This window comes from Dysidea avara, chromosome 12, assembly GCF_963678975.1.
Source record: "Dysidea avara chromosome 12, odDysAvar1.4, whole genome shotgun sequence".
Classification (NCBI taxonomy): domain Eukaryota; kingdom Metazoa; phylum Porifera; class Demospongiae; order Dictyoceratida; family Dysideidae; genus Dysidea; species Dysidea avara.
Genome location: NC_089283.1, coordinates 19,451,777 through 19,523,865, shown reverse-complemented (window position 1 = coordinate 19,523,865; position 72,089 = coordinate 19,451,777). Strand labels below are relative to the sequence as shown.

The following is a 72,089-nucleotide window of genomic DNA, read 5'->3' as shown; positions in this document are numbered from 1 at the left end:
CAGTTGTCACTTTTCTACCCACCCATAATAAAATAATGCCCCTCTTAACACCCCCTTCTGAAACCCTAGATCCACCCCAGAAGGCTATGGAAATACTTGGATTAATCCCAGTATTTATTCTAGGGCTGTTATATAGGAGGATTTCCCCTCCTAAAATCTCAGACTCCCCTTAAAATTGTGAAAGACAACTACATGTGTACTTGGGTTAAACTTGTTTTTAAAGTGGCATGCAAAACTGCCAAAAATGCCCTCAGATTCAAGTTTAATACGTAAAATTTCCCAGGTTAAAAAATGCATACACAGCCTTAAAATGCTCTCAGAGTCAGTCTCAGGTAGTCTAATTATTGAAAATTTCCTAGGGTAGCTACACAGCTACACAACTATCAAAATTCTTACATAGTGATGGCTCAATATCAGTGAATCCACTCATCCCAGTTTCTTAGATTAAGCATGCACTCAACTTTAAAATTGTCCTTAAATGCAGTGAAGTGTAATTATTAAAATTTCTAAGCCAGTTTGCCTTCAAAATAGCATGCACAACTCGAGGCACAACCAGCAGAAAAATACCCTCAGATTTATTCTCAAAAGCTTACATGTAATCTAAAAAACAATCCCCTGCAGAAATTCTATAATTCTCATATAGCCTATGTTTAAATTTTTTCTTGGAAGATATTCGCCGGCAGATCTGATAATTGCTAGTGCCTTGCCAATACAATGCCTCACACAAATTGTTTAACATAAACAGTGTACAACTAATAGAAATAATTTTTTATGTGCATGAGCAGTACGCAAGCATCAAGCACTATACCAACCATTATACTGTAGCTAGGATCTGTGGTTTCACCCAATCACAAAAATCAATTAGCTAGTCTGGAAACTTTTGTATGGTTTTGAACTTGGACACGTGTAGCTATAGCTAGCTATCATATGCTCAGACTTTCACCCATGCAATCACCACCGAAATCCCTGATTCCCCCAAAAGGAAAAATCTGAATATATAAACACTGGGAGATCCTTTAGCTTTATATCATCTAACATGTTTACTTTCTTATACAAAATGTATGTTAGGCCGCATCTAGGGTATTGCATATTCTCTACTTAGTCAAGGACACATTGACCCCTTGAGAAAGTGCAGCAACATACTACTAAGCTTTTATCCAACATGTACCATCAGCCATATTATACTTGCTTATTGAAGTTAGACTTACACTCTCTGTATTGTAGGTGCCAAAGGGGCATTTAATTGAGACTTATAAGATTTAGAATATATATTAATTATGATGTGGATCCAACAATGTTTTCACCTTCAGCAGTACAGATACCACCAGAGGTCAACAATACAAACTCTTCAAGTTCTGATCTTGGTTCCTTGTCAGGTACAATTTCTATCAACAGAGTTGTTAACTTTTGGTACTCCTTACCTAGTGATGTAGTCTCCACACCTTCAGTAGCAGTTTTTAAGAAAAGACTAGTTGAGTTTTGGGCTCAATCTGCAGTTGGATATGGACAAGGGAGGATTTAGGGGGGTGCATGGGGGCCGAAGCACCCCCCTCCAAAATTTTACTAGTGCTAGCTAGAAAGTTAGTAGAAGGTACAGTACAGGTGCATAAAGCATGCATGGGCAATGAAAACATGGAAAGAGCTAGTGAGAAGAGAAGAACTAATCTCTTCTAGGGATCAACAAGAGGGATCCAAGGGGTAAAACTGTTTAAAAGCTGCTAAACATCGAAATACCCTAATAGAACAGTCAACTACTCTAATAGAACATCCACCATCAATTCTTTAAACCATAAAGAACAAAGCTAGACCCGTAACCTTCTTCTTTGAACTCAAACCATACTGCAGCATTTATGCTATGCCGTTTATATGAAAGTTAGTTACCACTACTAGAAAATAATGATTTCAAGTGGCTCACGATGCTTATTCAATAAGTCTCAGTCAATATATAATTACTAAGTTCAATCTCAGAAACCTAAATTTGCTCAAGTTTCCTGTGAGGGCATGCCCCCAGACCCTTTAGATAAAGCATGCTGTTCATGCTGAGTATGTTTCTCGCTACTAGTTGTATCAACCAGTTGCCGCATTATTCAGCCCCCACTATAGATGCTCCTAGCTTAGCACCCCCAATGGGAAATCCATACTCAAAGGCCTGTGGCCTAACCTAACAGTCTGGCACTGCTAAGGTAACAGCCCGTTCAACAATAATAACAACAACAACAACAAATAGAATGAGAAGCACTTAGTATTTCCATTATGCAACCAATTTGAAAATGTTTGCAGTGTGCTGTGTTTAGCAGCCACATAACTTTAATATCACTATATATTTATTATTTCTTTACAATTGGTTATTTGATTTTAATACTTTTAGTATACAGTGTATGTAGATGTACAGAAAATTGTTGCTGAATATCTATTGTTATGTATAATGTAACATCTGTAAAATGAAACTTTTGTAATGTATGCTTGTATTGTATACTTGAATAGGCATTGTTTATATAGTCTATAGAATTGGAAGTTATTTTTTCAGTTTAATATATATATTTTTTCTATTGTAGAGAAGTTTAAAGCTTTCATTGTTACATTGTTGTGTATGTACACATTAAAATGTAGCTCAGCACAATGTCAGTGATTTCCAGAGGGTCCATCACTTTATGGGTAAGATGTAAGATGAACCACACAGCTAGGCCAACCAACTAGTGTGTTTACTACAATGGAATTTAAAGCAGTGTTGCTGCTCATTGAGTCAATGAAGTAACAATTTCTATAGCCTTCAGTTGTTTTTATAAAGAGCACTTTTCTTCTATATTCATTTCGTTGCTCCAGATATCATAATTATTACCTAGCATCATATTTATTTAATGTTCCTGTCAAGAATTAACTTTACATAAACAACTTATTGATGTTAAACCACAGCAGTGACTTGAATAAGATTTGTCAAATGTTTTTGAAAATCATGCAGGCTATTGCCCTCTGTTTGTTTTATAAATGTTATGAAACACAGTTTCACATCCCCATGGTTGGAAGCCAATTAATAGATTAATTATAACAGAGTTTAAACAAAGTGAATGGTGTCTAGTAGCCTATGCAAGAGTGCATATGAGTAGCATAGTTGTTAATATTGTCTCCTGCACACATGTACCAAAAGAACCCATGGTAAGGGCAAACAAGAAGTGGCCCATGACCAGTGTGAAATTACTCTAATAAGACTTTCCCTTTCCAGCTCTGCCCCAATTGGCTGAAGAAAGGTGGGTGTGTTAAAATAAAGCCAATTGATACAAGAGGGTGGAGGTCTTGTTCAATCTTTGGAGGAGAATATGTACATGTATATAGGGTCTCATGCAGGAGACACTAGTACACCAACTTTCCATCTGAGTGCTAGCTCCAGGTGTGACAATGTAGGGTTCCTTAGGCCCAGCTGCCCAATAAATATCAATCCTTGTGGCTTCAAATTAAGAAACCCCACAATGGCAGCCTTACATGAATTTAGGGTAGAACTGTATATTATATATATATTATTTTAAAAGTCCTGGATGACAGCTGTGATCAGTCCATGAACAATAACTGAACTGAATCCTCCTACACACCTACCAATAGAGCCACCAATGATATAACAGCGGCCAAGCCTATGTGATAGCTGTGTGAGTAATGCATATTATATCAGAACCATTAGACCAAAAGTTATAGTTGTTTATAAATACATACTTGGTCTATGTCACAGCTCAAATTGTCTTACAGAAATCAACTACTGTATAATTATATATAATGCATCAAAAATAGGTTGAATCATCAATTTTATCAAAATTTTCACTGTTGTGCTAGCACTTATAAATTGTGTTTATATATTGCCACTAAATACCAATTATAAAAGGGGATGAGATGATGAATTTGCTAGATACTGGTTGTTTTAGATAAAAATAGGTATCTATATACTTGATAAACCCTAAGTATAAGAAAAAATTAGGAATTTTAAACTAGCTAAAGTAGGGATCAACTAGAATATAGTGCACCAATAAAAAGTAATGAAACAAGCTTGAGTTGGTATATTATGACAGCAAATTACTGTAACACAAAAAGAAGTGAATATCCATACTATGTATAGTAGGGATATTCACTTCTTTTTGTGTGGTATGCTTCTAATGACTACGTAAATGAAGGAATATGTATAGCCTATATGTACTGTATATATCCACACTAATATATATTATATATATATATACCACTTTAGCGTGGGCGTTCAAAGGCGCCGCTCGGTGTTTAACTCGCATATTGCCCGGGCAATATCTCATGGGAAAGCGGTTTGCCAATGACTTTGATACCCAGCCAGTTCAAAGAATCGATGCGCTTTGACTTGTTATATTGAGTGACATAGAGCTTTGTATTGTGGGACTCAGGTTTGTAGAGGCTGCTAAGCTTAGTACATAGGCTAAGATAGAGTAGTTGGTTGTTACTAAAGGATAATGAAGGCACAAAATAATTGTTTGGGCGATTGTGGATGCGTATTTCTACCCACCGCATATCAGCCTTTGAACAGACCATGGAACAGCAAAGCTACTACTGCTACGTTGAAATAGGTTAGTAACTTACAGTTCTAAGTACTTAACTTAATATAATAACTTACTTACTGTCCCAATAGCGAAGTTAGTTGGCTTAACTTAGTACAAAAATGATAACAATATAAACTCCATCCCACAATCGCAAGTTTTCTAACATTGCGTGTTGAAGCATAGTAACGTATTAATGACGTTTTAACGTACGGACAACGTTTTGATGGCTATTAGCCCACGCTATTAAAACCACAATCGATCTTCAGATGCTACTGTATAAAACAAATGGGATGAGTTCTCGTTAGTTCTTTCACCTATTAGGTGAGTACGCCCCAGTGATATATATCACTTGTACCATGGCTGCTTGGGATTTTGCTGACATATACACCCACAGCCCTCGGGCCTGCGGCCCTCGGGCTTTGGGTGTATATATCAGCAAAATCCCTCGCAGCCATGGTATAACTATTACATATACACCCTTGTGACATGAAAACTGCTGCAATTTGTGAACTAGTTATGGTTACTGCTATCTAATTTTTTAAGAAATAACACATGACACATTAACTTCAAGTTTTTTGAATATATATATTATTGATGGCTATCGTGTGCAGATGCAACACATTTTGTATATTGAAGGGATGATATTATTTTCATTGTACTGTTTTCGCATCTGTATAGAGACTTTCTCACTATTACATGGTACACATGATGTAAATGCTTCCACAGGATCATAGTTCAAGATCACATAACCATGACCACATGCTACTGAATAAATATTTTATGTTTCAGTTACTTTCATTTACTACTTGATGTTGTTGGTAAGCTGACAACATATAAAATTAGCTATGTCTTAAATTGAAAACTGCATATATACTTGATTTCTTATACATGGGAACTCAAATATGACTATGCTCAATATAATAATATGTTATATCTAGTTCTCTATTGTGCTGTAATATTTCCTTTAGCTATACCTTTTGTATATATTAACAACTAAATCAATGTATGTGTTGTACACTGTATAGTCTTACTCTTATCATATATGTATATAGTATGCAAAGCCATCATTATCAAATCAACACTACAATTTACTATCGAATAAAAGGTATCAATACTAATGTTGCAAACTCTGTAATTTATATGCCAAAAGTATTTCTGTCAATTCTGTGTATAATGATATCAATTTATTACTATAATATTGCTAAATACGTAATTATGTTGCAAGTGCAGTTCTTGTATGCTGGTCGGTGAACAGTGCTACACATGTATGCAAATTCAAACATTGATACTTATTCATCTTGTCCAATTAGAGGCTCTTGAAATTCCTTGTAGTTGTACTTAACTTCTGGTATTGCATTACATAATTCTAGACATTGTGGGGATGAGGTTGGTGGTGATTGTGCAAAGCTGAAATATTTCAAATTCAATTTCAGCCTTGCAAGTGGTGTGAAATGGATGTGCAGCATTAGTCTATACAATGTAAATGTCATGAATTGTGCCAAAGCTAAACCAACTAGTGTGTTTACTGAAACAGAATTTGAAGTAGTGTACATTGAAGTGACAAAGAAGATTTGAACATTGAAAAGAAGTAATATTTCTTGGCAACTTTTTGCTTTAGTTTTAAATGGAAATTTTGTTCCATATACACATTCCATTGCTCCAAGTATAATGATTCCTATCATCATATTAGTGTTTCTGTCAAGAGCTGATATGCCATAAAACACTGCCCTAGCTTAATAATAGTTGTATACCAGTCCAATAATAGAAGCTGTCCTTATATGGGCCTTGGTATGTATCAAGTATTGGTTTGAAATGGTTGATGAATTTAAATTTTGACAATGTCCTAGTAAGTATTAGAACTATGCCGAATGGAAGTAATATCAAGAATAGGACAAGACATGCAGCAAATAGAAAACTGAATTTCAGCCCAAATAGTCTAGTTTCTGTATCAACTGACCACACCAGTATAGTGGTTTCGTTATGAAGGCTAGTTATTGTAGAGTAAGAGAACAAAACACTGGATAAAGTACGTAATACCTTAGTATAGGACAATAGGAATAGTGTAGCAAGAACTGGTGGGGCTCTGTGTGCAGTGAGCCTCTGTATTCTAGTAGAGTATCAATGTGTTATGATGAGTAATGTAGCAATGAAGATGAGGTAAATGGGAATTATCAGTTAGAGCCACATTTTGGCATAGTAATCCATACCATTGTAAAAACATATCTCAAAACCCAAGTCAACGTTCAGCAATAAAATTAGTATGAAAACATATTTGGTTGCTCTATAGTTAGAGAAAAGCACTATTAATACTCACAATATTGGCATAGAAAATAAGTCCATTTATGTTCTATCGGCAACTGTAAAGTTAGAAATAAAAAGAAATATTATTACAGCAATACCTTCTAAGGTAAAAAGTAAGAGAAGAAATAGATAGTTATTAGTACTATGTTTACACTGAGAAGTACCAAACACAGCACTGAGACCTTCTTTACATCTTCCACACAACACACCAGTCCTATTAAACTGATACTGAGAATCAGGATCAGAGAGAGGTTAAGGTGTGAGGAGTGAGGTAGACAATAATCAAATGAACACTGTGAGGACACTTGATAGGCATGGAGGTGTTGTGTATTTGTGGTGCCTATGATCCAACTACTAGCTGGACATAAAATTGTTTGATTATCAGTGTTGCAACTGTACTTGTCCACTGAAATTACAATTGTTTTCAATTTTGGATCACACTGACACACTAGCAATGGTACATTTAATGCAAACCCTAATGGACAATGAGAAATTCTAATACGATATGCATCTATGAGTTGCCAATTGGACTTAATTTCGATTGATTGAGACAGTGATGATGTCATTATAGTTCCTTGTAGATATATTTCACTGTTATTTTCACTATGCAGTATGTTGTAGTCTACCTTGGTGCAAACATTTGGTTCTAGCAAAATTTTATCCTTGATGCTGTGACTTTTGCATGCTCTATTGGGGTAGTCATCGACTGGCATAATTATAGCAGACCTTGCTCCACCTGTCAAACTTAGTGTGAATGTTTGTCCAGGATAAATTAGTCCAAATTCATCAATCTTATAGTCGTAGTATTGGTCATCTATGCAATAACAGATAAGGTTCAGATTTTCTGGAAACACGAATGAATTGTTAACATACCATACAATCATTTTATTTATTTCATGAGGATCTGATTCCATAAATGCTGAACATCAATCCAATCACAATGTGAAATCGTAAACTTCATTCTAAAAATCACTTGACCATATCTATTGTCTTGCAGGATAATTAAGTACTTTTTTGATAAAAGAAACTTGTCTTGTATTACAGAACTATTTGGAAGATGGTTTTTAACATATTGAAATAAGCACCAAACATCACCTCCCTGATGATACAATTGAGAAAGACATTAAACCAAAAATTGTTGAAAATGTACTTGCTGTGATGTTGACTAAAGTATTTTCTTCAAGTACTATACATCTGATCGAGAGGCATTTATTCCCTTCACTGAATGAAAACTCATTGTAATTTGATAAGTGTACCTGACTATTGATACTGAATATTATCACATTACTTGTTATAATATTGGTGAAAATAACTGGCCCTTTCTGCAACAACTCAATGTTTTCCAAGAAAATCATACTATTATAACTCCTTAAAAAATTAAAAGATGTGTTTTGAATTTTGACAAGTATCCTGGGTTTCCAAAAGTAGAAAGTATTACTTGTTTGGTGGGTTCCCAACAAGTTCTTTGTTTCAATATTGTAAAAGGTGCAATTTAAGATAGAAAACATTGAGTAACGAGACATAAACATTGCACTGATTACTTCAATCTCAAAGAAATCAACGTCTCTGCCAATGATGTTTATAAAATTACTGTCACTTATTTGAATCATATTAGCAAGTTGGGTACCATAGCCTCGTTCACCACAGTTTTTTTACCCTGATCAAAATTATTGGTTTTGTTGGCATTACACCATATACCTTAATTTGATTTATGTTTATTACATTGGTACCTACACAAGTTGTGGTGGACATAAATACAGTTTTATTAAGGTTGAGTGTTATAAGAGACAAGGTAACCGTTATATTGTGTAAATGTTGATCTGTAAAGAGCATTACACTTTTGATATCAGTTTCTGTACATGCTACGTCCTGATAATTTGACATCATCATAATATTACCATCACCTGTAGTGTCATTGTAAAATAAATGTAATTGACAGGTTGTACATTGTTTAATTTGAATATCCCAAAGCATTAAATATCAACAAGCCACACAGCTGATTTTCTCATGTTAATACTGAGTGATGAATTGTAATACATAAATAGAAGCAAGGAAACCATCGTCATAATAATCACATCCATAATCTTCCATTACTAAATTTTTAATACTTACATTGTTTGCATAGGCAATGATGACTAAATTAGCTGAGGTAGAACAATGAAGTGTGGTATAGAGACCATTTTTGTTATTTCACTCCCAATTATGGAAAAGTTGGTGACATTATTTACAATAAATTTTCTATGCAGCTGGTATCTCCCTGGCAAGAATTGTATTTGATTATGAAATATTTTTCGGAATTATTCAAATAGTATTGCAGAGTATTGCAGCTATCATTAATAGGATAGTGATCATTAGGTATCACACAGTATATATACATTAGCAGTTGTGATGTGTACAAGTGATATCACCAATAGACAGTACTGTTGTATATCTTCCGATCTCTGTTGTGCACCAGTCAAAGGTAAAAATACATAGTACAAAACATTGATAGACTACTCTCCTTATAGGTGGCTTTTGGCTATGTGAGTATGTATGGCAGCTTCAGTAGCTGTGGGTTACCTGCTATGATACTAGTGCCCAACTAGGAAATCAATCACATATCGTGATCTGATTTTGGAAAACCTATCTTTGGGTACATGAACAAGTTTCAAAGTAACACCAGCATGACATGGCTACTCAGGCTACACTATCTGAGTTGCAATGGCCCGCATTGAACATTAGAAGACAAATTTCAAGGCTCTCTATCTTATACCAAGGACTACACAACTCAGTTTCACTAGAAATACCTACCTATATTACAGCCACTACCACCACACCCTTCACTAGATTTCAACATTATTTTCACTTCAATATACCTACTGCTAGAACTAATTTTTATCATAATAGTTACTTTCTAAAATCCTTTCGTGATTGGAACTTACTACCCATTTCTGCTATTGAAGCTGCTACTCTAGATAATTTTACTAATCAACTACGTAAGTTATTAATTGTATAACTATATTATCGTAACTTTTCTTTTTTTTTCTTTTTTATTGTAATATATGCACTATAACTCACTGATTGATTATAACTAGCAATTATATGTATGTACTGTATGCTGTAACTTATTATCTAATCCAAAACAGCCAAGCTGTAAAAAAAGTGTGCGGCCCTCAGAAAAGCTATGGTGAAAAAAGATGTGAAATCCAAGGTGGCGGCCAAGAAATGGCTGTGATGGTAGGTTAATGGTAAAAATTTTAATAACAACAATTCAGGTGAATTTGGTGCCGCTTGGTCTTGGCACAAAAATTCACCTGAATTGTCGTTATTAAAATTTTTACCATTAACCTACCATCACAGCCATTTCTTGGCCGCCACCTTGGATTTCACATCTTTTTTCACCATAGCCTTTCTGAGGGCCGCGCACTTTTTTTACAGCTTGGCTGTTTTGGATTAGATTTCATTTCTTTTTGTATTTGTATACCCCAAAGCCGGCCTATGGCCAGCTTTGGGACTTTTTTAACCTACGTTTTTTTCTTTACTACAGGAAGAAGAAAAGATGAAGTAGATGTACTTTAAATATTTTATCAGTAAATGTACAAATTATATATACTGTATAATACATATGTGACCGGATTTGCAAAAAGGGGTCTTCCACACACATCCAATTTGCCAATTTTGACAATTGATAACTTCAGATTGGAAAGAGCTATTGCCTTGATATTTGGACAGTGGTGAGCACCACTATAGCTGAATACATGGTGAAATTTTCAGGTTAATATGTTACTTGAACACTGAGTTATGGTCTCCAACGTTTACGGAATTGGATGTGTGTGGAAGACCCCTTTTCGCAAATCCGGTCACATATATTGATTACAGAAATCTCCATGGTGGTTTCTTTGTAACTGAACACTCTACAAGGTGACTTCTTCTAATTGCTCTCTCTACAGGGTGATTTGTTTGTAGCTGAACTATCTACATGGTGGTTTCTTTGTAGCTGAACTCTCTACAGGGAGATTTGTTTGTAGCTGAACTATCTACAAGGTAACTTCTTATAGCTGATCTCTCTACAGGGTGATTTGTTCGTAGTTGAATTCTGTACAGGTGATTTGTTTGCAGCTGAGCTCTTTACAAAATGGTTTCTTTGTAGCTGAACTTTCTCCAAGGTAACTTCTTCTAACTGATCTTTCTACAGGGTGATTTGTTTGTAGCTGAACTATCTACAAGGTAATTTCTTCTAGCTGATCTCTCTACAGGGTGACTTTTTTTATAGCTGAATTCTGTACAAGTGATTTGTTTGCAACTGAGCTCTTTACAGAATGGTTTCTTTTTAGCTGAACTCTCTACAGGGTGATTTGTTTGTAGCTGAAATCCCTACAAGGTAACTTCTTCTAGCTGATCTCTCTACAGGGTGATTTGTTTGTAGCTGAACTCTCTACAGGTGATTTGTTTGTAGCTGAACTCTCTACAAGGCGATACTTCTAGGTGATCTCTCTACAGGATTCCTTGTTTCTAACTGAACTCTCAACAGGGTGATCTGTTCATAGCTGAACTTTCTACTGGGTGATTTGTTTGCAGCTGAACTCTCTAAATGGTGGTTTCTTTGTAGCTGAACTCTCTACAATGTGACTTCTTCTAGCTGAACTCTCTACAAGGTGACTTGTTTCTAGCTGATCTCTCTACAGGGTGACTTGTTTCTAGCTGAACTCTCTACAGGTGATTTGTTTGTAGCTGAACTCTCTACATGGTGGTTTCGTTGTAGCTGAACTCTCTACAAGGTAACTTCTTCTAGCTGATCTTTTTACACTGCATATTTGTTTGTAGCTGAGTTCTCTACAGGGTGATTTGTTTGCAGCTGAACTCTCTACATGGGAGTTTCATTGTAGCTGAACTCTCTACAATGTGACTTCTTCTAGCTGAACTCTCTACAGGGTGACTTGTTTCTAGCTGAACTCTCTACAGGTGATTTGTTTGCAGCTGAACTCTCTACATGGTGGTTTCTTTGTAGCTGAACTCTCTACAAGGTAACTTCTTCTAGCCGATCTTTCTACAAGGTGATTGAGTTTTTTGCAGCTGAACTCTTTGCATGGTGGTTGCTTTGTAGCTGAACTCTCTAAAAGGTGACTTCTTCTAGCTGAACTCTCTACAGGATGATTTGTTTGCAGCTGAACTCTCTATGTGGTAGTTTCTTTGTAGCTGAACTCTCTACAATGTGACTTCTTCTAGCTGAACTCTCTACAGGGTGATCTGTTCATAGCTGAACTCCCTATAAGGTAACTTCTTCTAGCTAATCTTTCTACAGGGCGATTTGTTTGTAGCTGAGTTCTCTACAGGGTGATTTGTTTGCAGCTGAACTCTACATGGTAGTTTCTTTGTAGCTCTACAATGTGACTTCTTCTAGCTGAACTCTCTACAAGGTGACTTGTTTCTAGCTGATCTCTCTACAGGGTGACTTGTTTCTAGCTGAACTCTCTACAGGTGATTTGTTTGCAGCTGAACTCTCTACATGGTTTATTTCTTTGTAACTGAACTCCCTGCAAGGTGACTTCTTCTAGCTGATCTCTCTACAGGGAGATTTGTTTGTAGCTTAACTCTCTACAGGTGATTTGTTTGCAGCTGAACTCTCTACATGATGGTTTCTTTGTAGCTGAACTCTCTACAAGGTAATTTCTTCTAGCTGATCTCTCTACAGGCCGATTTGTTTGTAGCTGAACTCTCTTATGATGGTTTCTTTGTAGCTGAACTCTCTACAAGGTGATTTCTTCTATAGCTGATCTTTCTACAGGGTGATTTGTTTGTAGTTGAACTCTCTACATGATAGATTCTTTGTAGCTGAACTCTCTACAAGGTGATTTCTTCTATAGCTGATCTTTCTACAGGGTGATTTGTTTGTACCTGAACTATCTACATGATGGTTTCTTTGTAGCTGAACTCTCTACAAGGTAGCTTCTTCTAGCTGATCTCTCTACAGGACAATTTGTTTGTACCTGAACTCTCACATGATTGTTTCTTTGAAGCTGAACTCTCTACAAGGTGATTTCTTCTAGCTGATCTTTCTACAGGGTGATTTGTTTGTACCTGAACTCTCACATGATTGTTTCTTTGAAGCTGAACTCTCTACAAGGTGATTTCTTCTAGCTGATCTTTCTACAGGGTGATTTGTTTGTAGCAGAACTCTCTACAAGGAAACTTCTTCTAGCTGATCTCTCTACAGGGAGATTTGTTTGTAGCTGAACTCTCTATACATGATTTGTTTGTGGCTGAATTCTCTACATGATGGTTTCTTTGTAGCTGAACTCTCTACAAGGTAACTTCTTCTAGCTGATCTCTTTACAGAGTGAATTGTTTGTAGCTGAACGATCTACGAGGTAACTTCTTCTTACTTATCTCTCTACAGGGTGATTTGTTTGTAGCTGAACTTTCTACAAGGAAACCTCTTTTAACTGAGCTCTGTACAGGGTGAATTGTTTGTAGCTGAACTATCTACAGGGTAACTTCTTCTAGCTGATCTCTCTACAGGGTGATTTGTTTGTAGCTGAATTCTGTATAGGTGATTTGTTTGCAGCTGAGCTCTTTACAGAATGGTTTCTTTGTAGCTGAACTCTCTACAAGGTAACTTCTTCTAGCTGATGTATCTACAGGGTCACTAGTTTGTAGCTGAATTCTCTACATGGTGGTTTCTTTGTAACTGAACTATCTACAAAGTGACATCTTCTAGCTGATCTTTCAACAGGGTGATTTGTTTGTAACTGAACTCTCTACAAGAAAACTTCTTCTAACTGATGTCTGAACAGGGTGAATTGTTTGTAGCTGAACTCTCTACAGGGTGATTTGTTTGTAGCTGATCTCTATACAGGTTACTTATTTCTAACTGATCTCTTGAATTCTGTTCAGGGTGACTGCTCTATTAGGATGACTGCTCTATTAGAGTATCTCGATCTCGCACTTGCTACACCAAGTTGAATTTCGTGTTATAACTCCGTGGCTTTAAGTCTGATTCTTCTACACCATTGAAGAGCCTTTCTAAGATGATAACTCCATCTGTACAGCGATTTTCAAAGCATTACCCCAAGTGGTTTATCTGGTAGGCGTGGCAAGCATAATAATAATAATAATAATAATAAAATATAAAAAAATAGCTAATCTCGATTGCGTAATTGTTACACACTGTTGATTTTTTCGCTGTATCTTCCTGGTTTTTAGCTCGATTTCTTTCAAACCACAAAAGGTTTGAGGTTTAATAGTTAACCTATTCACCCACCGATTTTCAGCTTCTTCCCATACGCGGTTTACCCTGTAGGCGTGACAACATATTGGTGTTATTTTTCGTGCATAATCGCTCATAACTCTTTGCCTGTTTATGGTATTCCAGCCAAAATTGGTACCGAGATGCGCCTTTATACCCCCCTTCTGTGTGCCAAATTTCAAGGCAATCGGATAACGCGTTCGCGTTTTATAGCAGTTTTTGTAAGTGTGCGAAAAGAGGAAGAAAAATAAGAAGAAAAAAAACGAAGAAACTAAGCCAATTTTTGAAGTCGCATATCTCAGGAATGCCTGAAGCGATTTCGCTCAAATTTGGAATGTGGAGTACTGAAGTTGGAGGGAATGTACACAGCAAAATTTGTCTTGTTTCATCAAGGCAGCACAGAGCTACGGAGGTGCGAAAATTGCGTTTTCTTTCTTCCTGTCAATATACTCACGGGGTTGCGCGCCGGCTTCTTGGGCCGCACGACACACTACCGTGTGTCTTGATTTATTTATTTATTGTTATTGTTACTGGGCAGACGGCAATTGCCGATGCGCCCAGGGGGCGATCAACACCCCAAAGAAATCACACATACACATAAGATATACAGCAAACAATTAGATAGACAATAAGTAATTAGTAAATGTATCTATGTTTTCTGATTCTATGACAGATACTGGCAAGCTGTTCCAATCTTTGATTGTTCTTGGAAAAAAAGCATGTTGATAATAACTGGACCGTGTACTGGGTTGGATAAAGTGGTGAGTGTGGTGGTGTCTGGTGGATCGTTGAGTTGGCAAGAAATATGGTGGAATGGATAATCCTGATAAGTTGTTGATTCCTTTATAAAATGTTTGTAGTCGACCAATTCTTCGTCTAGATTCAAGTGACGGCCAACCCAAAATCTCTAGCATATCAGTTACACTGCTAAGTCTATTATAGTCAGACAGTGCCCACCGAGCAGCTCTACGTTGGACCTTTTCTAGGGACAAGATGTCATTTTGTTGGTATGGGTCCCATACTGATGCTGCATACTCTAAAACAGGACGAACTATAGTAAGGTAGGCAGTGGCTTTAACTGAGGGAGAACAGTTACTCAAGTTTCGTCTTAAAAAGTTGAATAATTGTGATGCTTTTGCAGCAGTTCTAGTAATATGATTAGACCATGATAGGGATTCGTGTAACAGGACACCCAAATACAAATGCTCATCTCTTACTTCTAGAATATGATTATGTAGTTGGTAGTCATATTGAAATGGATCAAGTGATCGAGAGCATCGAATTAGTACACACTTAGATACGTTGAACTTCATTTGCCAAAGTGTTGCCCACTGAGATAATAGATCAAGATCACGCTGAAGGATAATAGAATCATTTTCACACTTAATAACTCTGTATAAGATGCAGTCATCAGCAAACAGACGAATTGAAGATGACACTCTATTTGCAATATCGCTAATGTATAATAAAAACAATAAGGGACCCAAGACAGTCCCTTGAGGCACACCTGATAGTACGGAAACCGGTGAGGAACTAGTACCATCTACAACGACAGATTGTGTGAATAGTAATTGTAATCAACACATGCACTGTTTATTATTAGTAACTGTAACATACACAATGTAGCATACATACTTTAACTTATTGATTGCAACGTGTTCTGTGATTTACATCCTAGGCAAACCAGCTGTACTGCCTGCCTAGTAATTAATAATAAAGAATAAAGAATCTGGCTAACAATTTTCACATTAACTTTGCCATCTTAATCTTTCTAGGTCTGCTTTCTTAACATGACAACGTGGCGACCTTGTTGAAGTCTTTAAAATTCTGAATGGTTTTTATAACGTCGACCCTAATGAATTTTTTACACCAGTTGTTAGTACCAACACTAGAGGCCATCACATGAAGTTGTTTAAACCATACTCCAGATTGAATGTCCGATCTAATTTCTTTACTCAACGAGTTATCAATCATTGGAACAATCTACCTAAGGAAATAGTTTCCACAAACACTGTTGCATCCTTCAAGTCAAAGCTTGACAAGTACTGGGACAGTACAGGCCATGGATATGAACAAAGGCTTACAGCCTAATAACATTTTATTGTACTCTTGTACGTGTATCCATTATGCTAATAATAATAATAACAACATGGACTTCTATAGGCACATCAAAGCACATGCATCACTCTAAAGGCCATGGCAAGACACTGGGGATGACTTGAGACCATGTTATTGGAGTTTGCCATTATAAAACTCATCCATTTTGTACCCCAGGCATTGAAAAACCTATCTAAAACTGGGAAATTGTAGAGGTTGCTTCTTGTACTCCAGATGGTCTGAAAGGCCATAAATGTCCCTATCTTCAGAGAAAGTTTCATCCGTGTAGCTACCAAGTCGGTGAGTTATAAAATATGCCAAAAAGGTAGGTTTTTCAATATCAGGTTACATATTATTATAATAGTGTTCCACTTAGGTGGAGTCTCTTGCAATTGTCCACCAAGTGTGGTGTCTGGCAAGGCCTGCATAGCATGCAGTGTTCCTTAGATATTCCTCTACATTTATTAGGACTTTTCTTGGCCTAAACATAGCATACTTACTAACTCACCATTATCACTTGAAGCACGTCTATAGCCTCTGTTGTACTTTCAACCAGTTTGAATCATCCCATGTATGTATGTGTAGTAATGTGTTTATATATACCCACAAACAGAAGTTAATATTTTTGAATAGAAAATTACTATGTGTTGTATAAACATATGCTAAACATTTACTAAAGTTTTCATGTACATGAAGTACTGCACTTTCAAAAAACTACATATTATATTATTATCATATGTAGTTATATAGTTGCTTTTCCACAGTGTTAGCACAAACTATAGTTCCAATTAACTTATCCATTTACTGCCACTGTGCAAGGAGTCAGTACCTATGAATTACATAACAAGTTAGCAAAGTTTGAATTCCGTCACTACGGTAGGTTGCAAAGTACATAACTTTGGCACATGTTGTATTCATACAAACAGTGCATGAACCATGAGTAATCATCTCAAAATATATTTTGAGTAGCTATATCATAAACTATAGCTACATGTGTTGGCAAGTGAAAGGAAATTGTGGATCTAGTGGTTGCTTATGCCGATACTTCCTTGTACATATACATTTTCCAAATCTTGTGATACTTTTGCAGATTACATTTGTAATTCCAAGTAGTACACATGCAAGATTTGCTAATTGCAAACATGTATGTATATAGAAATACTTTTTTAAAAGTCCATGGGTGATATATACTAAGTAAATGATGCTTTCTGGAAACAAAGGTGTTGCTGATTTACCATAAAAGTACCACAAGAACTGAGGAGATGCAAACGTTGACATATTGCCATGTGTTTTGTGAAAATTTTTCTGTATATGTACAAAAACTAAATGTTTAAAAATCCAGCATCGATTTCAAACAATTAACAGAAATTAATTATTTTTCATCAAATGCATGACCTATATAATATACAATTTTGCATCATGACTTTCTGCAAGGTGCTAAACTAAGTTGTAAGAATAGATATTTCTGGAATTTTGAAACAAAGTCACATATTTTCCCTTTGCTTCAATCTTGCAAGATCATGATTGCAGATGATTCAGTTTCTTGCAAGATTATTTGGCAGGAATAGACACTTTCATTTCGAGCAACTACAATGGTTAATCCATTCACTGGACTGGATTCAAGTTCACTTTCTTGCTTTAATGGCCAAATTTAACCAAAGAAATATTTTTAAAAATTGCAGGAATCTGACACCGTAAACATCACAGGCTGAACCCCCTACTACCTTTTTTGTAATGTCATTATGACATCAGACATACGAAAATCAGTTTGGAGATATCCCCCTAACCTTTGCTAGGGTCCACGATGCAAAAAAATACCTACCTAACTTCTGTCATGTATAGGCTAGGTGTAACTTATTTGTAATTGTCAAAGTCATCACATAAATCAAGTATTCCCAAAAAAGCATTAATTTAATAAATGATGAAAAATGCATGTAATTTAAATAACTGCTCACCAGGAGTAAAAAAAGATCTCACAATGGTATAACTATTCATCAGCTGTATGGGACCCCTACTAGAATACCAAGATAGACAAACTTAAAATAAACCAATAATTGATGAGCAGACAGATATAGGCTAGGTCCTTAGCAACCACAATAAATTAGTTGTGACATCAATGTTAAATCAATCATTTTGGCCGACCTTCATACAACTCCCATTTTGCCTAGTGTTTTACCACAATCAGTCTATCACTCATTACTTAATGAAGTAACAAAAGCCCCAATTCAATACAGAAACAATCCCCATCAGTAAACTGTATTAAGTTGTAATTCATCACTTCTGTAAGAAGACAACTTCCTGAACTAGTTTTACAAAGTTTCACTACACTGTTGTGTAAAAAAAGTTATCACTAATACATCAAAGCATAATGAATGAATGACAATGACACAAACAGAATTCACTCATGATTTATGCTTAGTATAATATACATCACACTAGTTGCTTGTGCAAATTTGGACAGTTAGATAAATTTAAATACTGCTCTAATAGGTCATTAGAATTGATTGTAATAATATCTCTGTCATCCTTCTGGTAAGTAATCACCACGTCTCCAGTCAAATTGCCATCCACAGCCACCTTGTGTATCACAGTCTCTACGGTAACAGGTTCTTCACAAACTATTGAGCTGGTCACCACTAGGTAAGTCAACCAATAGTTGCACTGTAGTTACAGCATTATCAACTGCTATTAGTCCACTGAGTCTATTATTAATGTCAACATCAAAATTAAGAAGATCAACAGATGTATTTTGCTGCAGCTGGTGGTTAATGTCATCATTAAGTAAACTAACAGATTGCTCCTGCTGCGGCTGGTGGTTGGTTTGTTCAACTTCAGATTGTTGCAATTGATGGCTGACCTGTATATGCTCATCCACGTTGCTTACTTGTTGTTTGTTTTCAACAGAACCCTGCATAAATGGGCTGCACTCTTTAGATGCTGCAAAGCCAGTATCTGTCATGGCCTTCTCAAGACTTGAATAACTCTGCCAAGAGGACCCATCATGGAGATATTGTGCCTGTCTCGTGTACTTTGCTGGAAGTACCTCCCATAAAATTACAACCCCAGATTTGTCCGCAGAGTGGTTGCTTACGCTATGGTCTGATAATTCTTTAAAGCTATCATCAGCTTGGTACATTTTCCCACCACTTATCATCATGCACTCCTCCTTTTGACAAGGACCAGGGTATTTGGTTGCAGAAAGAAAGCGTACATAACTACCATATATAAGGCTTGAAAGACATCAATATTTCACCTGGAGGGTTGATGCTGAATACAATAATGTGTCCACTGGCTAAACCAATCCATATAGTATCAAGAGCGGCACACATCGTTGTGATAACTTGATCTAGAGGATCGGTAACATTACATTTCTTTTCAGCCACAACACTCACATCAACATCACATATGTGTACACATTGCTGAGCATTCCATGATGACAATATCATACCACCAATGTGAGCACTCCACACCTGATCACCATCATCAGACACCATTATTTGTCCAACGAATGCTTCTGTGTTTTTCGTTCTCTCCACCACACCTTGTTTATCAAAACTTTCAGATTGAGGAAAAGAATTTGGTTATGAGCGGATGCCCACAAGCAAGTTTGAGTCAGCACAATTCCATCAATGCAATATTCCGACAAATACTTATACTTTGGTTTCACCCCACATCTTATATGGCCTCTATATCTAATGGAAAAGCAAAGCAGTAACCCTCCATTGTACCCATGTACACTACATGATCAGAACTGTTGATGCAAGATACAAACATGTCTCCCATCTTGATGTAATGGATTAAGTCTTGAGTTTTCTGATTGAAAATGTCAACTGAACCGCATTCCAAGCCAATTCGTGAGGCTAACCAAATATGATCTCCACACTGTTTGATACAGTGCACCTGAACATCCCTCACAAAATGCCTTCCGGTTTTAACCATTGTGTTAGTTTTAAATATGTTTATCTCAATTCCTGTTGCTCCATCACAACAGATCCAAACATCACTGGACATAGGAGATAGCTCAATCTCATTACTAGTAGTCGTTGGGATAGCAAAACAGCCATTACGAACAGAGAACTCATTTCTACTAGGTGCAACGCTCATAATCAACTGTAGTGTTGGGGTACTAAGCAATTTGATGATCTTCTGTGTTTTTGGCCAGTCATCAGCACTACCTGCCCAACACAATTTCATAATTTACGTCATATAAAACAAACCAGATTGAGCTACTGGAACATCTTCCAGTTGTGGTCTCTGTCCGTTTGCTATGGCTGTTTCTATTATCATTGGACTAACATTGTGGAATGGATGACGACGAGCCAACAACTGGTAGAGAAACATACCAAAGGAAAATATGTCTGCTCTGTGATCATATATTGTGCAATCATAATGGGAAACTTCAGGAGCAATAAAACCTTTAATGCTATGGAGGCCTCGTAATCTTTTAGGATCAGAATGAGTAGCAATGTTGAAGTCAGTCACTTTACAGTTTATCAAATGATCTGGTGATAGTGACCACAGCAATACATTGTCTGCCTTCAAATTATGGAAATTGATAATATTGTTGTGGAGAAACTGTAGAGCAGATACTACCTGAATAGCAATATGATAAAGAACTATTCTTGGAAAGACTTTCCATTCTTGTAGTAAAGAAGCTTGCAGTGTTCCATGAGGAGCCTTCTCTAGAACCAGTGCCATTGTAGGATGTACAGTTACTCCAACCATTCAAACAAGACATGGATGATGAAAACCACCTTTTAATCTCTGATCTTAGCTCCTTGAACCCCTCATTAACATTTCTATTTGTATAGAGTTTTACAGCCACAGAGGGACCCTTATACTCCCCACAGTAAATTTTCCCAAAAGCTCCAGTCCCTAATACGTTTTCTTTTTCTTTGTTGTAAATAGCCGAAACAGAGGATCAAGATCAGCTAACAACATGTCAGGAACAAAATCTATTAATTGTACCTTGTGTGACAGACCACACTCTGTGGTCAACTTGTGATCAGCCACAAGAGGTAGTAACTGGTCTACTCTGAATTCAAATGGAATTGAGACATTTGTTCTAAGACATTCACAACAGAGAGCCTTTTGTTCAACTACTCCAGCTAGTCCAGGGTACCACTCAGTAATTAGTTGTTCTACAGTGTCAACTAAACGACCAAATATCCTTCGACCCTCAATTGTAGATGAGCATGTTATCGATACATAATCTTCTTTATTCTCTGATAAGGATTCTGTTATAAAGCACAACCTTTTCACATTGTAGAAAAGTCCTGTACTCCAGCACAGCAACCTTGTAGTTCGTTGACATTCATTCTCAACTTGTGTAATTACAGTTGGCTTTGAATTCCCTTTCAAATTAGTAACTTCATCAGAGTTCAGTATTGTATCAGAAATACCATTAGAAGCATCAGTAATATCACCATCCCTTAATTCAGTATGTGTTTGATCATGTAGCATGTTCATCACTTCTTTTAAATTAACATAGTTAATGACACGGGCAAGTATATGATTCCAAAGGCCTGGAGGCATTGAATGACTACCTCCCAAAAATGAAGGACAAAATCGTATTAAAAGTTTGATAAAACAGTTTCTTTTGTCTGACAATTGCTTACTTACAATGGCAGGACGATCATCAGATAGCAATGAAGGTATAAGAATTATATTGTATTCTTTGTCTAGTGATACAATGATTTCAAATCTGCTGAGCAGCATACAGCACTGGTGGAAAGGAAAATGCTCATCTTTGAATAAATAAATGTCATCAATACTGAAGATATTTTGTTTTACATCAAGGTTACTACTTTGTTTGACAGAGAAAACAGCAGACAAGAAATCACACAACCATTGAGGATCAACAAAATATAAGTCATCAAGATGGTGTTTGTGATCATCATAATGTAGGAGAGCACCAACTTGATGTAAAACTTTAGTAGCTGCACAAAGCTCCTCATCAGCATATATATGTATCAACAAGCCCAAGGTCTCTTACCATCCTCTTAATCTCTGCAGCATGCATGATAGGCTTATGTTCTCTATCCTTTACTTTCTGGTGAATATTGGTAAGTTTGGCATATGATTTGTGGTAACTAGATGGAAGTTTGGCACCCATCACATACTGATCATTTATCTTGTACTCTGAAGCAGCATTGTAAATGTCAACTTTTAACTGAACCACATTCTCCATTTGACCTTGCAATCCAACCATAGTAATTTTGGCAACAACGAGATGCTGGTACTGTGCAGTGAGCTCTTGTGCCTTTTGCAGAAGATGGTCAATCTTTCCTGCTTGACGATCTTCTTCCGAAACTTTGTCAAGAAAAGTACCTACAATGACACAAGAATCTGGAGCTAATAAGGCAATATTACTGAGCCATGGCTTTAGGTCAGCTACTCCATCATCCCCTTCAGTGATATTCCATACCAACAGGTACAAGAATCGCTGTGACATAAAGTATTGGTGGACTGCATAGTATTTTTCTTGACCTGAAAACTCCCAAATGTTGAAGTGGAAGGATTTTCTGTTGTGTGCTGAAGAATATTTCCACTCACTGATATCCAAACCAACCGTCGGCTAGTTGTTAATGTCATGGTCTCTTAGTCGAGCAACAATTGTGGACTTTCCCACAGCTTGCTTTCCGACAAGGATTAATTTCATATGAAAATAACCATGTGAGTTTTGCAGTTGATTGTATAGATAATGGACACAATCAGTTGTAGTTTTGCATACACTCTTAGGGGGTTCTTTTAAATTATCAAGACCATCCAAGTTAAGATTGGTAAGATACCTTTGTCGACCTAGCTCAGTTGGGAGCATACATATTTTAGAGTTATTGGCAATGTTGAGTGTGGTTAGGCTCACAAATGAACACACGCATTGAGGAACAGTGTGAAACTGATAGCCACTGATGTTCATTGATTTCAAGTTGACAGCCACTGCAGAATAGGGTAAGCTTTTCAATTGGTTAAAGGACAAATCAAGCTTAAGAAAAATCTCAGACCATTCTGGTACATCAGGAATTTCCACAATTTCATTGTGTGACAGATTTAACTCACTGATGCTGGGTAGCTCTAATAAGCAATGGGGAATTTCATTTACTTTATTCTGTTGCAAATCAAGCTTTGTGCATTGCTTCAGATAACTGCCCATCTCTGGTGGCAGAGAAGTAAACTGGTGACTAACTTCTTAACCCACTGAATTTTGTGCAGCCAAGATGTTTCTAATGTAGACCAAACCACAACACAGTACAATTCTCCCTGTCAACATCTGTCCTGAGTAAGAGCACCTCTCTTGCAGCAAAAGCATTGCATCTTCGTGCTATTTCAATAGGTATCACAGTCTTATTAATTTGATTGAGAACAGCAATGTTGAAGTTCGGACAGGTTATCATCCTCCTTTAACTGTATCTTAGTTTCTAATCCATCTGTAATTTCACCAAGGAGTTTCAGGATAAGGACAGAATCGTTTTCCATAGCAGCTTTGATAAGTAGAACAGCTGCAGTCACTGCATGTTTTCGTAGCCGGCGACTTTCTTCTAGAGCTTCATCAATGTTAGTTGCTCCACGTACAATCAACTTTGCAACATTTCTTCGATTTCCAGTCTCTACAGCCACCATTAGGGCACTGTTGGTGCAACCATCCTCTAACTGGTTGAGCGGTGTCTTCAATAGTGAGGTGAGATTATGACTATCATCCCTTACTGCTTTGATAAGTTCTACAGTAAATTAAGCACACATATTATACTACACGATACTCATAAATAGTTCATAACAACAATGCTACTATAGTTCCCTCCATTATCCAAACTCATTGGGCCCTGGGTGAGTTCAGATAATCGAAAGGTTTGGATAATATAAGGCCATTCATATATATACACAGCCCTGTTCAATTACTCTAATAGAACATACAATTTTGTCAAAATACTCTAATAGAACAGTCATTTTCACAGTTCAGATAATGGAATGTTCAGATAATCAATGGCCTGATAATAGAGGAAAACTGTACATTTTACTGTCCAACTATTGTGATTATTTTCAGCAGCAAAGAAGTAGGCTTGAGCCAATCATGCTTTTGAAACTGCATAAAATATTAAGCTCCTAAGCAATGCTCCAAAATTTCCGTTTATGCTCCAACTATGCACAGTTGTGTCCTATTATGCTCAAAGTATGCTCTATCTTGCTCTATTAGAGTATTCAATACATCCTCCTCACACAAAGAGCTGTAAATCAGATTTTTACTGTGTTTGCCTGTTTTATACCAATTTGAATCATGTAAAAACTAGTATTTAAAAAAAATTGTTAATTAAAAAGGAAGTAGGGATCTATGTAATAAAAAGTAGTTAAACAAGAGATGAATGATGGTGTTACAGCATAGCTCAGTGGGAAGTCTCTACTTTGGCAATGAATAAATAATAATAGCTAATGTGCCAAAGGAGGGACTTTCCAACTGAGCTATGCTTTAACACCATCATTCATCTCTTGTTTCTCTACTTTTTATTGCATAGATCCCTACTTCATTTTTAAATTAACAATTTTTAAAAATACTAGTTTGTTTATTGTTGTGGCACAGCTAGCTACAATTTAACTTGTATTAGTATACTTGTATTTTCCACATCTGTAGGTATGGAAAAGGCAGATACAATCACTTATAAACATCTTGCCCATTTGCTCAGTGAGAAGTGGAGTTCCCCATATTCTGTGGTTATGGGCAGGCTTTGCTGTAGTTTGGGGTTCTCCTTGCTGCACCCTTCAGTAATGTGTATCAGGGGATTGCGTTCTAGATCCAAGCTTCTCTGTGTGCCTCCAGCCATCGACCTTGCTGTTGCTGAGGAGCACCTGTCTCCTTTAGAACAATAACGTAATATATGCAGATTTTATATTCTTCTTGCTTCTTTTTCTTATAAAAATAGCTATGTCTACCAGAACAATGTAACTTGTACCTGTTCTATCATACATGACTGTTGTATTAGAGTGACTGTTGTATTAGAGTATATCTAGAGTCAGCCAAGGGGTGTGCAGCTAGCTAGACCAATAAGGAGTAAGGTGATCTTGTTTACAGTTAAGTAAATAGCTAGATTGTTAAGAGGTGGGGTCCGTACTCTTCCACCTAGATCTTTATTTGGTGGGCATGGTCGCAAACCTATCGCAAACCGGATCCCAATCGTGAAGTTGCAGATATCTAGCAAGTGTACCTCTTATGGTAGCGCCGGGACTGAAGTGGCATCTAAATATGCCGCTGAAAGAAAGCATTAATACAAAAAATTAATGCCTCGTTATGGTTTCGTTGGATGAAGAAGACAAGCAGCCTGATTGAAGATAAAAGGAAAGACAAGGCGCAGAGGGCCTACACTCATCGGAACCCCAAAAGGCACGCCCCATTGGCAAGTTTGTTATTGTGACATAAAATGGTGACTGTGCGCTGCTTCATGTGGCCTCTAGCCTTGTGACTGTGGTCAGGCTGTGAGCAGGCAGTGAGACTAAAATTCGAGTTTTAGCGATTTTTAATATTCTATATCCGGCCACACATACTTGTTTCTCATTTGGGATTTTCACAGAGGGAGAAAGTCTTTATCATTAATTAAAGCTGTAATAGTAGACTATCTCTGTCACTATAAATGTTAGCTAAAGCCTTCTATGTAATAGATATATGTTGAGTAGCAATTCTACGCTGTAAAATGATTCTCTGCATGAAAAAATACATACACCCGTGCAGCGGCGGAGGAAGTAGTTGATATGAGGGGGGGCTCCGCTGGGCTGACCCAGACTTATTTCTATAGTTTGGTAAGGTGAGACCAAAACAAAAAAAAGGTCACAACCAACTGACAAGAGTTTTCCACCTCACCAGCTACCATTTCTAGCTGATAAGCTACATAAAAATCCTTACATAGCTTGCTACACACTGACTACTTTATTAGAGTGACTGCTCTATTAGAGTATCTCGATCTTTATCACGGTTTTCAGCCCCACTCCAAGAAAGATAATTTCGGTGTGATATCATTCTGAGGGGAGGCTTCAGCCCCGTAGCCCCCCCCCCCCTTTCCGCTGCCTATGCACCCGTGTTTGATAGCAGCAATTAATGATATTTAATAGAGTTGTGTGATAATCTAGAAGTCCTTAAAGAAACGTGCACTCTATTAGAGTATTACAACAATATTACCAAATATTGAAGCAAATCATGCCATAATCAGATATGTCTAGACCATACATAGAATGTTCTAAAACAATCTAGTATGTCACTTCCAGAACTACAGTATGTTCACCAGACTCCTTTCCCTATCCACACACAGAAAAGAATAAGATTCTATTTATATAAGATTCTATTGCAAAGTGCGATCTTAGTGGCACCATGCAAGTGCGGCTACTATTGAAAGTGTGGCAGGAAATACGGTATCTGGTTGCCTAAAAGTTTACACATATACATCCGTTATTTATTATTATTATTATTAAAGCTTTACAGTGGCCTACATTGAAGGTCTGACAGCAACATGTGCTGCAACCTTTGGATTAACCTAACCTAACACTGGAACTAGAGACTTAAAGATTACATGACCTAGCTAACAATAAGGTGAAACAGAAAAGGGTCAAAGAAAGGAAAAAAAATCCCTCCTATCCCAGGATTCGAACTGCAGGCCACCCAATGTCTAGTTGAGTGCCACACTCAGTCTCCTCCAGGAGGGATGGATTTTCTTCCTTTAAACCTAAGTATTTATTATTATTAAAGCTTTGATTTATGTTTTTGTAGTGCATGAAACATGGTCACATAAGCATTACATAGTCTCATGTAGCAGAAGCATAATTTTTTTCTTTTTTTTGTGTGTGGGTGGGTGGGGAAAAGGGGTCTGATGAACATTACATATAGACTGTTGTTCTGAAAGTTGACACATTCTAGGGATTCTATTGCACAGCTACTGATTGGATGAAAGCGCTACCAATAGGAGAGGATGACATCAATCCCAAAGCGTAAGTCTAAGAAAATGGAAGACTTGCATTTATGTCATCCACACTAATCACCAGTCCTTTCTTACAATCAGAATTTATGCAACAGAATCCCCAGAATCTGTTGACTGCTAGAGCAACAGTGCTATGCTATGTTCACAAGACCATTATTCCCACCCATACAAAAAAAGAATTACAAAAAATGGTCTGGATGCTATAGTATGTATGCGTTGAGCTGGATCCTCAAATACAGTTAATGACTCATGGATGCAATTACACATGATCTTGAAATTTAGCTCATTTGTAGTATTACTTGACAAAATCTTTTCATTCAAATGTATGGTCAATCTAAATTTTCACCATACATATCCTATGTGGAAGCCATAAAATATAGTGTCTAGTTACATGGCCCATGTGGTTAGCAAAAAGCAGTAGACATCAGTATGGAAGCATGCTATATCATAGTCAAGTTACTAACCAGCACTTCTCAATATCTTTGCAACAGAATACTTATGATCGACTACACCTTGTTGCAGAGGTGTTTTCATGTAATGATCAGTCATGGTAATATCAGCACCATTTGCTAATAATACTCTTACACATTCTGCATTTCCATAGGATACTGCCAAATGTAACGAGGTTGAACCATGGGCGATAGCACGACTGTTAACATCAGCACCATGTTGGAGTAAAAGAGCAGCTACTTTAGCATGACCATGGGATACTGCTTCGTGTAATGGTTTAGACCCAAAATATCCGTAAACGGTCTCTATTTTTTCTGGGAGATCTTCACAACACGTAATAAACTCTGTGATTCCCTTCAAACGTCCTTCTTTACACAGTTTGTTTAGAGCCCCAGAATATGATGTACTCTTCGCCTCACTCTTTTCAGGTTCACCACTCTTTACAAATCATTTTTCCATCACTAAGACTGACCTCGATCAGAGCTATGCATGGTGCTGGATATACTCTTACACGTGACGCAGCGTTGATTATCAAGTAACTTAAACTATTCATACACTACGTTTATTAGCTGTAGCGGGCTGCAGAGGCGTAAGAAGGAGACTTTTCAAGGGTGGAAACCCCAACTGCACAAAATGAGTGCAGATTAACAACATTAGGGTTTCCACTCAAAATAGGAAGGTGCTTCATTCTGTTGGTTTGGGAGATTTTCAGACAGATTTACCTTTAAGATAAAGCAAACAAGTGTTAATTTGTTATTGGAATGTTTGCAGCAGTCACTATCAACACAATTTAACATATGTAAATATCCAAAAAGTGGTCACATGACCAAAAATCCCTTCATCATGCCCTGTCCAAGTGGAATTCAATATAATAATACTAATCCAAAGTGTGCTCTTTGTCAAACTCCCCAACCTACCATGAATCATATCCGAGTTGACCGGATGTTCTGTTGCTCTCGTTCAGGGTAGGTATACCTGGAGGCATGACTCTTGCAGGTTTTCGTCCACGGGCTTCAAAAGCATTTACCAGAATTTTAAAAACTTTATGCTGACCTTCCAGGTTATCTTGCCAGTGTCAGCCCTCCTATCAGTATCCCCACCGAACTTTCTACCTCCCTTAGCAGACCTGACTTGGTCTTGGTTTCTAAGGATTCCATCTAGCCACCTGTTTGAGCTGACCGTTCCCACTAATACTCAGCAACGCTTATTGGCTGCAAGAGCTCGGAAGGAAGATAGATATGGCTCTTTATTGTATGATCTTCAATGTACTGGGTTAGTTGTTGATCTCATTTCTATTGAGGTAGGATATAGCTGGGTCATTTTATGCCAGAAACACTTGCTCGAGTGGCTACTGCTTGTTGTGTGTAATAGGAAAAACTGTGAATCCTGCTCATTACAGTAAAGAATAATTAATATAATTTTAAAGTCATTTACAGAGTTTGTCAGCACTAGCTACTTCATTAGGCAATCGGTTCCATTCATTGATAGATCTTATAGCAAAAAAGTTTCTGCGGACAGTCTTCTGTGCATGTGGCTTAAATATCTTGTAACTGTGCCTCCTTGTCACACTTGGCAATTGATGGAAAAATTGATCTGGTTATATATTAACATTTCGATGGAAAATATTGTAAACCATCATCAGCTTGATAACAGTGGTAGGAAAGTGAATGGATGTTGAGACACCTTAAACAATCTTCATACTGTGCACTTAGTAGATCTTCTTTGTACAGATTCTAACATCTGACAATCACCAACAGATAGTTCTGCCCCTAGATAACACTAGTGTATTCTAAATGTGGTCTTACTAAAGATTTGTAGAGCAAAGGAAGAGTTGTTCTATTCAATGAACTGAAGGATTTCTTGATAAGTCCTAAGATTCTATTAGCCTTGTTTGCAGCTGCAGTTTTCTGGTTGTGAAACTTGAGGTTGGAATCTATCAGTATATGGTACCTAAATCTTTGTGTTCAGACACAACTTGCAATGGATGCTCACCGATATAGTATGTATACTTTTGATTAGTGTTTCCCAGATCAACGTTGAAACCGGGTCACTACTGCTGACCCGGATGACCCACTGACCCGGATTTGACCCAGATGTGACCCGGATTAATTAAAGCCGAGACGTGTTTCGGCTAGTCTCGAGTGAGCGAACGAGTCTACATTTTGAGCGTTCGATTCGTGTTGAGTAAATATTGCAACTTCAGCCTAGCCGTAGGTTGAACTGAAGACCAAAATAAAAAATAAAAAAAGGTCTTCACCTACTGACAATAGCTACCCCTCACTATAGATACCCTCAATTTCGTGCTACATACTACACTTACTGACAAATGAGCGTGGCTGAGCGTATGTTAGTAATGCGATAAGTGGGCGTGGCTCACGAAAGAGCTACGCGGTAGCGTTTATAAGTTCCACGTCGTCAAACGAACAATTTCGTTTCTCACGTGATCCAATCCGGGTCAGACCCGGATAAATTGTAAACCGGGTCAGACCCGGATGACCCGGAGAAAATGTGACCCGGATGACCTGGATGACCCGACCCGGTTTCAACGCTGTCCCAGATGCATGGTGAATGACTTTATGATGTTGAACTTTAGAAGCCATTTTTGGGACCACTTTTCTAAGGTTAACAATCTTGTCGGAGTTGCTGTGCACTTCCATTCATGATTAACAATAGGACAAATCATCAGCGAACAATAATGCAGAAGACTTAATCATGTTGGGAAGATTATTAATATAAATTACAAACAAAAGAGGACCCCATTGCAGAGCCTTGAGGTACTCCACTAAGAACTTTGCTCATATCTGATTTCTTACTACTAATTGTTACAGCCTGAATTCGTCCTGTTACAAGTAAATTACCATGTATACCATATCCCTTCAATTAGAGAAGTAATCTTTCATGTGGTACCGAGTCAAAGGCTTTACTAAAGCCTAAATACACCACGTCAACTGGGATGCCTCTTTCAAGGGATCTGTCCAGGGCTGGAAAGCAGTGAGAAGTTGTGTAACACAAGCATGTTGATGCTCAGCTAAAAGGTTCTTACTGATTAAATAGTCGACTGAATTATTATTTTTGTCCCATATTATCGATTCCAGTATCTTGGAAATCACTGGTGTTAGACTAATTGGCCTATAATTGGATGGAAGTTTGCAGTCATCTTTTCTTGAACACTGGTACCACATCAGCATTTTTCCATGTATTAGGAAGTGAGCTTGTTTCCAATAATTTTTGAAATAACATTGTTAAAAAAAACATGCAGATCCTTGAAAAAATGTGGGTACTGCACCAACCATGTAGGCCTGCTGATTTGTTAACATCTAAATGATACAACTTGTCCAGGGCCGCCCACAGGGGGGGGGGGGGGGGGGGTAACTGGGGCATTTTTCCCCAGGCCCCAGCCTCAAAGCCCATCAAGTGCCCCTTCAATACCTGTTTAAAAGATTGATATACTCTAATAGACCGGTCAGATCCAGATACTCTAATAGAGCAGTCACAGTATTCTTCAGAGGAGCAGTGTAGCAAGCTTATATAAGTAAGGAGATATGGTTGGTGAGAGATAGCTATTGTCATTATCAGCATGTAATGACTTTTTTTTTTTTAGTCTTTGACTTACAGCTTGGATAAAGTTTTGTGATTCAGAGTGGAAACCTCCTTGCCCTTGGTGCTCCACTTTAACTCTTGCCCTGGGTCCTGGGCGGCCCTGAACTTATCATACACTTCCTCTTCTGAAATCTGGATTCAGGTCTCCTACAAACATGGAGATCACTGAACTTCCAACCATGGAAATTACCAACTATGTACCAAATAACAAATCTACATCTAAAATCACACTCCAAACTCTTCTGCCAACTTGTGCTGTACAAAGATGTAGCTTTTCTTTCAACAAGTAAGCGTAACACTAGTAGAATCTAGACAATTCTAATAGTATAGTGCTTTGTTAATATTTGAATGCAAGTACAAGCTCACAAATACTAACTAGGGGTCACCACAGGGAGGCAGGTATCAGCCAACATAGAAATACTTTCCCTCCCCCCCCCCCCACACACACACACACACAAATCACACACATACATGCACACATCCACGCAAATACATGCACTTAACCAGGGGTGGAGAACAGTACTCAAAAGTGGGGGGCAAGTCATGTAAGCTACAAAGTGTTTTACAATAATTAACCGTACCTTAGTGCGTGAAGCACACCAGCAGGCAATGCATGCCAATACTAGGGGGTCTGGGGGGCATACCCCACAGGTAAATTTTGAGATTCGAATGCTTTGAGATTGTATCTAAGAGTATTTTTAGCAATACATGTGCACTCAAATAGGATGTTCCTATAATATTATAGCAATGACTATCATTAAGATAACTTACTGTAGACACATACAGCAATAAATTAAGGCATTTCAGACAGACTCATGGCATGTGTTAATGGAGACAAGTTGAATCAATTGCATAGCAGAATCAAGTCTTCTAAATGTTCTATTAGAGTAGTTAGGTGACTGCTCTATTAGAGTATATTGATCTCGTGCACTGATTCATGCAGTATAATTCCATTCTTTCATAACCTTTAGCACAAATTCTAGTAAATCAAGGCAAAGTAAGTTGGCTACTGAATACAACAGTTGCTTTATATTAGCAACTTGGGTATTGGAAAAGTGAGGGGCACTGCCCCTACAATTGTAAAAGTGGGGAGGGGGGTGGGCAGTCCCCCCCCCCCCCCCCCTCCCATTTCTCCGCCCCTGTACTTAACAGCCCATCATCTTTCCATTTGACTTTGCATGGGTTGCTAATTAAAACCACTTCAGTAAGCTTCAGGGATTAATTACATTATCGTGATCAGATTTGTGAAAAGCAGTTTTCCACACACATCAACTTTGATGATTCATAACTTTAGTAGACTAATAAAAGGCTATTGACTTTGATGATTCATAACTTTAGTAGACTAATAAAAAGCTATTGACTCACAATTTGGACCTACCAGTATAGATTATGTGTGGCGAAAATATCAGATTTTTATGATGCTTTGAAACAAAGTTGTATTTCAAATGGAAGAACCCTTTTTTGTAAATCTGGTGCGAATTTTGGTGTATAGCTAGTTAATCAGTTATAAGATATGACAAGTAGCTATATCAACTGGACAGTTTGGTATATATAAATTTTACATGTACAATTGATAATACTCTGTTGAGTTCTGTACATTAATTATTATAAAAATAAAGCTACAATTAATTAAGGACGTAAATGATTAATAAACAATTCCTATGAGGTTTTAGCCATGGAACTGCTCAGGAGCAAATCTAGGATTTCACCGGAAAGGGGGGTGCCAACTGGGGCATTTATAGCGGTTTCGAAATAAATGGCAACTGCATGCATGGTTGATACAGCTAGTTATGATCAACATGCATATGGGGTCTGAATGTAGCCGGGCTGGTGGGGGGACATGGATTGGATGAAACAATAATAAGTCATGGAAGGTCTGGAGCTGATGTTACAATTTTGTGCTAAGAAGTTATTGACAATTATGAATAAATATGGCTTAAGAAAAAGAGTATACCTTATGGGACTTGGACACACCTTGTTAGCTAACAGGTTATGACTAATATCTTTACAGGACCAGATCATTAGTTAATAGTTAGAGCTGGTAGACTCAGCAAAATGAGACTTAAGGTCCATGTAGCTACATGTGCTGGCAGTCTTTTTCTGTTCACAAACTGGTACTGCCTACATATATGTAACAGCAACACTCACTTGATGTGAAGTGTTTTCAGGAGGATATCCTATATGATTGTCCATAGAGGTAATGAAAGGAATGTTGTGAGTTGTTTTGTGCAGGCTGCTAAAATTGATAAGTGAAAAAAAGGTGCACAAACATAAAGGCCAGGCAAACTTGATTAGGCTAGCTACTTGTTTAGGTACTCATCCACAAAAATTCGAATTTCCATGCGAGTGGGAGGTTATTTTTCATTATTCATTATTAAAGAAAATACTCCAAATCAAGCTGTCTGTTACTATAAAGGTTAGCTAAAGGACTAGTATATACTTAAGCTCAGTTTTACCACCGTTTCTGACATGCAAGTGTTTGCTGTGCTGTAAAATAATAGCTATCCACCTTTGTCTGTACTTTGGATGGACACAAGGTTATGATAAAAATGAATATTACAAATATATGGGAATGCAAATTTAAGGCAACATAGTGCAGCAGTGAAACTGAGACTGCTGCTGTTAGGTAACGTCAAAAGTTATCAACCATCTATATACATGCATGATTTAGCATCAGAAAATCAACATAACATTGGTGTTATCACCTGGTATTTTATAATATTGCATTTTCTCATACATTTGCACTAAAAATGCAATATTATAAAATACTGAAATTGCCAGGTGATAACACCAATATTTTCTGATGCTAAATCATATAGTAATAGATGGTTGGTAACTTTTGCAAGGGGGTGTCACGTCGGCTTACGCTGTAGGTAGATCTGCGACCGCGGTCAAAGTCTTGACCGGGGAAAATTTCACCTTGACTTGCAGCGTTTATCGTCTTTGACCTGTAACTTGAGCGTTTCTTGTCGAACTTTTGACCTCCACTTATTTCTCTATTTTCCTATACGCACCTGCGCTTGTAACCTAGTATAATATTTTCTTAGTGCGTGCTACCAGCAGCTGTGAGAGAAAAATCATTATAATTACGGCGAAATGCCTGTTGGAGCTTTAAAACATCTTCTTGGAGATCCTTACTTCTTGTAAGTTACGTATAATTCCGTAAACTTGATAATAGCTACGTATAGTTTTCGATTGTGGGTTTCGAACCTTCTGTATCGTCTTGACCCTTGACCCACTGTAAGAGTTATTTTGTGGCCTTGACCGTTGACTTAGAGTTTGACCGCGGTCGCGATCTACCTACAGCAAGAGCCTGAGTGACACCCCCTTGTTTTGGCGTTACCTAACAGCAGCAGTCTTTTCACTGCTGCACTAAGTTGCCTTAAATTTTGCATTCTCATACTAGTGTCTGTAATACATTCTTTCTTCTTTTTATCATAACCTTATGTCCATCCAAACTTGGTAATGCCATAGATGGTACGTAGAATATACTAGCTATCTATGGTATAAATGCTGGCCTTCTTAGCATCAAAATACGCGTGTGCAATAATGGTGGTGGAGTAAAAAGGGATGCGGGCGGGGATGAGAAACGATTAATCAAGTTTGCGGCCGGCTTTAAAACCGGACCCATCACGTGAAATATATAATCACTTCGTCGCCGCTCACGCGAAGGTCACGCCCACGATAGGGACAAGATATACTTCGTAGAACATCAAGGAAAAACATGGCACCGCGTGCAGGGGACGTGTGTCGTCGTTTCTGCAGGAGTCCTCTACCTTTTCTCTCCGTGGTGGCAATGGTGAGTAGACGTATGTGTATTTTCAGCGCATTTCGATCATTTTAAAATTTTGGCCAGCCTCCCGACCTTGATTTTGGCAAAGCACACTTTTGTAGCTATGCTCAATAGCTAGATAGATTATCGATTGCCTATATCTCAGAAATATATAGTTTGTTGGGTTGCAATTCGCTACTTTGGTATGCAGTGCTGAAAACTTTAGTAAAGGCAATAATGAATTAGGAAGCCATTTAGTAACCTGTATGTTTCACCTATTGTACACTTACAATGGTGTATATACCCATAGGCAGGTGGTTATCTCAAGTAAATAAAGGATTAAAACATGAAGGTAAACAATTAAAGTGAAAGATGCAACAATACCTAAGGCAGTATTTTGGTTTCAATTATGGCATTGTTGTGTAAGCATTTAATTTATATGCTGAATGCCTTCCAACTGACAGTACATTTTTTATGTTTCAAATAGGGTTGTGCGATAATGAAAACCTAAACATTTCGATAACAGAAAATCATTTTATCTGATATTATCTCAATAATGAAATATGCATCCAACCTGCTGAGCAAAAACCAGCCGATTTTGCAAAATTCTGTAAAAACTGGATAAAAAGATTGGGTAAAAATACGCATGCTACATATAATACACATGTTTTAATCGCTTCATTATGTCCTGAAAATCAATAAAACCTATACACCACCAGATTCTCCTGTTCATTGGGAGTAAGAAAATCTTTTTGTGTTCATACAGTGTATGGTATGTGGGTTATGATCACTTATTTACAATGCAGTAGAAATAAAATTTACTGTCATCATTTTATCATTGGAATGGGTTTCTTCTTTTTCTACATGGAGACATACAGGGAAAACACTATACCTTGATCGATGTGCCAATGCATGGTGAACAGGCTGAGCCAAACTCTGTCTTCATAGCTTGTCATGACAGGGGCGTAGCAAAGCAAAAAACTATAAGGAGGCCACTACTGGTAACTAAAGCAGTGGTGGAGGAGAGTGTAGCTACTTGTGGGTACATGCACAGTGCATGAACTTTGCATGCTCTCCTTCTAGGGGGGTCTAGGGGCATGCCCCTGCAGGAAAATTTTGAAAAATAGGAGCTATGAGGTTGAATCTGGAGGCAATTTTAGCCAATAATTATAATCACAGTTATGCTAGATAAGTAATCTTATAGCAACCTTGTATACCACGTTAACGATGTGATAGAATGATGACATCACAAAACACAATTAATAAGGCTTTTAAGGGGCTGTTACTTGAACTAATTTCATGTTGTTAAATCTACCCCCAGAAATACACATAGATAGGATAGTTAGTTATAAATTACTTATATGGATGAATTAATGAATTAACATCTCCCCCCTGAGTAGCTATTAGCTACATTTCGCAGATCCGTAGTTGTCTGGAAAGTGCAGGGGGAAGTGGGACTGCTCTGATTCAGCTTCCTCCATCACAGGTTCGTTATTAGGGATAGAGCCAGGGCTAGAACAATACTACCTCTGCTAGAACCACTTGGGAACCGCTAGAAGCCTCGCTAGAAGCTCCTTCACTAACAACTGGACTCATTGAAATAGGTCTACCACGACTACGGATTAATTCTGACAAAGTTTTCTGACAGTGAGACTGAGATATAAGTTAACTCTCTGCAGCTGCACAGATAATCTTTAATTATTTTCTAACACGAATCACACGTGAGGTGTAGCTTATTATCACAGCATTTTAAGCGCCTCTAATATTATTTCAAATAAACTAGGACCAACATTTCACTCGGTGAGGAAGGAACATAGCTTATCAGTGTCCAAGTAGGCCAATGATCTATAATTATTACGTGTCACATGGTGCATTACTGTAAAAATGATTCCTGCTGCAAACTGGAGGGGCCCTGGCCTGTTATATCTATCCATGGCCACAGACTTGGGGGGCCCTGGCCCCTGTGGCCCCCCTGTTCCTACGCCCATGCATGAGTTGTGATCGGTTAAATAAGCGCTTGTAATTTATTTGCGTATTATTGCTGTTCAAATAATAACATCAAAAGATGAAATAGATACTATATACATTGACTTTTGAAAAGCTTTCGATAGTGTGCCGCTTAATGAACTCCTAGTTAAACTTTGGAACATGGGAATCACTGGCACCTTATGGAATTGGTTTAGTTTTATCTACACAACAGAACCCAGTGTGTTTCTGTGGGCAACCACCTATCCGGCACTTTACTTGTTATCTCTGGCGTGCCACAGGGGAGTATTCTGGGTCCTTTGCTCTTTTTAATATTTATCAATGACCTCCCATCAATTGTCACATCAGACCTATTTGAGTTTGCTGATGATACAAAATTATTCAGACAAATCACATCAACATTAGACATTGAGCATCTCCAAGAAGACATCAATTCATTATTCAACTGGTCCATTAACAACTTTCTCTCATTTAATCTTTCAAAGTTTGTGTTTATGAGCTACCATCGCAAATTCAACTCTACATATCATGTCAACAGTCATTCAATTGATGAATCCTCCAGCTGTAAAGACCTTGGGATTGTTTTTACTAATTTGCTAACATGGCAAGCACACTATGAAATGATTTCTTCTAATGCCTATAAATCTCTTGGCTTATTGCGTAGGGTCTTCAAGGACTCCAATTGTCCCCAGGCCAGAAAATCTCTGTATATCACTTTAGTTAGATCAAAGCTACTGTATTGCTCCCCACGGTGGAGGCCATACCTGTTAAAAGACATTGAATCACTTGAGAAAGTCCAACGAAGAGCCACCAAATTCATATTATCAAACTATCAATCAGACTATAAAACAAGGCTAATACAAACTGGTATGTTGCCACTAATGTACATTTACGAAATTGCCGACATATTCTTCATCAAATCCATCAAAAATCCATCAGATAAATTTGACATCTTGAACTATACCAACTTTACTACAGGTTCAACAAGATCTGCTGGCACAAAGTTATACCCCAAGACAGCCCATATCAACCCTATCATGAACTCATATTTTTATCGTTTACCAAGATTATGGAACTCTTTACCAATAATTGACCTATCTCAATCACTAGATGTATAATCAAACCAAAGTTGAAAGTATTTTTATGGAATCATTTTTTAGCTAACTTTGATAATACCCCCTGTACTTTTCATTACCTGTGTCCTTGTACCCACTGCTCCAAGACTCCTGCACCAACCAATTATAATTATTTGTAACTATTATATAAATGTATGCATGTATAGTTTTTGTAGTTAAGTAGTTAGTGCTCTAGGCTACCAGTGCAGGACACTGGTAGTCCTTCAGAATTGTATGTCTCTGTAATCACTATAGCCTCTACTGTATGTAATTCCAATTCTGTAAAGCAATTATTAAATTAAATTAAATAAATCAAGTTTATCCCTATTCCAACTTTCTAGCCCTATAACTCCAAGACTATTCATCACAAAAGGCTGAAACTTTTGCTGTCCACTCCTTTGTTACCATAGGCAACAGAAAAGCAATTCAAGGAATGTGCAAAAACAGTCGGGTTTTGCTCAGTGGGTCACATATTGCTTTTACATGCACAGTTTTGTGTTGTTTAAGCAGCATCTCTTGAAAAAAATCATCATTTTTAGCATTACCATGCACAGCTGATTGTCGCCTTACTTACAAGAGTATACCATCTACCTGCTGTAATAGTTTATAGAGATTTACTATTATCTTGAAATATCGATAATAAAAAATATCTTTATCATGATAATATAGGTATCACGATAATATAGGTATCATGATAACCACATTGTTGTTATTATCATGCAGCCCTAGTTTCAAAGCGTTCTGCATACACTATTCAAGTCTTTAAAGGAGTACAAACTGACACAAAACTTACTTAAATGTAATGCACATAATATGTAAAACTAAGATTTCCACAATGATCATTGTATGGACAAACCCTTCATTTTCATAGGAAGCTCAGATGATGGAGCAATGACAAGTTAAACATGTGTTGTTATTTTGTGCCAGGGGTTCTACTGGAGAATTTATGGAAATTTTTGTTATAAAAAAATCTCAGATACTGGAATGCCTAGTATTATAAGAATGTGTATGTATGTACTAATGCTTGAGAGTCAAATACCCTCCTCTGTTGGAACTCTGAAAGGCAAACGAACCCATTAGCTGGTACACTGCAATCCCTGTAACCTCACCATTCAATATATAAATTATTCAGTATAAATCAGTGATAAGCTGTGTCATAGGCCATTTTGTTGACATCCCCTAGCCCTAAAGCGGTAGTTGGATAATGATAGCACCTCTTTCAGATGCATTTTGGGTCAGGAAAATGTGCACTTTGAAGATAACACTTATTAGCCAGTAATTTAATGCTAGCTAACTTGCTGAAAAATTTTCCAAGCGCCAGTATACCCCCAATAAGTTGTATTTAAGTAGGCCTTCTATCAAGACACACGGTAGTGTGTCGTGCGGCCCAAGAAGCCGGCGCGTAACACCCGTGAGTATATTGACAGGAAGAAAGAAAACGCAATTTTCGCACCTCCGTAGCTCTGTGCTTCCTTGGTGAAACAAGACGATTTTTGCTGTGGACACTCCCTCCAACTTCAGCATTCCACATTCCAAATTTGAGCGTAATCGCATCAAGCGTTCCCGAGATATGCGACTTCACAAATTGGCTTAGTTTCTTCGTTTATTTCTTCTTATTTTTCTACAAAAACTGCTATAAAACGCGAACGCAATATCCGATTGCCTTCAAAATTTGGCACACAGAAGGGGGGTATAAAGGCGCATCTCTGTACCAACTTGGCTAGAATACGATAAACAGGAAAGGAGTTATGATAGATTATTCACGAAAAATAACACCTGTCACGTCTACAGGGTAAACCGCGTATGGGAAGAAGCTGAAAATCGGTGGGTGAATGAGTTAAATATTGAACCTCAAACCTTTTGTGGTTTGAAGGAAATCGAGCCAAAAACCAGGAAGATACAACGAAAATACCAACAGTGTGTAACAATTATGCAATCGAGATTAGCTAATAAAAAACGACTGCTTGCCACGCCTACCAGATAAATCGCTTGAGGTAATGCTTTGAAAATCGTTTTACAGATGGAGAAATCATCTTAGAAAGGCTCATCAATGGTGTAGAAGAATCAGACTTAAAGCCACAGAGTTATAACACGAAATCCAACTTGGTGCAGCAAGTGAGAGATCAAGCTCACTTACGTCATGACTCTACTCCAAGTAGCTTTCGTAAAATCTACATTACACCTGACCTTACCCCACAGCAGCAAAAAGATAACAAACTTCTTAGGAGCAAATTAGTTGACATGAACAAGGAAGGAAATTTTTATCGGATAAAAAACGGACTGATTGTCCGGAGGGAGGAGTAAAATTCTCCCCCGGTACAACCTCAACTAATTGTAACACTGAATTTGTGACTACCCTTGACTCTCTCCTTTGTTTACAAACAAATGCCAGGAGTATTTTTAACAAGTTCAGTGAACTTCAGTTACTTGTTTCTCAACACAATCCCTATATCATTGGCATCACTGAAACCTGGTTAGACAGTAGTATTAAGGACTCTGAAATCTATCTAGACAACTACAACATCTTACGAAATGACCGATCTGCTTCTCGCGGTGGTGGAGTCCTTCTATACGTCCACAAATCACTCATATGCTCACCTTGCCAAAAGCTTGAAACAGTCAACTTTGACGAATCATTATGGTGCTTAATCTCTTTACCTGCCAATAACACCCTGCTTGTTGGACTAGTTTATAGATCACCCTCCTCTACTGAATTAAACAGCTCTAAGCTCCTAGACATAATTCACACCATCTCCCTTCAGCAAAGCTTCAATCAACTTTTACTTATTGGCGACTTCAATCTCCCAGATATAGAATGGGTCAACCATTATTGTTCCAGTAGCCCTACATCATTCTCAGCCAAGTTTTTGGATGCAATGCAAGACTCTTTTTTATCCCAGCATACCACTCAACCTACCCGCCACCATCCTAGTCAAAAGTCTTCTATTTTAGATTTAATAATAACAAATGACCCTGATAATGTCGCTAACCTTGTTCACCTACCCCCACTTGGCTCTAGTGATCATGATTGTTTGATGTGGGAACTTTGTTGCGGAGCAATACACAAACGGAGTAAAACCACTAAGTCCTACAATTATTTTAGAGGGGATTATGATTCCCTGAACAGTTACTTCAAAGAAATGGACTGGTCGTCAAGATTTGAAGGTCATGACATAGACCATAACTACAATTTATTTGTTCAAGCTGTATCATCAGCTATTGACATTTACATTCCTAGAGTTTCTAAAGCTAACAAAGCTAAGCCTTCTTGGTGGTCCAGAAGATTATCAGTCGCTGTTTGTAATAAGAAAAGATTATTCAACAAGTGGAAAACCACCAAGACTAGTAGTGACTATCAGACCTATGCTCAACATAGAAACACAGTCAAATCAATGATAAGATCTTCCCAATCTAGTTTTGAATCAAAACTGATTCAACTTTCACAGACTCATCCTAAAGTGCTATATCGCTACTTAAACAGCAAACAAAAAAATCGATCAGACATCACTCATTTGCAAAAACCTGATGGTACAATGACTTTATCTGATGCAGAAGCTTCTGAAGAGTTAAATAGCTTTTTCAAGTCCACTTTTACTTTAGAAGAGTCAAGTTATATTCCAGCCATTTCAACCCGAATTTCTGAAACACTGTCAGACATTAACATATCAGAAGAATTAATATTTTACAAACTACTTTCCTTGAATGGAAACAAGGCCCCTGGCCCTGATGCTTTACATCCTCATTTTCTGAAATCATGTGCTGCCTCTTTAGCTAAGCCTTTATTTTTACTAACAAAGCAATCATTGAACTCTGGCACACTTCCAGACCTTTGGAAGAAGGCTCACGTTACACCTATTCTTAAAAAAGGCAGTAGATTGCAACCATCTAATTACAGACCAATAAGTCTTACGTCACAAGTAGTTAAGCTTATTGAATCAATAATAAGGGAACAACTGTGGGACTTTCTTGACCTACACAGGGTACTCAACCCAAACCAGCACGGCTTCGTGAAACATAAATCATGCTTTACCAACTTACTAGAATGTCACAGAAAATGGTCTGCTGCTGTTGATTCTGGGTTTGGTGTTGACGTTATCTATTTGGACTACTCCAAAGCCTTTGACTCCGTCCCACATTTACGACTTATAAGTAAACTACAATCTTATGGTATCAATGGCAACCTTCTCACATGGATAAAGAACTTTTTGATTGGTAGACAACAACGTGTGGTTCTTAATGGTAGCAGTTCTAGATGGGTGAATGTTACAAGTGGAGTACCACAAGGGTCAGTGCTTGGCCCACTTTTATTTATCCTGTATGTTAATGACATAACTGATGGACTCCAAAGTACACTAGAGATGTTTGCTGATGACTCTAAACTTTACAGAATTATCCAAACACCTCAAGATGTCAATATTTTACAGGAAGACCTTAATTTTATCTCGAACTGGTCAAGACTTTGGTTACTGAAGTTTAATACTTTAAAGTGCACCGTGATACACTTAGGTAGAGGAAACCACAACACCTACACCCTGTACGATCAGGCCTCAGGAGCTCATAGTCAGCTAGAATTAACAACAGAACAAAGAGATTTAGGTGTATGGATCACACCAGACATGGGCTCAAGTCTTCATTGTCACAAAATTGCAAGTAATGCTAACCAAGTATTGGGAAGACTGAAGCGTAGTTTCAAGAATAGATCAGCACCATCATTTACACTGCTGTACAAAACTTTAGTTCGACCGCACCTAGAGTATTGTGCCCCAATCTGGAGCCCTCATTTAGCAAAGGACATTGACGTACTAGAAAAGGTTCAAAGAAGGGCTACTAAGCTGATACCATCTATCTCTACACTATCTTATGAAGGTAGACTTCAAGAACTAGATTTGCACTCACTTTTTTGTAGACGACAAAGAGGAGATCTAATTGAAGTGTTTAAGATACTAAACTCATACTATCAAATTGACCCAAAAGATATCTTTACATTACAACAAGACAGTGTTACCAGGGGCTATCCAATGAAACTTTTTAAACAAAGAATTTGCAGAAGCATTGGTCAACACTTTTTCAACTTTAGAATAATCCAACAATGGAATGACTTATCTGACGAAGTAGTTCTGGCAAAAACAATATCTTCTTTCAAACACTCACTAGACCAATATTGGAGAGAAACTGGACATGGACATTGTCAAAGGCCTTTGGCCTATTAATCAATTTTGTATTTTAATTGTCCATTAAATAATAATAATAATAAAGATACTCTAATAGAGCAGTCATGCTAATAGAGCAGTCACCCTGAAGAGAATTCAAGAGACCAGCTAGAAACAAGTAACCTGTATAGAGATCAGCTACAAACAAGTCACCCTGTAGAGAGATCAGCTACAAACAATTCACCCTGTAGAGAGATCAGCTAGAAGAAGTTACCTTGTAGGGAGTTCATGCAAGTATGGAAAGAGATAGTTCAGCTAGAAGATATCATCTTGTAGAGTTCAGTTACAAAGAAACCACCATGTAGAGAGTTCAGCTACAAACAAATTTCCCTGTTGAGAGATCAATAGAAGAAGTTATCTTGTAGAAAGTTCAGCTACAAAGAAACCATCATGTAGAGAGTTCAGCTGCAGACAAATCACCTGTAGAGAGTTCAGCTACAAAGAAATTTCCCTGTAGAGAGATCAGCTAGAAGAAGTTAACTTGTAGAGAGTTCAGCTACAAAGAAACCATACTGTAGAGAGTTCAGCTACAAACAAATCACCCTGTTGAAAGATCAACTAGAAGAAGATACCTTGTAGAGAGTTAAGCTACAAAGAAACCATCATGTACAGAGTTCAGCTACAAACAAATCTCCCTATAGAGAGATCAGCTAGAAGAAGTTAACTTGTAGAGAGTTCAGCTACAAAGACACCATCATGTGGAGAGTTCAGCTGCAAACAAATCACCTGTAGAGAGTTCAGCTACAAAGAAATCTCCCTGTAGAGAGATCAGCTAGAAGAAGTTAACTTGTAGAGAGTTCAGCTACAAAGAAACCATCATGTGGAGAGTTCAGCTGCAAACAAATCACCTGTAAAGAGTTCAGCTACAAAGAAATCTCCCTGTAGAGAGATCAGCTAGAAGAAGTTAACTTGTAGAGAGTTCAGCTACAAAGAAACCATCATGTAGAGAGTTCAGCTACAAACAAATCACCCTGTAGAAAGATCAGCTAGAAGAAGTCACCTTGTAGAGAGTTCAGTTACAAAGAAACCATCATGTAGAGAGTTCAGCTACAAACTAGTGACCTTGTAGAGACATCAGCTAAAAGAAGTTACCTTGTAGAGAGTTTAGCTACAAAGAAACCATCATGTAGAGAGTTCAGCTGCAAACAAATCACCTGTAGAGAGTTCAGCTACAAACAAATCTCCCTGTAGAGAGATCAGCTAGAAGAAGTTTCCTTGTAGAGAGTTCAGCTACAAACAAATCACCCTGGGAAAGATCAGCTAGAAGATTTTACCTTGTAGTGAGTTCAGCTACAAAGAAACCATCATGTAGATAGTTCAGCTGCAAACAAATCACCTGTAGAGAGTTCAGCTAGAAGAAGATTCCTTGTAGAGAGTTCAGCTACAAACAAATCACCCTGTAGAAAGATCAGCTAGAAGAAGTCACCTTGTAGAGAGTTCAGTTACAAAGAAACCATCATGTAGAGAGTTCAGCTACAAACTAGTGACCTTGTAGAGACATCAGCTAAAAGAAGTTACCTTGTAGAGAGTTTAGCTACAAAGAAACCATCATGTAGAGAGTTCAGCTGCAAACAAATCACCTGTAGAGAGTTCAGCTACAAACAAATCTCCCTGTAGAGAGATCAGCTAGAAGAAGTTTCCTTGTAGAGAGTTCAGCTACAAACAAATCACCCTGGGAAAGATCAGCTAGAAGATTTTACCTTGTAGTGAGTTCAGCTACAAAGAAACCATCATGTAGATAGTTCAGCTGCAAACAAATCACCTGTAGAGAGTTCAGCTAGAAGAAGATTCCTTGTAGAGAGTTCAGCTACAAACAAATGACCCTGTAGAAAGATCAACTAGAAGAAGTAACCTTGTAGAGAGTTCAGCTACAAAGAAACCATCATGTAGAGAGTTCAGCTGCAAACAAATCACCTGTAGAGAGTTCAGCTACAAAGAAACCATCAAGTAGAGAGTTCAGCTACTAACAAATCTCCCTGTAGAGAGATCAGCTAGAAGAAATTAACTTGTAGAGAGTTCAGCTACAAAGAAACCATCATGTGGAGAGTTCAGCTGCAAACAAATCACCTGTAGAGAGTTCAGCTACAAAGAAATCTCCCTGTAGAGAGATCAACTAGAAGAAATTACCTTGTAGAGAGTACAGCTATAAAGAAACCACCATGTAGAGAGTTCAGCTGCAAAGAAATCACCCTGTAGAAAATTCAGCCACAAACAGATTGCCCTGTAGAAAGATCAGATAGAAGAAGTTACCTTGTAGAGAGTTCAGCTACAAAGAAACCATTCTGTAAAGACCTCAGCTGCAAACAAATCACCTGCACAGAATTCAGCTGCAAACAAATCACCCTGTAGAGAGATCAGCTAGAAGAAGTTACCTTGTAGATAGTTCAGCTACAAACAAATCACCCTGTAAAGAGATCAGCTAGAAGAAGTTACCTTGTAGATTGTTCAGCTACAAACTATTCACCCTGTAGAGAGAGCAGCAAGAAGAAGTCACCTTGTAGAGTGTTCAGTTACAAAGAAACCACCATGGAGAGTTCTATAATAAATATATGTATTATATATATATATAATTTGTACATTTACTGATTTAAATCAGAAATATTTAAGGTACATCTGCTTCATCTTTTCTTCTTCCTGTGGTAAAGAAAAAAAGACAGGTTAAAAAAGTCCCAAAGCCAGCCATAGGCCGGCTTTGGGGTATACAAATACAAAAAGAAATGAAATCTAATCCAAAACAGCCAAGCTGTAAAAAAACAGTGCGGCCCTCAAAAAGGCAATGGTGAAAAAAGATGTGAAATCCAAGGTGGCGGCCAAGAAATGGCTGTGATGGTAGGTTAATGGTAAAAATTTTAATAACGGCAATATAGGTGAATTTTGTGCCGCTTACAAAATTTCACCTAAATTGCTGTTATTAAAATTTTTACCATTAACCTACCATCACAGCCATTTCTTGGCCGCCAACTTGGATTTCACATCTTTTTTCACCATAGCCTTTTTGAGGGCCACACTGTTTTTTTACAGCTTGGCTGTTTTGGATTAGATATATATACAGTGAAACCTTCATTAGTGGCCACCTTATATATGATACCACTTAAATGCAACATCGTCTTGTGAGAGTGCAAGCGATTAAAAAACTTGCTAATTAAGGGCCTGTTTTGGTCATGAGTATTCATCCTGGGATGAATACTCATGAACGAAATGGGTGCCATTCCCTTTAATTAGCAAGATTTTTAATTGCTCGTGCTCTCAAAAGAGGACATTGTATTTGAGCGGCACCTAGTGTGGTGTGCCTATAAGTGTATATCGTGACTTCATGATTGATGCTATAATATCAGGTATGTTCAACAGCCAATTTTGGCAGGTTTTGATAAACCTGCTTTTTGCCAGTTTTGGCAACATTCGGTATCATATTTTTGCCAATTGTGGCAAAATTAGGCTATCTCAGATGTTGGTAAATTTAGCATTGTCCATATTTTGCCAAATGTAGATCCAACATGTTGCCATTTTTGTCAATCTATTGGGTTCCATATTTTGCAGCTTTTGGGTTATTGCCAAAGTTGGAACACCCTTAAAACCAAAGTCTGGCAATGTAAAGAATTTTATTTTGCCATTGTTGGCAATTTACGAAATGCAACTTCAAAGTTGTTACAACAGAATTAATGTAAAAGTTACCAAGCTTCCAAAACTGGCTCTTTTAAGCCCAAATTTGGCAGGACCGTTTTTGTCAAATTTGGCAATAATTCGTAACCCCATTATTGCCAACATTGGCATTATGTGGAATCTGAATTATTGCAAAAAAATAGAGCAACGTATTTTCCTTGGCAAGCTAAGGAGAGTATACACAGCTTTGTCATGGAACCAGTAAGTGCTTCAATTTCTCTCACAAGCATCTTAACAGTTGTTCCAAAATTGGAAGGTATCGGGTTTTACTTATATAGTGGTATGTGTAACCATTGATTGTGGGTTTGAGTTTCCATTTTTGGCAAGAAATAAGATGTTTATAATTATCGTTTTTATTGCCAAATTTGGCATCCCTACTTCATGCCAATAATGGAATCTTGGAAACTCTAATTTGCCAATTTGGAAAATCAAACTTTCCAATTTTGGAAAGTATAAACTTACCAACATTGGATATTACGAAACTTGCCAATTTTGGTAATTACAGAACTTGCCCATTTTGGAAATTTTATAAACTTACCAAGTTTGGACTTATAATCTTGCCAATTTCGGTAGCTATAAAAGCTTCCAGTTTTGAAACCCCAAACTGAAATTCAATCCCACAATTAAAAGTTACTTTTGCAACTATAAAACAACATGGAATTTATGCCACTTTTGGAAATAACATAAAGCTGCTAGTGATACGTTTTTGAAGCAGCTCTAAAAGTTGCCAGTTTTGGCAGCTCTAAAAGTTGCCAGTTTTGGCAGCTTTTGAAGTTGCCAGTTTTGGCAGCTTTTGAAGTTGCCAGTTTTGGCAGCTTTTGAAGTTGCCAGTTTTGGCAGCTTTTGAAGTTATCAGTTTTGGCAGCTTTGAAGTTGCCAGTTTTGGCAGCTTTGAAGTTGCCAGTTTTGGCAGCTTTTGAAGTTGCCAGTTTTGGCAGCTTTTGAAGTTGCCAGTTTTGGCAGCTTTTGAAGTTGCCAGTTTTGGCAGCTTTTGAAGTTGCCAGTTTTGGCAGCTTTTGAAGTTGCCAGTTTTGGCAGCTTTTGAAGTTGCCAGTTTTGGCAGCTTTTGAAGTTGCCAGTTTTGGCAGCTTTTGAAGTTGCCAGTTTTGGCAGCTTTTGAAGTTGCCAGTTTTGGCAGCTTTGGAAGTTGCCAGTTTTGGCAGCTTTGAAAGTTGCCAAAAATGGCAAAAAATAGGTTTATCAAAACCTGCCAAAAATGGTTCAGGAACATACCTCTATAATATAGTTGGTTCGGTTCTGTAGAATGGTCCCCACAAATGACATTTCACAAGCTCTGCACATTCCATGTCAAAGGAAAGAATGGTGCCAGACATATAATTTGCATCTGAATGAGCCTTGACTGTCAATTAGTAACCTACATGGCCAGTTCGCTTTTGTTTCAGTATTTTTCTGCCAGAACTACATGCAAACAAATAATGGTAGAAATACCAATTTAAGCATAGGCTAGCTGGGCTAGCAACTCTATTATTGTACATTTATGATCCATGCGTCATGTCATGGTCTGGTCATACAGTATGGTAGTACTGCATAGTAAAGGTCATGGAGGAGGTTTCAATGGGCTTTCTTGCAGAAACATATATCACCCAAACCAGCCTCACTTTTCCTTCATGACAGCTTGGTAGTATTAGGAATGACCTATCCCAAATTAGGCTTCAGAGTAACTATAAATGAGTAACTGTGTTTCCACTGGCTAACTAACTGACTAATGCCTTCAGCCTAACATAACTTGGCTATAATGGTTAATGCTATGGACTTGGTTTCGACACTGCTTAGGCCCGAGCCATGCCTTCTTGCCTACCCACAGTAGCTATAGTGAATATATATATCATGTACCACGGTAGTGGTACATAATAGGGATCAGGCAGAAATTTTTCAAAACACTCTAATAGAACGCACGCCAAAAGCAGCCTTCCGGGCTTTAGATTTTATTTCTAAAACATTCTAGACCTTTCTTTTGTGTTTACAACACTAGCCAACAAGTATTAAAAGTAAGGGAAATGGTTTTAGGTGTTTTTTTAAATTTTGAAAATGGTTAGATTCTCCATCTTCTTCTTTCTTTCTTCTTTCTTTCTTTCTTGTTTCGCGCGCCTACAGCTCGTAGGAAGTAGATATCAGCCCTAAAAACGTATGGCGTATTTAAAAACATTCGTACCCAGGTCTGTGTGGTATTAAAATCTTCCCTCTCTAATGCGATTGCGAGATATAGAGCAAGAATCACTCTTCGAGACGCAATTCGATCGAGAAGCCATACAGATGATAATATAGAATTGTTTAAAATTCCATTGCTTTAGCTCACAGGACTAAAATGCATCAAGTTGTATCACACTAAACATTAAACATAACTATTGTTCACTGAAACTCGGGTTTTAGACTTCCTTCATTACGAGACAGTGAAGGGGGTGTGGCCCGCACCTCGTCACTTAAACTATTACTGTACGCCTTTCGTGTATACTTTCTATTATATTCTTCAGCTGTTTACCAGCTAAGAGTCGACATAACAAGGCTTGTAAGCTATTGGAACACACTGGTAAATTTCGAATTGAAAAGGGGTGTGTCCCTTCCGTGCGCGATTGAAAAATAAAAAGCGGGATACTCCGTATACTCAGCACTTTAATTGGAGTCGACCACGTTTTGTCAAGCGTGTGTTTTACTCGTGTTGAGATTTCGCACCGCTTCGTTGCAGTAAACGGTCACACTAGTGGATTTATCTACTCGTCAAAGGAAAGTGGTATTGTTTACTGTATTGTTAACTGTATTGTTAACTAATTGTTTATTAAACTTATTTATGTAATTGTTTATTGCCAGTTGATATTACAATGGGTTTCTTTATTAAACAATCATGTACTGTTGAACGTATATTTAAGAAGTAGTCCATGTGCATGGACATGAAAAAAATCATGAAACTAGTGGGGCAAAAAAATTATTAATTTTCAACAAGTAGAATAGGGATCAAAGATTTGATTTTGAAAAAAACTGCGTAAACAAGAAGTAATAGGGATGATAATCCACAAAATTCTATGCATCATCAGTTCAAAGCAAGTTATTTGAATAGTGTACACTCAATTTGCGATTCCTATTTCAACTTGTGGTTAAATTTTGTTAAAATGTTGAAATAGGAATCGCAAATTGAGTGTACACTATTCAAATAACTTGCTTTGAACTGATGATGCATAGAATTTTGTGGATTATCATCCCTATTACTTCTTGTTTACGCAGTTTTTTTCAAAATCAAATCTTTGATCCCTATTCTACTTGTTGAAAATTAATAATTTTTTTGCCCCACTAGTATATTATGGATTTACCTTTGTCCTTCTTTGTATCCCATTTCTTTGTCCACTACCACGTAGGTGTTGATTCACAGGTAGCACATAATGCATGGTTTCATTGTACTGACTAAATGTGAATCGTCTGTAATTTTTTGTAGTGACTGGATTAAAATAATATTATGTAGAAGTGGTGTTGTACTGTTCTTTGTTTGTGACACTGTGTAATAAGCAGACCATAAACAAACCAACGACCATAACTGCATCTGAACGGTACCCCAGCTATCAATTATTTAAAAGCAAAGTGGCCACTCTGCTTCAAGTTTTCAGCTATAGTTAGTTACTCTAAGCTCTTGTTGAAATGAGCTTTGATCGTGTGTTTAGGCTTCATTATTCCAACCCAATATTCCATGAAAGAAAAGTGAGGCTGGACTTGGAAGTAGTGTTTTTGACAAAAAGACCAACCTTCATGACCCATACCTACTGTACAGTACTCCCATACTGTATGATTATCCCTATCATTTAGAAAAAAGAGATTTCTGTATTCAATGTTCTAAAGTAGACCATTACCTAGAGACAAGTTTGGGTAGCAGATTTCCGACATGAGGTAGGTGAATGGAAAAGTAATAAGTGAATATTTTGTTAGAGTTTATAGTTTCTACATAAGCTGGACTGTCTGGGATATCTATACCGGAAAAAGTACACAAACATGTCATATCAGGAGCACATTGAATCGTATGGACAAGGGAACATGCAACTCCGTGCACTACTAACATTACAGGCAAAATTCATACATGACGTCTTATGCTAATAGCGTATATCATTAGTTACATCATTCTTACGTGCAACAAGGATGTACAGAATGTGTTGCTACTCCATAATTTTGTGTAAAGGGAGTAAAGCTGCTTCGATAGGAAGTCCATCAAGCCAAAGGAACAGCTTGGAATAGTCCATAGGAGTAATTTCGTGTTACTAGCAAATTTAGAAACGCTGTCCTACGTATCATGCCTGTGATACCATTCTTCCATCTTACCTTTCAACTTTGTTTCCATAGCTTCACTTTGTCATCCCGGTAACATGACATACTCAAGCATGCACCTATGTATAATGTCCTAATAAGGAATTTAAAAGTTATTTTTATAATTCATGGCAGCCATGTTTGAATTTTGCTGTTCACAGAGATAATTACATGCTCCCTTGTCCGTAGGATTTGATGTGCTACTGGTCATATCCATTATTCAACTTTGATATAAATTAGATAACGATTAACCTATAAGATTGTATGGAGTGTCTGCATCGTATTACATGTATTTGATATGAAATGTTCTATTTTGCTTTCAGATACTTGAAATAGTTGCAATCCTTGCTATTCTAATTATTGGCAATTACTATGCATATAGCAGCACAGAACCAACAGAGCTGTGTTATTCTCCTGATTATCCTTCACTGCGACGTACCTGTGTGGCAGACATAATGGGTGGTATGATGGCTGTCATAGTTGCTATCCTGTTGCTAATGTTTGAGTGTGTTTCTGCCTTCATCAATCAGAGAGATGTAAGCAACTGGATGTAAATGTGTGGGACAATGTTTGAATGTATTGAAAAAATTTGCTAACTTTAATTGCTGCAGTGATACTGATATATGAGGCCAGATTTTCAAAAACTTTTTCACACATTTTACATACCAACAAACAAAATGATGTAATACTTGACTCCTTATAGTGACTAACTTACTCTTAGTATCAAACTGTAGCCAGATACTGTAGCTACACACATGGAAAATTTCAAAAGGTTGTGAAGTTTCAACGTTCATAAACTAGGTCAAATTTTGTGTGTGAAAAGGTACCTTTTTGCAAATCCAGTCACATATATGTATTTATACTTGTGTTTATGTGCATAATATGTAAGTGTATGGCTGCATTTTGTATGATTTTCATAACAACAGATTTTCTGTGTGCGTTTCTTGTTAGGTGATAGTTATGCCTAGGTACAGGCAAACCAGCCCTTCCTTACTTATTCAAAGCTTGCAAGACACCTACATAATAGTGTTCTCAAACAGCATAGCGAAATATCTTTAAAGTGTGCACCTCTCTCTGCTTCACAGGCCAAGTTTCCACAGCATGTATCAGAATGCCCAGCACCACAGCAGCTTTATAGATCATGCTCTTTGTACACACACATGTACACACAGACACACGCACATACACACACACACACACACTATACACTACACACTGACCTGGACTGGACTGCAGACCACCTTGGCAAATGATATCTATCTGCTAATATATAGTAGACAGAATCAATTAGACACTACCACCATTTCCACAACGTAGACACTTTTGCCTTGACATGTTCTGGTGTTGCTTAAATGTTTGATGGTGGATGGGGCCAATTATCATACTGTTGCTGCTCCCTGCTGTGTGTCTGGATCTGATGTTATCACGCCTTTATGTAAGTAGCTATATCCTGAAATATCTATCACATCAGTAGGGACCTGCCGATTACGTTTTTATATGCCTCACATTTTGAGCGATGTTCCAAACTATTGCTAATTACTGTATATGCTCACAATATGTTCTACATTTATGCCTCAGATCCTTCCCATGTATTGCTAATAAATGTGAACTTTATGGGTAAACAATAAGTGGCTGAAGTAGAGACTATAAATCTTTGTTTTTCAAAAGGATAGAACAGTCAGCTGCTTGATCATCATTTTAGAGTTACTGACTGTTCTATTAGAGTATATCAATCTTTTTCTGTTATTTGTATTTTGAAAAGCAAGGATTTATAGTACGGCATGGTATGGCACAACACTTATTATACTAGCATTACACTCAATGCTTTCAGGCACCTATTGTGCTCAACGTTATGCCAGCATAATTGGTGGGTACATACATTGGTCACAAACAACTGCATCTGCAGATAATAAAGAGGGTGTTACACACAACTGACTCCACTGATCTCTTTCTTGCACTATATACCACATTCCAATCACTTTCATTGATATGAAAATTATTCAAATATTTTTCTCACCTTATCCAACCATTACTCTGAGGCAACTACACTACGCGCACACACACACACACACAAACCACACACAGCATGTATTGTACACACATATCCCTACTTCAGTGTACATGTCAACTGATTTCCAACCAAAAACAGCCAAGCTGTGTAAAAGGGTGCGGCCTTCAAAAAGCCTGGGTGAAAAAGTTGTGAAATCAAAGGTGCAGCCATGAAATTGCTGCAATAATGTGGATGATAATAAATTTTAATAATGGCCTTGTGCATTAACATCATTGCAGCCATGAAATGGCTACCATCTTTGATTTCACAACTTTTTTCACTGAGACTTTTTGAAGGCTGCACCGTTTTATACAGTTTGGCTGTTTTGTGTGGATTTCACTTCTTTTGTATTTAAATATATACCCAAAGCCAACCATAACTGGCTTTGAGGTTTGTTTGTACACAAATCATTGTTCTTTTTATCTACAGATGCAATGACAATGATATAAGACAAACTAGTACTCAGAAAAAATACTTACAGATATGATACCAAAGCCAATTTATACTGATATAATTTTGTGCTTGCTTGTTTATGGCTATATAAAGTTGTAATATATATTTAGTGTCTGTATTTATTTGCAATAGCGTTTTTATAACAAAGTAAATTCCTTCCAAGTTATAAGTATACTAAATGTCTATTAAGATTTTGTAGTGACTATTGTATTAGAGTATCTCAACTTTTCATGCAAAACGTTATAAGTTGCAGTTGATCAATTTTTACAAAGCAAATCCTGCACCTTTTTAATGCTAAAATACAATTTACAGCCTGTTGACACAAGTTAGTTAGCACTTTATATTATGACAATGGACAAAATCCATAATAAGGCTTTATAGCATATAATAATAACCGTTGCCCCTAGCAACCTGAATTTTCCATTATTTTTAGGTGATAATGTCTAAAGTAACTTCTCCAAATTTTGAAAAGATAGCACATATATGTCATAAGATATGACAATTTGAAATTTGTGATTTTCCCATACTTATCTATGTGAGAGGGCTACAGTTGCCCCTTCTGGGCAGTCACAAAAATGAGGTATTTCAACGTATGCAAAAACCAAAAATTCAAAAGTACACATCTCAATTTTACATAATTTTGTATGTGTGAATGTCAACAATAATTTTTCCCAGTTTTAAATGGATAGTGTATATAGGTCATAAGATATGACATTCTTTAAATCCCATGATTTGTGTGATTACCGAGAAGGGGCAACTGTTGCCCCTCTCATTGACAATGTATGGGAAAATTGCAACTTCGAAATGTCATATCTCGTGACTTATATATGCTATCCTTTTAAAACTTGGAGAGGTGACTTAAAACATTGACACCTACAAATGATGTAAAATTTAGGTTGCTAGGGGCAACGGTTGATTTTTTCATTATTATGAAATTTGTCCATTATGATGATGGTGATTGGCGCAAGTAGGTCTTAGTGGTGTAAGTTTACTACCCACCTAAAATGGCTGTAATATCAGCTTTGATTCGATGGAATACTAGAGAAGTTGCAATAGTATTGTATTACAGAGTTTATTTGATTACTTTTGTAATGCTCTAATAGAGCACGCATTTTATGAGGATTTCTATCCATTGGTAGATCTATGAGATTATTTTAGCTAGAATTTTCATTTATAAAGGATAAAGTAGAAATTAAGTGAATTGATCAGCCGTGATAGCAGCGGCTCAGTGGTTAAGGGTTTGGATGTTCGGTATGGAGAACCTTGGTTTGAATGCTGGTTAGTTTTTTTGACATTTTCTTGCTTCTTTTTACCCCACGTTGACTGTTCTATTAGAGTATTTCGACCCCACGATTTACAGTTGTTTGTGGGTTTTGCCTTGTAACATTGTAGCTGTCAATGCAATTTCTTTTAAACCACAAAATGTTTGAGCTATGATAGTTAACCTATGTGTATACTGATTTTTAAGTTATTCCCATAAGTGGTTTACCCTGCAGCCATGACACCAAGTCAGCCTTTTTAATGCAAATAATCATCCATATGTACATGAGCTCTATGACTATTAATCAGATTTGCACCAAACCTGGTACATGATTGTGCCGCATTACGTTCTTAAAATCTACCAAAGCTCAAGAAAATCAACTCTATGCATTTGTATCTTACAATGGTTTTTGTAAAGTGTGCAAAAAGAATAATCTAAGCCCCCCAAGCCCCCTAAATGAAGAAAGGAAAAAAGAAGAAAAAAATGAAGAAATTAAGCTGAATTTTGAAAACCCATATTTCACAATTGTGTCAGGCAATCTTGCTCAATTGAAAACCCATATTTAAGCTGAATTTTGAAAACCCATATTAAGCTGAATGAAAACCCAATTAAGCTGAATTTTGAAAACCCATATTTCACAATTGTGTCAGGCAATCTTGGGGTTGGCTTGTTTACCACACTATACTATCAATACATAACTTAATTAAATGCCAAATACCATATGTCTGGCCTCCCCCACATCATTACACTAAGCGGCACCACTATTGTGCAACCATTGATATAACTGATTGGTATATCATATCATATCACCACCTTGTTATATTGATACTATCGATGTATCGTGGTAACACTAATTCCCATAAGCAGTTTACTCTATAATCGAGACAAAAACTTGATCTATTTTACACATATAAATGCTCATAGCACTGTGGATACTTATCAGATTCCTTGCAAACTTTAGTACATAAATTTGCCTTTATATGTGACTGGATTTTGGAAAAACGATCCAAATCGCACATTAGAAGTTTCGAGATAAACGGTTTTAAAGAATTGAAGCCAGCATAACTCTCCAAGGATAGCAAGCACACGTATGAAATTTACACAAAAGATGCATCAATCTGTTACCTTTCAAGCCACTTCCAGTACTTGTAGCTACTTGTACAGTTTCCCGCCAAATAAGATAGAAAATCTGAGCAGTTGGACGAGCGAAGTAGTATCACGAGTGCTCACAAAGGGGTGGAGGCTGGGGGGCGGCGGGGAGGGCAAAAGATAGGCCTCAAAATGGAGGCAGACCACGATTGGATGAGATTACAGGGCCGTGCTGGCTCCCTAGTGGCTGATATGTAGCAAAATCTACAGAGAACACGTCTGGCCAACATTATAAGGCTGTCCACCATAAACCACTGATTCTTGCCAAGCCAGGTCCTTCACAAGGCCTGAAACCGCCATTTGGACACTCCACACCACCCAGAAAAGACGTCTATTAAAACCAGCCTCGTGTAGTTTGAGTAGTGCTGAGGGTCAAAACTTGTAGTACGATAGTGTAGCTATCCACTGGTGGTGTTAGTTTGATTTTGCCTGATGTGCGATTTGGTTCGGTTCTGTAAAATCTGGTCACATATGTTCTTAATCAGACCCCCATAGACCCCTTAACAAAGAAAAAATCAAAATTTTAATTTGGTCGCCCATATCTCATGAATAATTTAATCAAATTTGCTGTGTGGTATACTCTACCTGGTGGGCAGCTGTTATGCAAAAAAATGGTGTACTTTGGAGAAGGGACCATGGAGCTATGCTGGCATGAAATCAGCATTTTCTTTCTTCCTGTCAATATGCACATTAATGAGCTGGCTTTCTTGGTCAGACAACACACTACTATGTGTCTTGATAAATGTACATGTATTTCATTTGCTTATTTTTAGTGGAAGATCGTCTTCATCTTTGTTAAACTGTTCCTGATATTCATCACTGTTATTATACTGGTTGGTGGTGCAGTATATGGAGCACTAACATATGCCGAGTACTGTTATGACACTGAGCTTTGTCAGTTCTCACATCGTCGTCATAGTGATAATGGCTCTGCTTACATACAGTCTCTCATTGATGAGAGTGTTGATTTCAGTGCTGTCATAATCACTTCAGGAATCTGTGCTGTATGGTGGGTAAGTTGTCTGCTATAGGAATTATTACATTCTTAATTTATACAATTCTCACAAAACGTCAGGTGCCAGCTGGACACTTTATACTAGCATTGCATGTCATAACAATTATTTTGTTTGATGTCAAAGTAGAGATTTTCACTCTATGTTAAGCTTGCCAACAAAGAGACTCAGGGAGGCACAGTTCTAGGAAGATTTCACCAGTTGCCAGAAACCAGTCAGCTTTTTAAATTGGAAAGATGTACAAGTACAAGGAAAATAATTTAGGATTATTAGGGATCATATAGACAAAAAAAAAGCAGTCAAAAAGGTTGTACAGGCCACCAGCTGCCCACACATTTTATTTCTGATTCCTTAAAATTTAAATTCCTGTTGTGTCCTTGTAGTTGTTTGTTGACTTCTTTTTTTTTGTAACACAATTATGACTGGTGTTCCACATCAAAAGAACAAAGACGTATTTGTGTCTGAACATGCACCCCCACCAATCAGTTACTGAAAATGAAATATATAGCCATAATATTTTGTGTTCAACCCATTACACAGCAGTACAAACGAGGTAAGTCCATGATGCATGCATTATTATGCCAAAAGGCACCTGTCGGGCTGAAATCATGTCTAGCAGTGAAAAAATCAAGCCTGAAGTCTTAGTCACTATCTTGTTTGCATTAGTAACTAAGTCAGTCAGTCAGTCAGTCAGTCAGTCAGTCAGTCAGTCAGTCAGTCAGTCAGTCAGTCAGTCAATCAGTTAGCAGAAAATTCCAGTAAGTGTATGTTCAGGTATAATAGGTATGTCGCTACTTTAATGATGCCTAATCAAAATTAATTTTCCTTGCTTGGTGTTTTGCGAAGTGGCCATTATGAGATGTTCAACCCATTACATGTTGTCACAAACAAAGAAGCAATGCCTCTGCAATCAATCCATGTATTCAGTGGGCAATTCCCATTGCAAACATAGGGAAGCCATCAGCCGTTATAGGTAGCAAAAGCATCAAGCATAATGCTGGTGTAATACTAGCATAATAAGCATCATTTCAGGCTTCTGCCCTGTATTACATATTCTTTCAGTGTTCAGCACAAAATGCTTCCAATAGTTTACTACAAAATTCTAAAAAAAATTTTAGAGCTACTGCCTGACTCAAACAACCATACAAAGCTACAACTGTTACAAAAATTACAAAATTTTATTTTGTACCCAACAACATCTATTAAAAATTGAATAAATGCTAGTAATTTTGGAACAAAAATTCAGCAATCTCCACAACAGTTGTATTCTTTTATTTTACTGTTGATAGAGATTGGTTTGTTCAATGGATCGAATAGGTACTTTTATTGCAACATTACAAGTTTCTTCAAAATAATACAAAGTTCACTCTACCCTGTACTTTATATTTCCTAATCCAGGAAATCTTCCAGTGGGAGGTACTTTGGGCTTGGTTATTACCTAACCAATACTGGCAAGGCACCATTTAAGGTATTGTAAGGCTGGTTTCTGGTTAATATTATTTTTTGTGAGAAAGTGCAATCCTAAATATATACAGACCATACTGTATAATTATGACCCATTAATAATGATGTCATATTTCTTTACAGATTTTGATTCTGTTTGTCGAGATCATTCGGTCTTGTATAATGCAAGGTAGAAGAGCAGATCTTTTTCTCAATTCAGAATTACAACATTTGACAACCACTCCAGACTATTATGATGACTAATGCATACATCTTGTAAGAATAGCTCACTCTCTCCACAGTACTTTTATAGTAAATTATGCTCCAAAATTTTGTATTGTTTTTTATTAGTAGAATTTACACCAATGCATGTTTTGTTTATATCCAAATTGCAGTTTGTTTACCTGTATTCTGTTTATCATTCACATAAGACCCTGTGTGTAATGAGACAAGTGTATATAGATTTGTGTAATGTGTTTGAGATCACTTGCACAGTATGCAGAAGAAACACTAGTGAGTGCCTTTAATTTGTAAGCAAGAATAACCTGTTAGCTGATCAGGAAACCGTTGGAAAGAAATTCATACATTAAAGATATATGTATAAGTAAACAGACCATTGTAGAAGTATGTGGTACCATTGCTGCATCAATTGATAAACATTTGTTTGTTACAAGGAAAAACCAAGTGCTGCCAGGCAGCAAATCCAAGAGCAAATTATGATCACTTGGCCCAGACCATGTGATAGAAACCAGACAGGGTTGGGTTTGCTGCAAGTCAACATCATGCATTCCAGTTTTGCTTGTAGTTTAATTATATAAACCTGTTATAACTGTATTGTTTGTGGCCTATATCCAACCCCTGGCATTTCCTTCACCTAGCCTAAATAAAAACGCTTGTAAATGGGTTACTCAGCATCTTTAGCTAAGTGAGTGGATGCCTTCCATTGGGATAGGGATAAAATCTTCAGACAAGCAGCGAAATGTTTGATCTAAACAACAAGCATGAAAAAATTACAACAAAATAAAAGTGGTTTTGAAACGAGTCATAATATTATATTCATGAGCAACGAATTGCAGATCAGTTTGAGGCGGCGATATATAGCTACTCTGTGTGTGTGCATGTATACATGTGTGAAAGTATTTGATAATTATGTAGGTAAACAGGCTAGTTACATCATTAATGCTATGTGTTGTTAAAGCTATAGGTCAAAATGTATTAATGGAGTGGACTGTTCAGCAAGTTTGTTCAAGTATTGGTCAGCATACCACCAAGCATTGGTGATACTCTTACAGTCACTGATATTTGTAGCTCTACACAATGCCAGTAATAAAACATCATAGGTAGCACCATAGTGACCTTCCTTCTGCATCCATCTTAAAAATGCTTGATAAGCTTTCTCTCCTGGATATGAGGAAGGCACATCATAGTCAATGTGATCAATATCACTTTCTGTTAGTCCAAGCATTTGTGCTACTGGTTTCCACACTGGTAGTTGAATAGCTAATTGTCGTAAGAATTCATCTGCTTCTACAGAATATCTTGATAAGGTGCACAGTAATTCGTACATGTTGGTATCTGTCATAGAATACACAAATGTTAATTCCATGGCACACATACACTACATCAGCTTTTTTTACCTTGAGAGTGTGTTGATATTTTAGTAAGAACATGAGTAATTTTCTTATTGGCTCCAGTAACTTCCACTGTGATTCTGGGAACATGCAGCTCAAGTTGCTTTGGAGACAAGTTGTATTGCACTACTGGAATTATTGGAGTACCACAAGAATCAATTAGTTTGTTCACTTCCTGTTTTGTTATCTGTTATCAAAATCAATAATGAAGTAGGGTTCAGTGATACGAGGTAATGAAACAATAACATATGAATGGTGGTCCATATTGTATCAAATATACTTATTCACCAAAGTCATTTACTGTACAGTTCGTGCTAATGTATAAATAAAAGGCTTGACTTTTAGCACTCTAAGACCTTTTGTGCACTTTTGGATATAACTTTCACATAGTTTGGGTATCTGGTAAAATCCATTTTAGCAGTCTCTCTATACTTGTGTATGGTGGTTCTTGTGCAGTAGGATATTCATGTTTACCAAAGTTGTCATGACTCATGAAATTCTTGAAAATTTCATTACTACTTAAATTTTCACCTAACAGTAATAGAGCCCCTCTAACATAGCTACTTTTAGTTTTGCCTGGAAATTATGCTTGACCCTTAATGATTTAAAAGGCTTCCCAAACCCCAATAAGATTGCCTTCAGTTTTCTCCTATAGGATGGCAGGACCACAAAATAAATATAATACAGTCTAGTCTGGCTCCAACATGATGCAAGGTTAGCTAATTGTTGACAAAATAATTAACATAGCTATGTTGTACCAGGAGCACATCAAATCCTTGGACAAGGGAGCATGTAACTCCGTAAACAGCAAAATTCAAACAAGGCTTTTCACTTAGGCTCCTTGGCTATGGGTAAACACCTCATACAGGCTCTGCCTTCTGTGTACACCCTCCAGTGCCTAACTGGTAAAGAGGATAAGAAAGAATAAGAAGAAAGGCTGCCGTGTACTATAATAAGTAACCTTTAAAATTTCCTAATTAGGATATTATGCGGAAGTGCATGCTCAAGTATGTCACGTTTCCACTGTGACGAAGCGAAGCTATGGAAATAAAGTTCTATGGAATGACAGAGGAATAGTAGCACAGGCTTAGCAGGACACTAGTCTTTCTACAGTAGCTAATCACGTGAAATCACGCCACTTGACTATTTCAAGCTCTACCTTCGATTCGACGATCTTCCTATCAAAGCAGCTTTACATAAGACAATGGAGTAGCAGCCCATTCGGTGTATCCTTGTTGCGCGTAAGAATGATGTGACCAATTATATGCATAGTAAGACTGGACGCCATGTTTGAATTTTGCCCGTAGTATTGGTAGTGTACGGAGTTACACGCTCCCTTGTCCATAGGATTTGATGAGCTCTTGATTGTACTGGTGTTTCTCTTTATCAGTGCAGTTGCAAAATCAAGTTTGTTTTTGATTGGCATAAAGTTTGTTAATTTATTGGCGGAGTACTATTTATTCACAAATTTTGTAATTTAATTTTAAGCTAGACTGAATATAGCTAGTCTTTCTGCAATATTTAAGCCCTGCAAATGCATGCACACGTGATACAAATTCTTACCTCAGAGTATCCATCAATTGAAGCTAACCAACCACGATCTTCTGCTGACTGTGGATGAAATTCTAGTTTGTCTGAGGCAAAGTTGAATGATGAGCAGCTTTCCCACAATTGTCCACTAACACTTTTCTTCATTGCCTATATAAAATTGATATTGTTATAACTATCTTATCAATATTGAATACTGACATTTGATAGTGTGCCTGTCCTATGTGCAGGGACATGTTGCACACTCACAACATCCTATGATACAAATGATGTGGTTTTAGGTATGTTTACTTGAAAAGGTGAATTTTTGGGTGAATTTACATTTACAAGTACAAGGAAAATTAGGAATTTTAAGTTCAATTAGGAATTATTGGGAAAAAAGTAGGGAAACAAGGGAGGGTACCTCCCTTTTTTCCCTACTTTTTTTTCCAATGATCCCTAATTGAACATAAAATTCCTAATTTTCCTTATACTTGTTTGTTTACTTTTTGTAACAAATTATTATGACTGGTGAACCCGTGCATACCGCATCAAAAGAAAGAATGGCGCCACAGTTAATGCTTTCGTCTGAATGTGTGTCCCAGCTATCAATTACTGACTCAAAGGTGAAGTGTGACCATTACGTTTCACTTTCAGCTTTGTTCAGCCCATTACACAGTGCTACAACAAATAACAGTAAGAGAAGCACCTCTGCATTCAATCCAGTTACTGTGAAGAATATACAGACGATTTGTGTGCCCCAACTATCAATTACAGACTCGAAACAGATGGTCATTACACTTCGCTTACAGCCTGTCACACAGTGTTACAAACAAAGAACAGTGAGCGTCTCTGCAATCAATCCAGTCACCACAGAAAAATGACAAAATACAGACAATTCCGGTTTACAAATGTATGGAAGCCATGTATCGTGCTACTGTGAATTGACACCATGGTAAAGAAATGGGACACTAAGGAGGACAATGGTTAGTCCATGTGCGTGCATTGTATGTATTGCGATATGCCAAAAAGCATGTGTCAGGATGAAGCGATGTCGAACAGTGAAAACAGCAAGCCTGTAGCCTTTTGAGTTATGCTTTCCTGAAGGCAGGAAGGAAGGCAGGCAGGCAGTACAAAATTCCATTGAATAAAACAAAAATTAAAATTTATTGTGGAAGCATTTAGGGTTGTACCGAAGGAACTTTTGGGCTTGGTTATATACGTAACCAATACTGCCAAGGTTCCAGAATGGTATTGTGAAGCTGGTTTTAGGGTGGTTTTTCGACCAGAAAATCCCAACCTCCATGATCCCCAATGTGCAGTACTAAGATATATTAAAAGTCAGTGAAACTTAAGGTAGGACACACAGGTGCACACTTTCTGGTATCCACATTTATTGGTCTTTAAACTAAAATCAAGAAAAGCTTGCAAAGTAATCACATAGGAAAGCAACACTAAGAGACATTACTTATCTTTAGAGGTACTATCATACAGTTACATGAAATATATTCCACTTCCAAAAATGGAATGAAATGAGGGGACTATTTTATCCACTTTTGGAAGATTTTTACTAGCACATAATTTCAATCCATAAATGGAAAGAAATGACACATTTCTCCTATATAATAATAATCATCCAAATTGTACTACTCATCCACTTCATGATATTCACTTTATTGTTATAGTCATCCATTTCTGGGTGATAAGCTTGTCATAAAATAATGATTTAATTTATTATTCACCCTTGTAGTAGTTTGTAGATTCATTCTTCCTTCATAGAAAATTTTGTGTATTAAAATTTCAACACAAAATATTTCATCATTGGCATATTTGACGGAACTATACATTAATATTTGTATGCGCAAATTATTCAGATAGTTAACAATAATTAGTTGTTTTAATTTTCATCAATACATCCAGTGACAAAAAATCTTAGACGACAAATTTATTCTGATTTGCAGTAATACTTACTTGGTACATAGTGGAAAAAGAAATGTGACACAATGGAGGACAAAGGTAGGCCATGTTACATGTACTGTAGATGCTGCAAAAGACACATCTCAAACAGCGAATAAGTCAAACTCACAGTAGTACAGACTGTACAGTATGCTTGGCTGAAAAGCATTAGTAAGTTAGTCAAGTCAGTCAGTCAGTTAGTAGGGAATCCAGTTAAATAAAAATTTCTTATTGAAAGAGTTTGGGTTGCTCTGAAGGCATTTTTTGGGCTTGGTTATGCCTAATCATTACTGCCAAGCTGTTAATAATAAAGAGGCTGGAGTTTGGGTGATATTGTTGGGCAAGAAATCCCGAACTCCCGTGATCCCAGTTCTACCATACTGAATGATATTTCAAAGTCATCTTATTATTTCCTGATTCTTTTACTCCCAAAATCCAAATTTAGTTTATTATTTTACAGGAAAGTATCATCCAAAAGTGAACAACTAGAACAATCCAAATTTGGGTGATTATTACTCATTTTGCTCACTGTATAGGAGAAACGTGTCATTTTTTATCCATTTTTGGATTAAAATTATGTGCTAGTAGTATCTTACAAAAGTGGATGAAAATAGATTCATCATTTCTGGAAGCAGAACATATCAAGACACACGGTAGTGTGTCGTGTGGCCAAGAAAGTCAGCACACCACGCCGTGAGTATATTGACAGGAAGAACGAAAACAGCCTTTTCATGCATGCATAGCTCCATGGCCCCTTCTCAACCAAGTATAGGAATAACTTGAAAACTGGTATGTAGATAGGCTGATTATCATAGCAGTGCCTTTTGATAGTTTGAATAGCAATAGAGTACAACAAAGTTATAAAGCAAAAACCAAACAAGTGTAAAATTGTGGAATCGAGATACTCTAATAAAGCAGTCACCACAGGGTAAAAAAAGGTGCGGCCTTAAAAATCCTGGGTGAAAAAAAATTGTGAAATCAAAAATGGCAGCCAAGAAATGACTGCAATGATGTTAATGCTAATACACAGCAGTCATTAAATTTTTTTAGCATTAGCATCACTGCAGCCATTTCTTGGCCGCGACCCTTGATCTCACGACTTTTTTCACCCAGGCTTTTTAAGGCCACACCATTTTTCACAACTTGGCAGTTTTTGTGTGGTAATTATACACTTTATTTTATGCAAGACATTTAATTTATAATGACACCATTTATTTATATTAGCAACATAGCCAAAGATTTAGCAAAATACAGGTACACGCTTTCTAGCACCCAAGTTATTTTATAATGTACAAATAGAGCCAAGAATTGAAGTGCTGAAGGTTTGTAGGATGTCTGGTCATATAGTCTGTTAAACCCGAGATAAGTATGTTAGAGAAGTTACAGAAAGGAGAAAAATTTGATGACTGCATGGACCTGGCCATGGGCAACCTCAACCATCTAATTTACATTCGGACGCTTACGGGAGTCTGCTAGGCAAGTCAGGGTGTTTACTCTTTGTCGATTTCATCTATATATATCTGTAGATACCTTATAAAGTGCCTTATGTGAAACCAAATGGACATTATTTTATTTATTAAGGCTTGCACAAGTGCTGAAGGTCTGTAGGACATCTGGTCCTACAGCCTGTTTGTGAAAATTTACAGAAAAGAGAATCAATCCATGACTGGACCTCAATCCTGCAGCCATATAGTGTATTTGGGGAAAACACTCTGACATATAAATCTTAGTTCAAACTTGTATTGGAAACTTACTTGAAAGCCAGTTGGTGTGTACTGAGCAACTGCAAATAGAAACTTGTTATCTTTTACATTATTTGCACTGGTCTTGCCAATGCAGAACCAAAATGAGTTTGAGCTAATTGGTTGATGTGCCTGACCATCATAACCAAGTCTACAATGTTTGTATACAATTTGTTTATGTTTTAGTTTGCAAAATATTCTCCTCTCAGGCCACTGACAATACATCTTCCACGGTGATGATTTACATCGAAAGTACCTCCTTCCCTTCACAATCACATAAGAAGAAAATGATCTAGTCAATATTACACCATAGGGATGTTCTGGAGGGAAGATACCTCCGTGTATTTCACCACATCCAGTTTCATCTGTGTCATCTTTGAATTTTACAAACCAGAGATCACTAGTGTCAGTAGATGAGAAGGAATGAGGAATCTCAAGGAACACATCTTTGGTGAACAACACTTGGGGAACACTCTGAAGAGCTACTGTAGCACTACACATTATCATGTCACTGTCAAGTTGATGTTCAGTAAATCCAACTTTGATGGTCACCTCAACCTTCTCCACATGTTGAGGAAGAGAATCTTCTGGAACATGCAATGTTATTCCATGAACTGGATCATAATAAGTGTTGACATCTCTCCCAACAGTCATCACACCATCATCACCAATCTGTGTGAAACTGCACATTGCACCTCCTGGTTGACATTCTGAAAATATGTAAACAAATTATTTATGCCATGTTATATAACAAAAGAAATATAGTCAAATAACCAGTCAGCTTACTGTGTTAAAACTTTGTGTGGGTGTATCATACAGTACAATAGTACTGTATAGTAGGGACCACAAAGGAGTAGGCGTGGCCTATGAAATAACATCATCCAAAAAACAACCTCAATTTCCCCTGACGATGATGAAGCAGTATTGGTTAGGTAAAACTAAGCCCAAACAAGCTTTCAGATCGACTCGAAACGCTTTCAACAAGTTGCTACGGAATTTAAAAAAATAGTTATTTAACAGAATTTTCTAGTGACTGACTGACTGATGCCTTCAGACAAGCATAACTTGATAACGGCTAAGGCTACGGGCTTGATTTTTTCATTATTTGATGTCGCTTCGGCCTTTTGGCACACCACAGTACGTATAATGCATTCTTCATGGACTTACCAGTGTCCTCTTTTGTGTCCCATTCATCTTTGCTGACAGCGAAAAGTGTCGATTTGGCGATAGCATGTGATGGCTTCCCTTCGTAATGGAAATCGTCCATATTTGGCATAGTGGCTATTTTGATAACAGAGGTGCTTTTCAAACAGTTCTTGATTTAAAATGCTGCATAACGGGTTGAACATAGCTGACAACAAAGCATAATAGACACTTCACTTTTCAGACAATAATTGGGGCACGTGGCGCCATTTCAGATATCAATGCAGTATGCGTGGGTTCACCAGTCATAATAAGTATTTTTTTTAAAAGTTAACAAACAAGTATACAGAAAAATTTGGCATTTTTAACTAGAGTAGGAACCATAGCACATCGATAAAAAGTACTGAAACAAGCTGGAGTAGTGCATGATATTAAACAATAAGAACTGTTAATCCCTACTGTGCTCAAGATGTCATGGAAATGCACAGTAGAGATATAACACTTCTTATTGTTTTTATTACTGCGATTTAATATCGTGCACTACTCCAACTTGTTTCAGTACTTTTTATTGATGTGCTATGGTCCCCTACTCTAGTTAAAAATTCCAAATTTTTCTGTGTACTTGTAGTTAATTATGACAAATTATAGTTATCTATGTTGATTGCTACTTAACCAACTGCATGTCATTTAATGTATTCTAAATTGATAGGGATCCGAGTGATAAAAAGTAGTAAAACAAGAAATGAATGGTGTGGTATTACAGTACAGCTACTTGGAAATGAACGCCATTCCCACCAACAGAGCTATTCTGTAATACCATCATCTATACTATAAAATTAAAGTCAGGTTGTTAAGCACACTTCTACTTTTTGGAGAAAAACACAGTAGCTTTTACCTAATAGATAATATTGCTGTACTCAACATGGAATCACTACGTTGAGATAGAGTAGTTTGTGGTCACCACATGTATAAAGATATCTATTTCTGTGTGAAATCCTGTGTTGGACAAATATCCAGAAGGCTGCTTTATGCACAGTGAAGGGAGAAGTCAGCATAAGCATCAGTATTCCTTATACACGTGGATCTTCGACACCAGGGTAATGTGAGGTTTGGTCGAACTACACACGCTTGCAGCCTTTCTGGCTGTTGCAAATCTTCCTTTCATCCCTTCATCCATTTCAGAACAATCTTCGTGTCTTACTTGTACCTTTTGCAATTTGTAATTCTAGGATTTTTCCCCATTTTTCCAGTACCATTGACAAACTTACACCTTCTCTTCCTGTGTGTAGCTTCATCTCATCTTGAGCCACATAATTACAAGAAACGTGTATGAGCTTAACAAATAACATGCTCTTATTCAGTAGACTCATGCACCTATCAACCCGACTCTACATGTTGCAGTTTCCAGTTATAGCTTGTAAACTTTTATACAATTAACTAGCCAGTTGCTAATTACCGACATTTTCACAATCAGTTATTATATTTTCAATGTTTTGATATAGCACAATAAACCTTTAGTTTATAGCAGGATTATAATTCAGTACAAACTTGTTTATGACTGTGACCACAGTGCCATGCAGTAAACATTAATACCATACAATCTAGGAAGGTCTTATGCATAGCCACGCCTCATTCCTCACCATTAGTTGAGGTCTTGCCAACACTTGAGTCTCGGCTTGAATTCGCAGGGGCACTCAGTGGCTCGACAGCGGCATAGCCGCCATAGTCATCCAATGCCTCATCCAATACTTTGACAAGCTGTGCGTATTTATCGTCGTCCCTTAGACACTCCACAAACGCTAGGAACACCTTAAATGGCTGGTATCGAAGCCTGGCGATCAGAAGGTCTCGTGCTCTCTTGCTTCTCCCGCTATATTGACCTCTGTCGTGCTCACTGATACAACCTCTATCAATCAGCCGGTCTATCAAGGTTTCATCGGTCAAGTCTAAGTACTTGAAAAGTGGGCCTTCTGCACGTCGTAGAACGTGATGATGCGGTTGCAACTGCTCAGCAGCCATATAAATTCGCGGAACGGAAACGGAACATAAACGGAAAGAGGCTAAAGGAAGTGCATGCTGAGGTGCGTGCTGTACTACAGTGATGTCCAAAAAATTGAAAAGGTATACTTTCGTGTGATGGAGTCAAGAAATCTGTCCATACTTCCATAGGCACCAGATATAGACGGGTTGCCTATTTAGGGCGTGTCCCTTGTGTAACGCGAGAAAACGCGACTTTCCGTTTTACGCATGATTACAATGTTGGTCAAGAAGTCAACAAAAAACCCATTTTTAAAAGTAGTTTGACAAACGTTTTTGATTCTTCAAAGGTACAAGGTGAGTTAAAATCATCCAGTCTATCATTCTAAGTAGTAGCAAAGTCTTACAAAGAATTTTTTCAGTGAGTTTTTTCGCTTTCCAAAAATCCGAGATTGAGAGAAAATCATCTTCTCGCTCAGCCATCACCTTACACGCTGGATATGTTATAGCTCGAACTTTTCTCTATAACATACTTTCTGTTCTGAAGGCTGGCTAACTCTTGCTTGCTAAAGTTAACCAAAACGTTCATTTTCTCCAATAGCCGTAATACATTTTTGACTTAGCGAACTCGGAAAGTATGTGGAAAATTTACGGGAAAACGACCACGCCTTAAAAAGGCAACCCGTCTATAGACACCAGATATAAATTGTATGATCTCAATTGGAAAGTACTAGCTACGTTCTTTACGGACCTTGTGTACAAATGGGTTGCACATGTGAGCATGCAGTGTTTACAATGCTGTACTTCAAATAGTGGGTGAGAAATATCAGTTTATTTGCTCTAGCTATGTACAGCATTTAAAACTAAAAGCATGCCTGGGTTTCACAGTAGCACATGCATAAAGTTTAGGGGGAATTCACACACTAAATTTGAGCATATTGTCCCAGCTATTTCTGATATATGAGCAACCAAATTTCAGTTTTTCTTCGTTTTTCACACACTTTGCAAAAATTGATTGAAATTTGGAGAAAGCAACACAAATTCACCTGAATTGTCATTATTAAAAATTTTGCCATTAACCTACCTTCACTGCCATTTCCCTTAAACTTCACATCTTTTATTAATGGGGCTGTTCTGGTATTAATTATTGAACCATAAACATTTTAGTAGCTGGAGTGAATTGAAACTGGTATGGGATTTTCCCACCGAGCTATGCTGTAATACCATCATTCATCTCTTGTTTCACTACTTTTTATTGCTTGGATCTCTACTTCATTTTAATAATTTTCAATATACTAGTGGTTCTTATAAATCCACCTGTTTGATTGTACGAGTATATGTACATGAAGAGCTATTTTTACTGTGCCATTGTCTTACCCTCAGAAATGTCAAACACATATACTGTATGTATACATTATTTATTATTATTATTATTATTAGCACTTTACAGTGACCAGCACTGAAGGTCTGACATGCAGATTTAGGAAGTGTGGAATTGAAAGCAACTTCTGAAGATACACATAACATTGCATTACAGATGGGTGGGTGCAAAAGGTACCAATCTAGCATCCCTTTTATCATCCCTACATGCAGGTAATATGACTTTATGTAATGTTTATTTCATGTATAATGTGTTCTTCTAAACAGACATTGTCATTGTTTACTGCAGAGGCAAGCTGCTTAGTTGTCTATAAACTTTTATACTATTATTACAAGATGGTCAAGAAGGGTAACTTGGTGACTCGATTTGGAAAACAAGATTTTTTAGTATTTGTGTTTGTAATTCCTGCTATTTGTGATGTGCTCGGAACATCCATATTTTATTATGGATTGGGGTTTGCATTTCGATCAAGTTATCAAGTACTACAAGGTGCTCGTTTTATTTTTACAGCACTTTTATCAGTGGTAATTTTGGGAAGCAAAGTTCCAATGTATTATTGGACAGGTGTGATATCTGTTGCTGTTGGATTATTAGTAGCTGGTTTGGGTGATGTGATTAATGATGACAGTGGTTCAGCTGATTCTAATTCTCTCATAACTGAATACCTCTTGGTTGTTGCTTCGCAGGCAATTTTTTCCATTCAGTTTGTTGTGGAGCAAAATTGTTGCAAGGGTACAATATATCTCCATTACAAGCAGTAGGCTGAGAAGGAGTATTTGAATTTTGCATCCTTGGTGTTGCTCTTGTTCCAATGTACATTATTCCATGGCATCTTCCAGCAGGACCAGATTTCTGGCAAGATCCTACCCGTTTTGAAGACATAGTTGATGCTGTGAATCAGTTATTGTATATCCCTTCACTATATAGCAATAGTTTTCGTTGGAACATCAGCATTGCCTTTTTAACTTTGCCTCATTGAGTGTAACAAAATTAGAAGATGCCACATTAATTGATAGTTTTCGTGGTGTTGATTGTCTGGATAATTGCATTAGCTTTTAAGTGGCAAGTGTTTCAGTATTTTCAACCAATCGGTTACTCCATTGTTGTTATTGGAATGTGTGTTTTCTGTAACATCATATTTTTGTGGGTGATGAAGAAATTGGCCAGCTTGTTGTGGGAATTCTTATGATGATGATGATGATGATGAATTAGTACAACATTAGTAGATTAATAACTAGAAACCATTCTTGATTTTGCAGTGTGTGCATGGGAGTTAATAATTCTATTTTTGTTTGTTTAGTTTTTGTCTATATTAGAGTACAGTATTTTGCTTATATCTGAGTAGTTTTTCACTTGAAATTTTGTCAACGGTGAGTGACACCATTGCTTATTGATGAAGGTTAAATTGTATGTTTCTTGTATTCTAAATTATGGCCTTCCGAGTTCATGGAATATGGTGTATGTATAGAAGACCAAATATTGCAAATTCAGCCACGTATAATTATAGTTGTGCTTGCTGTGAACATGGATGGTTAAGATTTCTTTCAATTCAGTCACCCAATATTTGTATACTGGATAATAGGTGTTGATACCCAGGGCCGCCCATGTGGGGGGAGGAGGGGGGCAACTGGGGCATTTTTCCCCAGGCCCTAGTCTGAAAGGGGCCCCAGGAGGCCCCATGAAGGACCCTTTGAATATCTGTTTAAAAGATCGATATACTCTAATAGAGCCGTCACAGTATTCTTCAGTGTGGCAAGCTTATAAATAAGGGGTGAGGGGTAGCTATTGTCATTGTCAGCATGTAATGACCTTCTTTTTTTTTTTTTGGCTTCAACTTACAGCTTGGGTGAAGTTGTGATTCAGAATGGAAACTTCCTTGCTCCTGGGGCCCCACTTTAACTCTTTACCCTGGGCCCCTTAATTTCTCTGGGCGGCCCTGTTAATACCAATATATATATATATATATATATATAGAAGAAACTGATCTATAATATATTTTTATATTTAATTGGTGCATCAATAACTGTATAGGTGCGTGTCAATTACAGGGTATCATTGAATAAATCTCCATAATCGGATTTTTTTAACTCAGTGATAATTATAGAAGGTACTATTACAATAAATCTTGCTGCAATGTGCATGCATGCAC

At 37.3% G+C, this 72,089-nt stretch overlaps 3 protein-coding genes and 1 long non-coding RNA gene across 4 annotated transcripts; 2 read left to right on the top strand and 2 right to left on the bottom strand.

Annotated features, from left to right (window-relative positions):
* Window positions 1–22,744: 22,744 nt before the first annotated feature.
* On the bottom strand, window positions 22,745–23,320 carry LOC136239907 (uncharacterized). Its single transcript, XM_066030651.1, has one exon. It carries the CDS (start codon window positions 23,318–23,320, stop codon window positions 22,745–22,747), a length of 576 nt encoding a protein of 191 aa, XP_065886723.1.
* An 11,508-nt stretch (window positions 23,321–34,828) lies between these two features.
* LOC136240806 (uncharacterized) lies at window positions 34,829–59,045 on the top strand. Its single transcript, XM_066031866.1, has 4 exons — window positions 34,829–34,968; window positions 51,538–51,750; window positions 56,901–57,140; window positions 58,728–59,045. The coding sequence occupies exons 1-4, from the start codon at window positions 34,894–34,896 to the stop codon at window positions 58,845–58,847; spliced, it is 648 nt and encodes a 215-aa protein (XP_065887938.1). The 5' UTR covers window positions 34,829–34,893; the 3' UTR covers window positions 58,848–59,045.
* Window positions 59,046–59,543: 498 nt separating this feature from the next.
* Window positions 59,544–68,642, bottom strand: LOC136241399 (uncharacterized). Its single transcript, XM_066032592.1, has 5 exons — window positions 68,223–68,642; window positions 65,452–66,149; window positions 61,778–61,912; window positions 60,221–60,401; window positions 59,544–60,158 (listed from the first exon to the last, which is right to left on the bottom strand). The coding sequence occupies exons 1-5, from the start codon at window positions 68,599–68,601 to the stop codon at window positions 59,782–59,784; spliced, it is 1,770 nt and encodes a 589-aa protein (XP_065888664.1). The 5' UTR covers window positions 68,602–68,642; the 3' UTR covers window positions 59,544–59,781.
* LOC136241400 (uncharacterized) lies at window positions 68,619–71,257 on the top strand. The gene is made up of 3 exons (XR_010694283.1): window positions 68,619–68,703; window positions 70,000–70,152; window positions 70,207–71,257. It is a non-coding gene; the product is annotated as an uncharacterized lncRNA (long non-coding RNA).
* The last annotated feature ends 832 nt before the right edge of the window (window positions 71,258–72,089 follow it).

Coding starts and splice junctions, on each gene's coding strand:
- LOC136241399 (XM_066032592.1), bottom strand. CDS start 68,601: ATGGCTGCTGAGCAGTTGCAACCGCATCATCACGTTCTACGACGTGCA. Junction 66,150..68,222: donor TGGCAAGACCTCAACTAATG/GTGAGGAATGAG, acceptor ACATATTTTCAG/AATGTCAACCAGGAGGTGCA. Junction 61,913..65,451: donor ACACACCAACTGGCTTTCAA/GTAAGTTTCCAA, acceptor AATTTTATATAG/GCAATGAAGAAAAGTGTTAG.
- LOC136240806 (XM_066031866.1), top strand. CDS start 34,894: ATGGCACCGCGTGCAGGGGACGTGTGTCGTCGTTTCTGCAGGAGTCCT. Junction 34,969..51,537: donor TTCTCTCCGTGGTGGCAATG/GTGAGTAGACGT, acceptor TTTTGCTTTCAG/ATACTTGAAATAGTTGCAAT. Junction 51,751..56,900: donor CCTTCATCAATCAGAGAGAT/GTAAGCAACTGG, acceptor GCTTATTTTTAG/TGGAAGATCGTCTTCATCTT.
- LOC136239907 (XM_066030651.1), bottom strand. CDS start 23,320: ATGGGCAGTTATCTGAAGCAATGCACAAAGCTTGATTTGCAACAGAAT.